The sequence below is a fragment of the Polyodon spathula genome, chromosome 9 (genome assembly GCF_017654505.1).
Source record: "Polyodon spathula isolate WHYD16114869_AA chromosome 9, ASM1765450v1, whole genome shotgun sequence".
NCBI lineage: Eukaryota > Metazoa > Chordata > Actinopteri > Acipenseriformes > Polyodontidae > Polyodon > Polyodon spathula.
Genome location: NC_054542.1, coordinates 18,299,634 through 18,371,722, shown reverse-complemented (window position 1 = coordinate 18,371,722; position 72,089 = coordinate 18,299,634). Strand labels below are relative to the sequence as shown.

The following is a 72,089-nucleotide window of genomic DNA, read 5'->3' as shown; positions in this document are numbered from 1 at the left end:
CCAAAACTCCACCCCTTAAATATCAAAGTTGTCTGCCACAGCACTTATTGGTGCTCACTCTGTACAGTACAGACATCAGTGGAGTAAGAGGACTCACCACTGCTTGTCAAAGCAACAGGAGTCTATGGAGAGTTTAGAGGAAAAAGAAAACCCTGCAATGGGTGGCATTGGTATCAATCACACTGGCAGCTATGGGGAGTTTTACAGGACAACTGTGAGTACTAAGAAATGCTTATACTCTTAATAAATTTGCATTCAGGCTACATCAATTACCCATAATTAGTTGAAAATATTATATACTTATATACTATATATATATATATATATATATATATATATATATATATATATATATATATATATATATATAAAATTGAATATTGTAGGTTATATTCAAAATAAAAACATGTATTGTAAAAGGCGGTTCTAGTGTTAATGAAAACCTTTTAGATGTTCCACAAACACGCACACACAAATATTAATTCTAAGTAGTAAAACTTGTAGAAATTATATTTTATATAATTGCACAAGCTGAAAAAAAAAATTATGTTCATGTGGAAGCGACATTGCATGAATGTAAGGTATATTGTACTGGGATTTCTTTCTAGTACACATGATTGTTATTGGAGTGGTACACAAAAAAACAAAAACAAAACCTAAAGTCAGCTAGAAGTGTCAAATGTAGTTTTAGTAAATCCTGCACATACTTTTACAATTGTGGCACCACTCATTAATGTTTAAAATGTACCTTTAAACAGCATTATTTAAAATAGTAATTATATTTAATATATTGATTTTAATCTATTAGAATATGGGGTTCCTATTGTGCAGTTCGTTGTTAATCACATTTCTGGGAAAAAGTGACCATTTGAATGTAAAGCAAGATTTTAAAATTAGCCTATTCACCTGCAGGCTAAAATCCTGAATCATTACAGATACTACTGACAAATTCAGATTTGACAAAGATGGCATGCTGTATGGTATTGATGTTGTTGTGTCAACTTAATTACTGACAGACAAAGTACAAAGTCAGTACAAAGTCCAGACTGAACTTACAAATAGTATTGCACTTTAACTTGTACCTGCCATTTAATCTCATTAAAACTGCTTTGCAGTGCTTTATGTTTTGCAAAATGTGTGACTCAACATTTGTAGTTTATGTGCTTTGCTTTAACGTGGAAGGAATTTGTACATGCGTAATTAGAATGCAGTGCAGAGAGTACTTTAGCATGCCCTGTAAACTTTAACATGTTTGTGGTAAAGTGGTTAGCAGTGTGCAGGTGCAGGTGATTAATTAACAGACAGACAGGTGCAATGTTGTTTAATGGTTTGTTAAATCCAATGGCCTGATGGCAAAACAACTGTAAATAATAACAATGGTAATGAAGCAATACAGCGGTGTGTATTGCTTATTTGTAATCCGCGAGTTGGCCCTGAAACAATAACAGTCCTGTTTCAGTTCACCCACACGTAACACAATCACAAACACAAACACAAGTCCACAGTGCATGCTCAAGTGCTTGTGGTGAATAGAGATTTTTAGTGAAAATAAAAGTGCAGTGTTGTTGATCTGAGTTTAGTGCTGGCCTTTGGTGACAGCTCCGGATTGTGTTAGCTGTCCAAATAATTACAAACAGTATTATTAACAACAAACAAAAATAAACAAAACACTCACAATTCAAAATGCAGGTTCTCCTTCTGGTCATTTAATATAACCACTCACAAAGGAACAGATCACATCACTACGTCTCGTTTTTATAACAACACCCATGACCCCTTGGTCAATGAGTGCATCTGCTCCTCCAATCCGCGGATGCCATTCCGTTTCCTGTCCGGGTCATTGGTTTCGTGTACTGTAGCTATATCCCCTTTCTAGATGGCCGACTTCAACCTAACCCTGGGAGTAAACTGTCATGCCATTTAGTCCAGGGTACTCTGTTCCTTTTACACAGAGCCCTTGCAGGTCAGGAGAGAGATCGAACACCAAGAATCTTTCGACCTCTGTCAGATGTTATACACACAGATACAGTGAGTCTAGACCCATACAGATCCATATTTCTTACAGAAAATGATACATTGTGGGCAGCGTGAAATTATATGCAAATCTTTCGTCTTAATCTTCTTAAATATACACATTTTTTGTATGAAAATGTATATATCTTTAACTTCAAAGCAAGGTTTGTTGCAAGAATACACCATTTCTGACAGTTTGTGCACTTCCTCTATTCACACACACACACACACACACACACACACATACACACACACAAAAAACCTTTATTTCCCCTGGTTGCTATCCTGGTCATAAAAGGAACTTGACATTTGATGCCACTAAAAGTTGAACTGTCTTATTATTTTTGTAAAATATCTAGCCTTATATTCCTGTTGAAATTTCCCAAATGTTCTCAGACTATATTTAAAAGATTGTGGTAGCTCTCCCATGTTTAATATTTTACTCAAATCAGAAAGGCACGTACCTAAAGCCAATGAGAAAGCTCTATTTCTTTTGTAATGTATCAGCGATAAAAGCTGGTGAAATATCTATAATTAGAAATAGCCTTCCACAGTACAAAATATAAATGCAAAGTACCTCAGTCTCTCGCAGAATGCTTTCTGAGGTTTAATGGCTGCAATCTCAGTTCACTGTAAATGCAGCTTATGATGTATTGTGTCTTTTTTTTTTGTAACTTATGTTGTTGAGACTGATTTGGAAATTGGACAACATTTTATGAAAATTCTTAGTGTTTTTTTAAACTGTGCTTCTGGATTTGTGAGGAAAAAAATAAAATAATAGCAAGTGCAACACAACCGTACAAATGATTCTGCCATCAGATTCTAAACTGAAGCTTGTTCAAAATGTATGCAAGTGCCCAGTACTACCTGGATTAGTACAACAGAAACACTGTAAACAAAGGGAACAATGTTACAGCTTTAACATAATGTGCCCAGTATTCGTTGCAAAATGAATAGGTCCTGCTAGAAATAGATTGCAGAAGTAGCAGACATCCATGACGACATGCATACTCAGTTAACTAGATTGCATAAAGATAAAAGATAGCAACTAACTAGAACTTCCATTTTTGCAGCTACACCCAGTTCATATCATATTAGGTAATGAACACAGCATTACTGTATGAAGATATATAGCAGGGCCCTTGTGGACAGGCGGTCATTCTGTATAGGTGGGTTGACTATTGGTCTAGATGTTCTATATCAGATCAGTTTCCATGCAAAGCGTAATCAGCAAATAGTTACATGATAATATACTAAGGAAAATATTTGTAATAGTGAAACTAGGCCTACTGTAATAATGAGTTATCTGGTATTGATTATTTTCAAATGCCATTAACACCAGTATTACATATTCACCCACCCCTCGCTATACTGTGGATTTGGATATATTGCGGTCGTGGAGTTGCCGCCCCATTTTTACTGTCTAACTGCGCATGCCTTAGCTACAAAAATACAGGCAATTGCACTTAGAATTACTGTTCATTTTATTTTGTACTGCACTTCACAAACAAAAATATACAAAACAAATTAAAACAAAGCATTATCACACTGTTATCATATACACACGCACTGCACAATAACACAAATCAAATTAAATATCTAGGTGTTCAATTGGCAGCAATGCACTAGCAAAAGTCACAGGGCAATGACGTCAGCTCCCTAGCAACAAGACAATGTTGCACAGAAAGCAGCATAGAAGATAAAACAAGGTTTCCAAACACCTAATGACCACCAGTGGCAATGCAATGGCACTAAAATGGCAATTCGAGGCTTACTAAGGGGCAATGCAAACACAAGGTCAGCTGCAAAGGTAATACTATTAACATTGGTAGAATGCTACCATAGAGGTATGTTTTCATATTGTGACACACCATTAGCTGGGCTGTATTTTCTAATAAGGTTATTTTACTGCATTTTACAGTTTAAAAACAGGGTAAAATATTATGTTTAATAAAGCAGAAAAAATAGCATTGCCACATTCAAAGTTGATCATTTTATAATAATAATAATAATACAACAAGTCTTCCTAAATATTTAAATACTTAACCGAAAAACAGTAAATGCTAAATTGTAGACTGTTTAATTTTTATGTCCACTTTTTAAAGACATTCTGCTTTCACCATCAATTAATTAATAAACACAATAAAAACATAAATAAAATTAAAAATAACAACAGACACATGAAATGACCCCTTCTTGTACAGGATAGAGATCTTTAGCAGAAATATTTCCCAGCTTTGATTCAGCTGGTATCTTTTTTATTGAAGACATTTTAAAGAAATTGAGCAGCTCTATGAAGTGTATGCAATCATTTACTATAAGCAAACTAAACCAGCTGCCAGGCTCCTAAATGCAGTGTAACAGGTGGTCTGTCAATAAGGCGAGTGTTTACTGTATTTATTTTTTAAGTGATATCAAATATGTATTAACACTAGTCTTTCAAAAATCTGTGATACCTGATAAAAAAGTACAGCCTTAACCATTGGTAACCAATATACCGTAGTCCTACCACCATGCCTACACAAACATGAAGCCTGCGCGCAATAAACCTTTGTTTAAAAAGTGCATCATTTTAAATGGAAAGCTGAAGGAAAGTGGCTGAGTCTTTCACGTCTGATAATTATAGTACGTAGATCTAGTTTGAATGTGAGTTGTACTTGCAGATACAATTTAAATTAATAATTAAAAACTGGCTAAGATGGCTAGTCTCAAAACATCTGTAGAAAAAAATAAATAATTGGTCACTGTGGCAGGAAATGGCGTTGCGGTGACGTCAGACCAGAAGAAGGACGAACAACAAAAGGTAACCGCAGTTCACAGGCGTGCCGTGCAACGTTTATTAAAGAACAAAAATAAATAAAATATTTAAACAAAAACACTGCTCACAAACAAATCACGAACACAAAATACAAATATAGGTCAGGCTGGGTGATCGCCTTCAGTGTTCCTATATCGTGCTGTTTTAAATTGTTCTCTTGTTCTCTCGTTCTCCACTTCTGAACACCCCACCCGGAGTGCAGAGAGCTGAAGGTATTTATGCAGGTGACCCCCGATTAGCAACAAATTAATCACTTAATTCGGGAGATGGACACCTTCTGCACAGGTTTTTAATGTGGATGGGATTTGATACACATGTGAAGGCATAAGATAAGTTTATATTTACTAATTGGAGTGTAAACGTCATTTCTTTGCTGCAATGCATGTGTAGCACAACCTTCCATGTCACTGGAAAGTGAATGCAAACGTGACTATTACCCCAGGGGTAATATATATTTTCTTAATGCGGAACACCCAGCGATGGGGATCAGTTTGGTTTTATTCCACAGTTGGTGAAAGGCACTCAGGATACATGAATAAGTGACTGGTATTTCTCTGAGTTAAACAAATCTCTGTTTGCAAGCCATGTTGCAATTCCTGGGTCAATTCACCTGGAGGGTGTCCTGGCCCCTTCACTGGCTACTTTCCTGCCAATAATCAATCAGCTGTTTCTCTTACTGACAGACATGCTTTCAGCCAGTAACATGCTGTGACCCAAAAGACATTGCAGAGGTGAAATAACTCGGGAAGTACAATGCAGACAGGTAACCCGAGAATTAGACGTAGAAACTAAGAGTTTCATGATAATATCATGTTTTATAATGCAAATACATCTCTCACTCTGGGTCGTGTGTTCAGTGTGGAGAGAACAGGAGAGAGAGTCGGGAGCAACAAAACAAAAAAGAATAACAGTTCAGCACAATACTTGTTGTGGGTTTAGTGGGTTTTTTTTCTGTTTATTTTGGCCAAAGTACCGTTTTGTAGCAGTGTTCTGTTTGTTCTCTATTTCCTGGTCTGACGTCACCTATTACCTGTCCTGTTCACACATGCCCTTCTTTCAAAATTGCAAATCTGAGACCTGTTTAGTAAATGGAAGTGTGAAAGAGGTCAAATGAATAACATTATTTTGTTAGGTACAATTAATTACATATCAAAGCAACTGCAAATATATAGAAACATATACACATTTTAACCCCATTAAGGATGTTTTGGGCAAGAAAAAAAAAAGTAAAAGCCTGATCCTTAAAGAGTTAAGAATTGTTTTTTAAAAGCCCTGATCTTTTTGAAATATTTATAATAGTGTTTATCTTTGCAAACTGACATCACAAGAGAGAACGTTTTAATAGTTGGTTTGTTTGGAAGCAGAATGCATGACAAAGGTTAGCAAATGCATGCTCTGCCTAATAGAAATAAAGTAAAATGAAAAATGAGTCATAGATTTCAAATGCACTGCCATTTTCCGCATGTCACAGTGGTTTAAAGTGTAATTTTTCAAAAGCATTCATCAAATTAGAACTGTTTTTCTTGGCTTTTCGTTACTCTCCCAGCTATGGAAATTGACATTTCACAATGTCATCCACCATTCAATGTTTAGCCGACAAGAGAATGCTTAGGCATAATTAAGTCATTGCAGTCAGTCTTTGATATCTGGACATGGTCATCTTTAGGGCCAATGGAAAACTTTTTTTTTCCAGTTATTGTAATCATTTCTTGCATACACGTCTGCTTTCCCCGTCTCCTCAAAGCACAATGAATCGAAGTTCTGCTTTGTGGTAGACCTCTTTTAAAGAACTGAATGCATACCATTTGCACCATAAGCAGTTCTGCCTGCAAATGTGTACAGTATATGTTTCACACTGGCAGTACTGAGGGTCCTGGTGTGTTACTTCAGGAATATGTTAGGCTCTGACAATGATTGAAACAGCCAACATTTACAATTACCTGGTACTCTCTAGAAACATTGTTCATATGCTCATCTACTACTTCTCATAATGCTACACACACAAAAAAAGTTATCACTCAAAGTTCCTTGTTAAAATACTATGGTTTGCAAGAAGCTATTACCACAGGAAACCTAAGTACAACAAATTAGTAATGTGTTAATGGTGTTTGTGTCCGTGCTATACCTCATCTTAAGTATACAATCTCAAAAATATATCTACCCTGTTAAGTAGTACATAATCACTACTTGCCCTTTTGAAATGATTTCATTATAAAATCTACTTTTAAAATGTGACTTTTTTGTGTTTGTGTGATTGCTTAAATTCATTAAAAATGCATTTATTGAAAATAACTTTTTTTTTCCAAACTGGATTCCATGTGGATGCCAAAAGGATTATTTTGACATACAAAACAACAATCCATCAGAGTGAATGAATATTTCCATTTATAGGTCATGCATTTTTTATATCAATTTAAGCTTACTGAAAAATAAAATGTTTTCACTATGAATCACATTTCTTTTTTTTGTTGTTGTAAAGAACAATTAATTGTGATTCTAAAATGAACCCAGAGATGACAAACAGCTGCAAAAACGTGATTCGTATTTGGTGCAGGTACTTTAAAATTATTGTACGTAAGTATAGGAATAGATGGTTGAGATTTCAGATTTCAGCTTTAAAATATCATGCCTCCAGGGATCCAAGAAAGCACATACACTCATACGTCCGGATCATGTCAAAGGTCTCCTGGTAGCCATGGAAACACAGGTGTGCAGAAGGAAAACATAATTTCATATTCAACTTTGAAACCTATATAAATAGATTGATTTCAATATGCAGAAAATACAAAATCAGAACATGGAAAATTAAATTCCAAAGATTATTTATAAACAAAAATAATATTCCTTGTTGACTATTTACTGCAGTTACATTGCCAATAGCAGAATGTCATTTCCGCAAGCCATGTTTTGTTATGCTGTTGATCTTTTTATTTTCTAGACTTTAAATTATTTTAACTCAGATGAGCAGCATTTCTCCTGCCACAACACTGCACACAGCTTCATTACCAAATTAACAGCAACATGACATGCCTCATAAACATCACCAGTTAAAAAAAAGTTTAGGCTACCAAAAACTGAAAAATAATGTACAGCTTACAGCTGTTCTGCAGCAATGGAAGTAAATTAAGCCTTGAAAGTTGATGTTAACAATTCCTACAGGTGTCCCAACTTTTGTTGATTACTTACAAACCTTCTGTGTTGGAACAGACTGTGTTACTACACCCTCTTAAGCATTATTTGGACAGTATTGTACTGCAGGAAGTAGTATATGGCTATCATAATGGCGAGAAAAAGGCAATTAACAAAGGAAGACAGAGAGACCATTATAACCCTTAAAAGTGTAGGTCTTTCCTTTAGTGAAATTTCAAAGAAAGCCAAGGTGTCAGTGAGTATAGTTTCCTTCCTCAAAAGGCACTTGGAAACTGGAGGAAACTGACAGGGAGAGGTCTGGCAGACCCAAAGCCACAACAGAATCAGAAGACAAGTTTCTGAGAGTCAACAGCTTGCGTGATAGTCAGCTCACAGGACAAAAGCTTCAAGCACAGCTTAACACTGGTCGAAGTATGCAAGTCTCAGTTTCAACTGTGAAGAGAAGATTTCGAGCTGCAGGTTTGAAAGGTCAAGTGGCAGTAAAAAAGTCATTGCTAAGATGGCAAAATAAGGAAAAGAGGCTTGCCTGGGCCATGAAGCACCGCCAGTGGACTACTGAAGACTGGAAGAAGGTCTTATGGACCGATGAATCAAAATTTGAAATCTTCAGTTCATCACGCAGGGTTTTTGTACGCCGTCGAGTAGGCGAAAGGATGGTTCCTCGGTGTGTGACACCAACTTTCAAACATGGAGGAGGAAGCGTGATGGTCAGGGCCTCTTTTGCCGGATCCAGAGTTGGCGACTTGCACAGAGTGAGTGGCACCCTGAACCAAAATGGCTTCCACAGCATTTTGCAGCGCCATGCAATACCCTCTGGTACACGCCTAGTTGGTCAGGGGTTCATCCTACAGCAAGACAATGACCCAAAACATACCTCCAGGCTATGTCAGAACTACCTTAGAAGAAAAGAACAAGACGGTAGGCTTCAAATCATGGAATGGCCAGCACAGTCTCCAGACTTAAACCCCATTGAGCTGGTTTGGGATGAACTGGACAGAAGGGTGAAAGCAAAGCAGCCTACAAGCGCAAAACATTTGTGGGAACTTCTGCAACAGTGTTGGGAAGAACTTTCCGAACAATATTTGATTTCCATTGTAGAAAGAATGCCATGAGTGTGTTTGGCTGTTATATCTGCAAAAGGTGGCTACTTTGAGTCAAAAGTTTAGATTAAATTTTGTTAAACAAAACAATTCCATGATTTCTAATTTTATCTCCAATTGTTTATTTGTTCTATGCTTTAATTTCAGAGTACAGAGACATTAAACTGCGTAAATTTCAATAAAAACTGGAAAAATTTAGGTGTTCTAAAACTTTTGACCGGTAGTGTATATTCTTAATATAATTGTAGCCTACTAAATGTCTTTTTATGCACATTCCACACACAGATCATACCGTTAGGTTATTACCATAACCCTGGTTCCCTGAAAGAGAATGACAACCATTACCGAATGGGAAAGAGCCCTCTCTGACCGTCAATCACTGAGCATATATAAAAAAAGCTGCCCTATCAGGGCCATGCTGTGAGGGTGAAGTCCCTCCCATATCCTGTTGAAGAGGGACGTCCTCACAGTAACATCGCCATTTTCTTTCGAAATCAGAGGTCAGCTGGGGACACGACCTCGAAAGGTAATGGTTGTCATTCTCTTTCAGGATTATGGAAAAGGATTATGTTAATAACCTAACGTTCCCTTTCAATGGAATGACAACCATTACCGAATGGGAAGCTGTACCAAAGCTGTCTTGACTCCTGATTACAGACAGTACAGCCTCACGGCGATAGCCTCAGAGCCCACATGACGCCTAAGGGCAGGCCGCCTGCAACACCCGAGAGCCCAGAGAGGGTCTCGCTCGGTTTGCAACATCAAGGCGGTAGAAACACGCAAATGTCTGACTACCTGTCCATGTAGCAGCAATGCATAGATCATCTAAGGAGGCACCATGAAGGAAAGCCCATGAAGTTGCTTGGCCTCTAGTAGAATGGGCCGTAATGTCCCCCAGTAAGGGGGAGTCCATCTGTTTATAGACCAAGTGTATAGCATCTGCCACCCAGTGCGCTAGATGTTGCTTTGATAGGGCCTGACCTCTAGAACGGGACCTATAGCAGATAAACAGCTGGTTGGACTGTCTCCAGGATGCCATCCTATCCAGGTAACATGGCAGAGCCCAAACTGGGCATAGCAGGTGCTGTCTACGGTCCTCCTTTGACTCGTGCAGGGGAGGTCTGAAAGTTTCCAAAACCACTGGTTGGTTAATATGGAATGGAGGTACCACCTTTGGCAAAAAGGCTGAATTTGTTCTTAATGTTACCCGCGAGTCATTTCCAGTGAAAGCCATACATGTTTCATCGATGGACAGTGCTCGAAGCACACTTACTCATCTGATAGACGTAATGGCTATTAAAAACACCACCTTCAAGGAAACAGGGCTCAGTTCTGCTGATGCCATGGGCTCAAATGGGGGACCCATAAGGACCTGCAGTACCAGTTCTAGATCCCACTTGCCTTGAAAGGCGAGGCGCAGATATTTTCTGTGCGCGGGACGGATTGGGACGTGAAAGTAGGCATCTTGCAGGTCGATCAATGTGAACCAGTCGCCCGGTTGAAGAAACTGGAGGATACGCTGTGCTGTCAACATGTTGAACAACCTGAGAGGTCGCTGCTGATTTGTGTCGGGCTGTAGACGGCTCCAAAGCTATTCACCAGTGCCGAATCAGTCCGTGCCAGGATCGACGTCAAGGAGAGTGCTGTCGGTGCCAAGTGGTTGTTGCTGAGTCAGTCAGTGCTGAGGTCGGTGCTGATGTGTAGTGCAGTGGGTGCTGGGCTGTAGATGGCTCCGAAGCTTGTCACCAGTGCCGAGTCAATTGGAACCGGGATCGGCGCTGAGGAAAGCGCTGTCGGTGTCGTCTGTACTGAGTCAAACAGTGCCGAGGTCGGTGCTGATGGTAGGTGTGGTCGGCGCCGAGCTGTAGGTGGCGCCGAAGATGGTTACACTGGTGCCAAGTTAATCGGGGCCGGGTAGGATGGATTTAAAAAAATTTGAAGGTATAAACCAACAAATCAGCCAAATTCGGACATGAAAGCACGAAGATATATGTGACCTGTCTCAGTGAAGTGAGAGATAAAATGGCTATACGTTACTGTGAGGACATCCCTCTTCAACAGGAGGTGGGAGAGACTTCCCCCTCACAGCAGGACCCTGATGGGGCAGCTTTTTTATATATGCTCAGTGATTGATGGTCAGAGAGGGCTCTTTCCCATTCGGTAATGGTTGTCATTCCATTGAAAGGGAATTGCATTTTAACTTGCTGGTAGCCTATTGCTGCTTGACACTGAACGTTAAGTTTTAAAGGTGGTGTTTATATTTAATACATATTACATGACACTGACATTTCAGGTTAAACTGAGTACATCAGACGTGCATGCTTTTTTTAAAAATATAAATACACAGTATCGTATTGTGCAGCAATTTATTAAAGTTTTTACAATATGTTAATGAAAAAAATGAAACCAATCTCTTCAGAACACTTTCTTCCTCAACCGTAATAAATTAGACAAAAAGGAAAAGATGCCACATTTCTATAGTAGTTTATTTAAACTACTGGATACATTCGCTGTCTACCTAAGAAAATGAATAATTCCTTCATATAGTGTATTAACAATATATTAAGGTACATTATATCATTACATAGTGCAATTGTCAATTTTATTAAGGATAGTTCTGTGACTCGGCAAGTGAATTTTACTGAACCAAATGCTTCAAAGGGTTCAGATTGAGGTTCAAAAGGCTTCACTTTTCACTTCACTAGTTTTTAGATGTCATTTCAGCGAATAATGACGCTGTCTTCATGTTAAAATGTACTGTACAAACGTAGGGCAAGCAAGCATACTAAATTAGTCTTATACTTCATAGTACTAAGCTAGTCCACCTGAACAGGATCATCTCGCGTCCGATTTGGCAAACTGCAATCATGTTTAGTCCGATTTAGTGGATAATCCACCTGTGGTGATTATCTTCTGGTATACTGCAATCGGGATTAACAAGTGTACTAACTTTAGTCTAAGGAAGTGGACTAAACCTGCTTAATCCACTAGTTAGGTGCATCAAGTGGACTAACTTTGGTACACTGCAATCGATCCCTAGGTATCTACGTAATATAAATATTTTGACAGTGGTGCTCGGTGGATTTCAGCACAAACACAACACTAGAAACTCACACCGCAAACCTACTGCATGCTGTAACGCACCAATACAAATAAGGTGTGTGCTTAACAGTCTGAAAGAATCACTTAATAACCCATAACATCTCTGTAATTAGGTTTCTTTTGGCAGTAAACAAATAATCTGACTACTGCGAGGAATCTCTAGGTTTAGAGCAGATGTGAAAAGCAGACAGCCTTAACCTGCTTACCTTCCTAATAAAGTCTCTCATTGCCAGACTATAATGGTCATACCAAGAAAAACACTGCATGTCTAAAAAAATAATTGGTAGCATGCAGTGAAAATCTGTGGCTACATGGTACTGTACTTTTAGGTATTGAGTGAGTTGCATTGCATTAAAAAGATTAAAAAAAGAAAGTGACATAACTGAAATGATATTGACATGATTAATAGGGCTGGAGGTCACACTCACTAGACAACTGCTGCCATTGCATCTGGCTGTTAATACATGTGTGAAGGTAAACAAATGAGCAAATTACTGTAATCTTTGCATAGGTGGTGTGGAGGGCAGAAGGTAGACTGCATAAGCAGTATCCAGCATGTGGCCTTGTACCTTTCTATACAGTGTCCAATATTAATAGAGTTCCATGTATGAAAGTCATCTGCTAGAGAGAGGTAATGTGCAATCTGATCCACAAATTATTGTTATGATTCAATGGGCCAGAAGGTTTGTAATACATAGTGTAAAATACATTACTATGACCTACATCCACAGCATGCACACTAACAAAGAGAAAGGTTAAAATCAAAACACAACAGAATCAGGTATTTAAGGTCCTGTATAGACATAATGTGTTAATGCAACAGACTTATTTTGGGCTATTTGTAAGTAGACTTAGATAATAAGAAAATATGCAGAATTCATTTAGTTTCAATTTAAAGTAATGTTGTATTATCCACGTGTCGTACAATGTGAAGCCTACAATGCATCAGCATGGTTTGTTTTGTATTACATGTAGGATAGACAAAAAAAAAAAAACCTGTGATGGGAAATAGAAACCCGGAAATAAACAGAGAGAGGTGGAGTTTGGTGGAGCTGAGCGAATGATCTCGCTCAGCATTTAATAGTGCACAGACAGACAGAAAATAAACGGTTGTAACAAACAAAAACACACAGGACACGGCACATTCGCCAAAACAAAGATATGAACAAAACAGACTAACACTAAACAACACGATGAGCTGATATTTTACTTGACATTAATATTACTTCCGTCTCCACACCCTTTCTCCACTAACTGAACACACAACCCCCCGAGTGGGTGAAAACATGCAGCTTTATGCAGCTGTACCGAGACTCGATTGCTAATCAATCATTCAATTGAAGTCGCGGTACAACTGCAGGTGAATTAATAAAGTGCAATTCCCCGTGCTCTCATATTATTACATTTTACTTGCACGTGAAGTGCTGTGCAATCCTTGTGCCTAAATACACATATACATTTTAAACACAGACCCATTTATATCCCGTGTACCAATGACTATACACCAACAATAACACACAACACAAAATACACACTGGGGCGGGCACTTTGCCACAACCCCCCACACCCCCTAGAAAATATTGTAACAATTCACAACTCCTAGCTGAGGTGCCTGTGATGGAGTGTCCCGCCCCTTTATGTTTATTAAGTGTTTTATGTTGTCTGTAGTGTGTTAATGTTGGTGTTTATGTATAAAATACACGGGATATAAATATGGTTTGCAAGCACAAGTGTTTAAAATGTATATTTTGTATTTAGGCACGAGGATTGCACAGCACTTCACGTGCAAGTAAAATAATATGTGAGCACGGAGAATTTCACTTTTATTACTTCACGTGCAGTTGTACCGAGACTCCAATTGAATGATTGATTAGCAATCGAGTCTCAGTATAAATGCATAAAAGCTGCATGTTTTCACTCACTTGGGGTTGTGTGTTTGGGAAGTGGAAAACGGGTGAGAGAGAGGAGAGTAATTTAAATATAAACAAATGCTACTTGTTGAGTTCGTCCACTTTGTTTGTTTGTTTGTCTGTCTATTTACTTTGACCAATGCACCCTTTATTTTCAGTTGTGTGTTTTGTTTAAAACTTTTGTTTAATTATTATTATTATTTACAATAAAACTCACCACCATTCATCAGTGTTTGGTGTCTATTTCTGGTCTGACGTCACCCCTGCAAAGCCATCCTGTCACAGTGCCTCAAAGGGTTTGAAATGTGTTTACCTGCTCTTTGACTTCACTATCATGTTTACTTCACACCAATTATTGTGCAGCTGACGGTAGAACAATAAAAGACTTTTACTATGTTAGTTCACATTTATGCAAGAACTGCAATTAACATGTACATTAACAATTATGGTGACTGAAAGAAAAAAGCAGCCTTATTCAAAGAAATGTATTTTACAAGGTAATGGAGCTTAACTAAGATTTAGGAATGACTTCAATTTTTTTTCATCTTTTTTGTGCTTTCTCAAGTTTGAACTGCACCCCACTTCTTCATGGAGCCTCTGTAGATAGGCTGACAGATTCTAGCAACTTACTTTTTTCTTGTCTTGTAGAAACACAGATCTTTTTTTGAGCTCATCCAGAAGTTTTGTTAAATCAGCACAGCCATCACATGCTTTACTGGCCTGCCCAACATCAAAATGAAGTGTATTGAGCACTCTTAACATGTTCTTCTCTATTTTCATGGCTTGATGAAGCTTTCTTTTTCCCTAAGTTTTATGGCAATGTGAAGGCACTGCATGTAGCTTCAGGGGTGAACATCCAAGGTTGCAGTTACTGGTATTCAGTTCACCCTGTTCATCCATATCAAATTCATCCTAAGATGACTTGGTGTTAATGTTATGATCATCTGACATTACTCTTCCTCTGCAAGATCTGCATAACTTTTGGGCAGGCTTTATGTCCTTTCTACAGATTCTTGTCAAATCGCTTGCAAAGTCAATGTTGGTTACTCTCAAGGATGCTGAGTGGAGGGAAGAAATAATATTAAATGATTAGGAAACTGATTTTTAATTTTTTTGGTTATTTTCTTATATTCCTGTACTATTTCAATTAATATGCATTGCAATTATTCTAAGTGGTTCTGGTTTATGTCACTTCAATATTGAGTTATCATATTCCTCTTTACCTGGCTCTGAACTAGCTTTGAACTTGTTTGGAGAATGTGTTGAAACTAAACAGTTTTCCTCATTGCATTTCAAATCAAATCACACTATGACCCTTCAACTCTGCTATCCCCACATATTTTGTCTGTCTATGTACTTGCAGTGTGGCAAAAGTTGACAAAAAGGTCACATGATAGTAATGGAATGAGAAAAAGATCGGGTGAAAATGGTCGTCTCCCTGGTTACGTGAGCACTGAAATGAAATCATGAAACCTTCCAGATCATTAACTTTCCTCAGCGTCAAATGCAATCTTTCAAGTTGGCTGTTACAGCCAAAGAAGCATTAGTTATGTTAGCCATTATCTTTTATTCTTATTTATCCATGAAATCGTAGGTTAGTGCCTTAGCTGTGCATAACCATATTGTTTGCATATTGTCTAAAATATTGTTCAACACCCACATATTATTGATTACCCATGTACCAGAAAAAAAATATATATATATATAAATGTTCAATAATCACATCTGCGCACAAGTACAAGGGATACTTTTATAAAAATGTATGCATGTGGGTTTAAGTAAAAAGATTATAACCTAACATGGGAGCAACATATCTTAAAATGATTGCTAACACCAAAGAAAGAGAAATGTAAAAGAAAAAAACTATTACTGTACTGTAAGAAAACACTTCAAGGTGTTTGCTCTTTAACTAACTTACAAATCCGATATAGAAAGACTAAATTAAGTGAATAGTGCATAGATTTATTAGTACAAAAACTGTGAGGAAAAATAAATTTCAAGATATAAAAATCAGTACCCAAATAAGTTTCACGACTATGTGGAAGTGTTTCGTTTGAATTCTTACTAAATATTTAGTAACTTTGAGCGCTTACCTTTCATTGCTGCTTTGTGATCTGAAAGGGGATCACAGCACTTCACTGGGTGGTTGAATATTTCTGTAGAAACATTGACTTGTGATGATGGCACTCAGTTGGATTCTTGCTTACACCATGTGTGCCCTGTTTCTCGGATCTCCGGAGCAGCACCTTTTTATTTTCCTCTCCATTAATAAACAGCAGACCTGTGGTCCTTGTGATTTATTTTGTGACATTGCTGATTAAGTGTCAGTCCGATAGAGCACTTTGTAGCTTCCACATCAGCCATCCCTCCACAATGACTTTTCAAGCCTACTGTAATGCTGGGACTGAAACAATTTAGAGGTATTAAATAAGCTCTTAAGTGTAGTTAGACTACTTATTTTATATTGGGTATCACCCCATGCATTTTGTGCATTTTGTGTTGTGGCACGTCAATAATCAATAGCGAAAGGATTAACAAAAGTTGTAAACTTTTATAAAAGGACAATAAACGTAACACAGATATGTATTGTTTTGAGTTGATAACACCTGTGTTAATATATAGATGGTACATTCCTACTACAGTAGGCTGTAGAGAGAAAATAGAAACTTTGTCGCCGCTGGTGACTTCTGTATGTGCTGGTTCAACACTTGAGTGCATGCAGTGCAGGCTTTAGAAAGAATATGGGAAAAAATGTTTTAAACACAACCAAAAAAATAATGCAGTGGACATTATTTTAAGTATTTGGTAATTATACATGTTTTTTTCATGAATATCTTAGGAATTTTTAAAGATCCCAAAATGAAATTCTATTCAGTTAGACCAATGACTCCCTTGTGTGTAAATCTCAACGTAGAAACTCGAAAGTGACAGAGCAGCGTATGAAATAAATCCACACTTTCATGCATCCACGCATTCATGCAGAGTGCCTTTGCTTGATGTGCCACTCGGGAGCCCCCAATAAATCATTTTCTAAGACCGATAGAGCCCTCTCGATGCGTGCTCTACCATGTGCTAGATGACCTTGACTCACTAGCGCCCTTGCCTGCGGCTCAGGACTCATAACTCCAGTCACGGTCATCTACCACATGGTAGAGCCTGCATCGACAGGCTCTATCGCTTAAATATAAATATTTGTAAGTGACATATAAGCTTAGTTATTATTAGTTTTATTATTATATTGTAACACCTTTGTCATCTCAAAACACTGTAAATCATAAAATGGAAGGAAAGATAACAACTGCAAATACATTTAAAAAACATGCAAAAGATAAAAAAAGGACAACAGAAAATCCAGTCAGGATAAACAGAAAAAGAACCCAGGAGATAGCTAGATGAAGGGGAAGACAGGTTAAAAAAGGATTTTTAAGCCTTGACACAACTGAGACATGGATTGTGTATGTGTGCCATTCAGAGGGTAAATGGGCAAGACAAAAGATTTAAGTGCCTTTGAACGGGGTATGGTAGTAGGTACCAGGTGCGCCGGTTTGAGTGTGTCAAGAACTGCAACGTTGCTGGGATGTTCACGCTCAGCTATTTCCCGTGTGTATCAAGGGTGGTCCACCACCCAAAGGACATCCAGCCAACGGCAGGCCAGTGGTTGAAATCGGCTCATTGATGAAAGAGGCCAAAGGAGGCTAACACAAATTGTGCAGAGCAACAGACGGGCTACAGTTAGTCAACTGACAGTCCAGTACAACATTGGTGCCGATAGACCCATAAAAGAATGCACAACTCGTCGTACCTTGACACGAATGGGGTATGGCAGCCGATGACCTAACAGGGTTCCACTTCTTTCAGCAAAACACAAGGAACTGCGGTTGCAGTGGGTTAAGGAACTAAAACACTGGACACTGGAGGATTGGAAAAACATTGCCTGGTCTGATGAATCTCGGTTCTTTCACGCTGATGGGAGGACTAAGGTATGGAGAAAACCGCATGAGTACATGCATCCATAATGCCGTGTGTCAACATTGATGTGATGGTGTGATGGTGTGGGGTGTGTTTTCATGGCACACATTGGGCCTCTTGATAAAAGTGGAGCAACGTTGGAATGCCACAGGATATCTGATCATCATTGCCAATCAGGTGCATCCCTTCATGGCACCAGTGTATCCATATGCTAATGGATTTTTTCAGCAGGATAATGTCCCATGCCACAAGGCTAGGATTGTCCAACTCAATATTAAGAAGGTGTTCCTAATGTTGTGTGTGTGTGTGTGTGTGTGTGTATATATGTATATATACACACACAAACAAGCTAGCTGATGAGGGACTTACAGTCTGAAACGTTCTAATTGATAATTGATTTAATATTATTCTCATTTTTTATTTTAATTTTTAAATAATTTTTTATAGTGTCAGTGAGAACAATTTTTGCATCCTCAGCACATAATTACACACACTGAAATGTAAATGTAGACAGTATTATCCTAAGCTAAATAAGTAAATACACTAGCATTACAATGTTCTTTGATATCCAGAAATAAAGAACACTGCACAATTAAAATATCAAATCACTATGATGGTTATACAATCTATTACACATTGATTACTTTAGTCGTAATCTTCAATGAGACACAGTTGCGCTGGCGACACTATATTTTGGCAGGGAGACCGTATTTCGCACCAATAGTGCCAATTGCCAGGTGACACTATTTGGCAGCGACACTATTTGTCATAACACTTGTTCCTAAACAACCTGTTACTTAGGCGAGGGTTCCTTGGACCAGAACAATAATTATTCACAATCACATCGCGAATATAAATGAGTTATTATTGGTAATCACTCGACTAATACAAATGCTTAGGCTGTTATTATTTGAAAGATCTAGTGAAATCCACTTGATAATAGTCTACTCCAATAATATTTTGGAATATTAGATATAAACATGGCTGTATACTAGCTATGAGGACACAGAGGTCGTGTCCTCGGTTGTACAAATTCTGATAAAGTACAAAAGACTCCTTAATTTTCTCTGTTGGTTTGCTGTATAAGGTAGATTTAGAGGTTACATAGTAAATACCAAGCAGTCATATAAATACTGCAGCTATAGATTCAAACCTAAGTTTGACATCGGTAAAATATCAACTCTGGTTTCGACGCTGTATATAACCTATGATATTGTCAATAATATACAAATGCGATATATACAGTAGCCTACTGAAACAAAAAGAAAATTCCTCGCGGTTGTGACTTTGACTTGGGATATTTGGCGCATTACTTAAACTGGCCGTTGACTGCAATGTAGGTACTGCTTACAGAGACATGCTTATTCAACGAAACACTGGCTGCCGGTACTAGGACCTTGGGTGCGGGCGTCTCTGCCTCTGGAGGAAGGTCCAATATAAGCAGTGACGCTGTGGCGTTCTGGTTTATTTAGCAACAGGGATAGACAGCTTGGTCATTAAACGTGAAACACACACCGAGGCTGTCATGACGAGGAGAACATACTGTAGTCAGAGTCTACGTCTGTAGAGGAAAGTGGCGTTCACGTTTTGCAAAAACTTCAAGCGCTATTTTGAATCACGAAGACCGCCTGATTTCGTGATTTTGAGATTTGCAGGACTGTCTTTTCTGTTGCTTTGATGATGAAATGTGAATGGATCTGGTATTAAGATTGCATTAGTATTTTTTTAAACTTTCAAGCTGTCTTAATGGAAATGTCACCTCAACAGGACAGTATTGGACAGAGTCGTTCATCATCTTTAACCGGGGAATCCAAAATCTCTGGTTTACCAGCAGAGGCAAAAAAGGTAGTTTGTAATTTGCTAGCTATCTGTTGACTATTTGTGAAAACGCAATCAAACCATGTTTTTTTAAATTCTAAATTGTATGATATTATAGACGAGTCTGTTGCATTAATTCTCCGTGTGTACTACCTATTAGTATTATTAATGATAATAGTTTTAACTTTTGGGTATCATGCTTCTTGCAAAATTATGGACAATTCCTTCAGAAAAAAAAAAAAAAAAGTTGTTGACAGTTGCCATCAACATAGTTCTCAGCCTTCACTCTGTAATCAGTAATAACTCCGTTCAGAGTATGTTTAGTATGTGTCTGTTGTCCACCAGTTTCTGTTGATTTCACGTGCAGCGGACGTGTAGCAACTCTGAAGTTAATGGTTTCTTGTTATTTATTTTTTATGACTGATAATTACGATTACGGGTTAGTTTGAGCTCTTGGTGAGTACTGGACTTGCTACCCGATATGAAAATGCTACACATCTCCACTGCGTTTATGGTTAAATTTGGATTGCGCTCCTTTCAATAAATCCACTGTGTTTCAGGAAACGAATTGGTTTGAAAGAAGACACACGTGCTTATGAAGCTATATAGGGACTATTCAGTGCTATGAGCTTTTAGATTTAGTTTCCAGAATTGTTGTTTTCCATAATTTATTACTTGTTTTATTAACTAGTTTTGCAGCCTCTTTCTGTTATCTATATTTTGACGGGATATTTGTTACGTGTATAATTATTGTTGATGGCAGCTAATATTGTTAGAACATCAGCTAAATCTATCAATTAGACAACCACATATAAACAGTATTTCTCAATAGCTGTTTTTAGCGCAATATATTTAAATAGCTCAATAAGTTGTTGATATCAGTGGCTATAAGATGTGTCTGTTTAATATATAACAGTGTGGCTGGTACTTGAGGACCAATGTAATGGGTTCAAACTTACCGAGGCATGTCAGTGGACATTCTTGGTATAGTTCTGTGTGGACAGTATTACGATGATTACAGAATTATCAAACTATTTGTGTTATAGTAGTTTAAATGGTGTTCTGAAATAAAAAATAAAAAAAATAAAAAATATATTCAGTGTGTTCACATATACTGTATACAATGTAAAAATTGATTGAAATAGTTTTAAAACCTTTGTGTGTAATACACAAAGACATGTTTGGTTTACACACAAACCTTGTGTGCAATTGTATGTTGATGACCTGAGGCATTTTCTGCTTTGGTGTTTCTTCTTCTTCTTCTTATGTCTATACAGGGTACACTGCAATGTCAACGCAATTACATTTCATTAAATGTAGTCATAATTATTGTAACACATTTATTAAATGGTTTATAATTCAAATATGTTTATTGGCTGTACCTGGTGTCATTGAAATATAGCTTTAATGAAACAGACGGTATTAGCGTGACATGGTTTTCGTCTCGTTCCAACGTGCATTTGATTGGAGAAAGCGGTTACTGAAAGAGTAAAGAGATTGAGGTTGAGTGGAGTAAGACAGGTCAGTACATATATAGGTAGTAACGCTTCTGACTGGCTGATGTTATCCACAGGAAACAACTAGGCAGAATATTGCTGAATAGCTATTGCTCTAGGCATCATTTGAGGCTTTCTGTGGTTTTCCTAACTATACATTTGACTAAGGAAGTGTTAAATATGACGCATACTGTAGTGTTTTGTGTTCATTATACACTTATACACAGCATACATTGACTTTGTATTGCCTATAATGACATGGGACTCTAAAACTGAAACAATTTTTTTTCCCACTTTGGATATTTTTAGTCCAAATGTAGTGCTGCTATCTTTGTTTATTGTTTTATGCACAGAAAACACATTGCTGTATCCTCTGCTGAATATTTCACTTGATGCTACATACAGTGGGACTGCTGCCCTAACTGTTTAAATGATCAAATTATCTCTGGAAATTACCCAGCAATTTCAAAGATTTCTCTGGATTCTTTTTAAAACTTGAATATACAGTAATACAATATTTCTTAAATGGGATCTATGAGAGGGTAACTTTTGAAAGGGTGGTTAGACCACTTCACAAGTTTCCAACAATTTGGAGGTAATAAACAACCTATAAGTGGCCTGTTGGGATAGTGGTACCACATATACCACTAGGCCACCTACAGGACGCTTAGCACATTACAGCTCCACCCTGGAGCAAAATGTGGAGATAATGGAGTTTTATGAAACTGTGATAAAAAAAAAGCAATGTGAGTCAGCTAGAATTGTAAAAATGTCTAATTTTACCTGACATATGTAAAATATTGAACTGAATTATAAAATTCTACTTTTGTGAGATGTGGAAGTTAGGCACTGGAGTTTGTATTAAAACAAATGTATTACATTTGTATTACATCTTTAATGTGTTTATTTTGGTGCTGTAAATTGAGATAAAGACAATGTTTTTGTTTTGTGTAGAAATGGAAGACTCTGGCACAGAGGCGACAGTCTGCACCTTCACTGGTCATTAGCACTGCTGTCAAATCCAGAACAATTTCCAGGTAAGGAAAGAATCTGTTTTTTTGGTTTTGTTGTGGTGCTTTCAATTACTTTCTCCCTGGAATATATTCTTTATAGTTTTTATTCGCATTACAAGTCACATCTGCAATAGAACCCACTGTATTAGTAGCAACTACACTCACAAATGTCTTGGCCAAAATAATCGTGGGATGGCCAGAATAAGCAAGGAAAAAATAATCAAGGAAAACTATTTAAATAGAAATAGTGATCCACAAATCCTATTTAAAATGCAAAGAGAAAATAGGTTGCCAGCAGTGTCGGATTAAACTATTTTGAGGCACAGGAGGACTATTGTGAGGCACTAGAAGGATCCTTCTGCTTCAGTATTTGTAATCCTGCTCATCCTGGAGAATGACTGTTCTGCTTCAGCATTTGTAACCGGCAAAGTGAGGTCGAAGATGAAGATCAATGTCCACGTTTGGAAAAGTGGACTCCAGGTGGCGAGCCTTCAGTTGCTTTAGAGGTTAATTGGAGATTTACAGTTTTCATTTTTTTGTTAGGTAAGAAAACTGATCGGCTTGTCTGAAATGGTTGTTTCATGATCGGATGGATATTTTGACTGAACTGTTTCATCATTGACTAACTTTTGACTGAAAATGTCTTTGGACACACAATGACTGTGAGACTGACCAACCATGCATTTGTACTGTCGGTCACATGCTTTGAAATCTGCATTGTGATTCTAGCAAAGGGAAGGGCCCTTATCAGTCCAGTACTTTTGGACGTTTTCATCAATTACCTGCCATTCATAAACCGTTGTGAAAGAGTTTTGTGTGTATTAGGATCATCTATCCCTGTTTCAGCCACAGACATCTCTAGCTGGGGGGCCCTTCAGCTTGTTCTGGTGCAGACTGCATGGTCATCTTCAACAATACAGCCTGAACTTGACATTCCCCCTATCGCAGGGTCAGTGTCGTTACCACTTGATTCTTAGTTCAGGCAATTTGCTGAGAAGCTGTTTGCATTATTGTGTTTTTAATGTAATTAATCTAAATATACGTTAATATATTTATGTGTAGTTAAAGCCAGTTCTAATTTCTCATATACACATACAGTACTTCTCATCACGTTGAGGTAATTTTTATTTTTTGTTATTGTTATTATTTGTTTTTGTAATCATTGGTTGTCAGGGCGTGGTTGCCTGGCTGTTATTTTTCCATAATAATGAACTGAAAATGTCAGTACTGCCTCAATCACCAAGTATTGCAGAAACACACATTCTACACCATGCTGTGAATTCACAATTAGAGCTATCAGTATGGTGATAAAGTTGATGACTGTGATAACAGTATGTACAGCACAGTCTAGAATATGAATTAGCAATACATATGTGTGGCAAAATGGTTTGCAGGTGCAGAAGTGATGCAGTGATCAATAACAGACAGAGAATGATAATCAAGGTGCAATGGTGTTTATTTATAATCCAAAAAGTCACTTGACAACTACACAGTATAACCCAGGGGTTCAGTCCCGAAACAATAAACACGGTATTAAATACACACACAATATACAAACACGGTCACCAGTTCAAAGTGAGTGCTGTAGTGCTCGTGGTGCAAATATATTTTATTGTGAAACTACAGCAGTGTTGTCCGGGTTTGTGCTGGCCTGAAGCAACAGCTCCGGATCATGTTAGCCATCCAATAATAACAAACAAGTATAATTAAACACAACAAAACACTCATGATACACAATACGATTCTCCTTCCGGTTCAGTGTTAACCATAACAAAGGAACAGATCACCTCGCTACGTCCCCTTATGTACCGTTAATCACGGTCCCTTGGTTAACGATTGCAACCGCTCCTCCAATCCGTGGCTGCAATATTGCTTCCCTTCCGGGTCGATGATTTAGTGTACCGTAAACCCGCCCCCTTTCTATTTGGCCGAATGACTTTCTTGGCCATCCAGTCCAGGGCACTCTGTTCCCTTTACACTGCGCCTTCACAGGTCGGGAGGGAGATTTATCACCAATAGTCATTCTGTCTCTGTCACAATATGATAAGCTGTTCTGCATATATATTCAAAAATGTTAGTGTGACATACCTGTACAGATGCATAGATGAACAGACAGCCAGACACCTTGATCTTTACACAGAATATGTTATTCTCATGAACTTGGATGTCTGCAGGGATTTCATAACCCAGATAACAATGATTTCAGAACACAATGAGGACAATTTCTGCACTCTGGTTGGTGAACTAATGTATTTGTATATTAGTTCTTGTGAACTAATGTTCAAATGTACTATATATAAATGATTGTATCATCCCACAATTTCTCTTCACTGTTAATTATTAAAGCATATTCAAACGTGTTTAGCAACCTCCTCTCTTGTTTTCAACTTGTACCATCATTGCCCCGAATTCCTAGCTACTAGGAATCATGTAAGTCACATAATATTAACTGTACTCTGTATTTAATATTCACTGCATGCTCCTTCCCCTCCCTGTAAAGCCAGAGAAGTATTTTGGTAGTCTGATTAAACAACACCAGAGAGCAGGCTCAGTACAAGCAGTGACAATTGTGCTGAACTCTGTGATTACTGAGACCACTAAACTCATTGTAATTTAACATCTCTTTTGAATTATAAACCACAGATTGCTGTTTTGTATATATAAATCTGAGATCTGGCCCCAGGGAATATTGCAAACAGAGCTTATGTGCTGATCTTGTGCAGATGGCTTAATGATGTAATGCAGACTTTGTAGAACAGGAGGGGTGTACTTTGGCTTACTTTTCAATGAAGAAAAAAGTGTTTAAAACATTCTCCCCTCTTATTAACTGGGTATTCGATATTTTCTTTTTTTTAACAGACAAACATGTTAAAAGCTTAAAAGTGTACTTGCATAAACTTTTACTTTTCAATAGTCTGAGTTCATTAACAAATGTAGTAAGCAAAACCAGAATAGGAGTTTGTTTATGGATGAAAGGAGGCCACTTGCAAGGATTCATTGTCATTAATTAAAATGAAATGCTATGTAGTAACTCTCCTATTTATACTAATTCTAACTACACTGAACAAAAATATAAACGTGACATGCAACAAGTTACAGTTCATATAAGGAAATCGGTCAATTGAAATAAATTCTTTAGGCCCTAATCTATGGATTTCACATGACTGGGAATACAGATATGCATCTGTTGGTCACAGATACCTTTTTTAAAAAATAAATAAATAAATAAATAAAGGTAGGGGCGTGGACCAGAAAACCAGTCAGTATCTGGTGTGACTACTATTTCCCTCATGCAGAGCGACACATCTCGTTTGCATAGAGTTGATCAGGCTGTTGATGGTGGCCTGTGGAATGTTGCCCCACTCCTCTTCAATGGCTGTGCGAAGTTGCTGAATATTGGTGGGAACTGGAACACGCTGTCGTACATGTCGATCTAGAGCATCCCAAACATGCTCAGTGGGTGACATATCTGAGTATGCAGGCCATGGAAGAACTGGGACATTTTCAGCTTCCTGGAATTGTGTACAGATCCTTGCGACATGGGGCCGTGCATTATCATGCTGAAACATGAGGTGATGGCGGTGGATGAATGGCAAGACAATGGGCCTCAGGATCTCATCACGGTATCTCTGTGCATTCAAATTGCCATTGATAAAATGCAGTTGTGTTTGTTGTCTGTAGCTTATGCCTGCCCATACCATAACCCCACAACCGCCATGGGGCACTCTGTTCACAATGTTGACATCAGCAAACCACTCGCCCACACGACGACATACAAGCTGTTTGCCATCTGCCCGGTATCCGTGAAGAGCACACTTCTCCAGTGTGCCAGTGGCCATTGAAGGTGAGCATTTGCCCACTGAAGTCGGTTACGACGCTGAACTGCAGTCAGGTCAAAACCCTGGTGAGGACGACGAGCACGCAGATGAGCTTCCATGAGACAGTTTCTTACAGTTTGTGCAGAAATTCTTTGGTTGTGCAAACCCACAGTTTCATCAGCTATCCGAGTGTCTGGTCTCAGACAATCCTGCAGGTGAAGAAGCCGGATGTGGAGGTCCTGGGCTGGCGTGGTTACACGTGGTCTGCGATTGTGAGGTCGGTTCGACGTACTGCCAAATTCTCTAAAACGACGTTGGAGGAGGCTTATGGTAGAGAAATGAACACTCAATTCTCTGGCAACAGCTCTGGTGGACATTCCTGCAGTCAGCATGCCAATTGCATGCTCCCTCAAAACTTGAGACATCTGTGGCATTGTGTTGTGTAACAAAACTGCACATTTTAGAGTGGCCTTTTATTGTCCCCAGCACAAGGTGCACCTGTGTAATGATCGTGCTGTTTAATCAGCTTAAGAACATAAAGTTTACAAACAAGAGGAAGCCATTCGGCCCATCTTGCTCGTTTTGGTTTTTAGTAGCATATTGATCCCAGAATCTCATCAAGCAGCTTCTTGAAGGATCCCAGGGTGTCAGCATCAACAACATTACTGGGGAATTGGTTCCAAACCCTCATAATTCTCTGTGTAAAAAAGTACCTCCTATTTTCTGTTCTTAATGCCCCTTTGTGTAATCTCCATTTGTGACCCCTGGTCCTTCTTTCTTTTTTTAGGTCGAAAAAGTCCCTTTGGTCGACATTGTCAATACTTTTTAGAATTCTGAATGTTTGAATTAGGTCGCCGCGTAGTCTTCTTTGTTCAAGACCGAATAGATTCAATTCTTTTAGCTGCATATGACATGCTTTTTAAACCAGGAATAATTCTGGTTGCTCTTTGCACTCTTTTTAGCGCAACAATATCCTTTTTGTAGTGACGTGACCAGAACTGAACACAATATTACTATTCACTATTAAATGTCATTTGCCTTTGTGTCTGCCCAGTTCTGAATGCTGTCTAGATCATTTTGAATGATCTTTGCTGCTGCAACAGTGTTTGCCACTCCTCCTATTTTTGTGTTGCCTGCAAATTTAACAAGTTTGCTTACTATACCAGAATCTAAATCATTAGTGTAAATTAGGAATAGCAGATGACCTAATACTGATCCCTGTGGTACTCCACTGGTTACCTCACTCCATTCTGAGGTTTCTCCTCTAATCGGTACTTTCTGTTTTCTACATGTTACTAGCTTCTTGATATGCCACACCTATCAGGTGGATGGATTATCTTGGCAAAGGAGAAATGCTCACTAACAGGGATGTAAACAAATTTATGCACAAAATTTGAGAGAAATAAGCTTTTTGTGCATATGGAAAATTTCTGGGATATTTTCTTTCGGCTCATGAAACATGGGACGAACACTTGTTGCGTTTATATTTTTGTTCGGTGTAGTTCTAATTCCAGGTTGATAGCAAGTTAATTAGTGCATTGACAGCATACACTAATTGAAAAAAAGAATGAATGTAAAATTAGAAAATTCCTGAGTCTGTAATGTATCCAGATGTGTGTGGTTTTGTCATGTGATCTATTCAGTGTATGAGAGTTGTGTGCAACTATTTAGCATCAATCCTGGGACTGCACAAAGGGCATGATAGTGGGAGCACCTGTCTCAACACTGGCTGCATTGTCCAACATCACCATTGAGTCTCATTGGAACCGCAATGTTTGCAGAAAACTACAAATGGGGAGTCTGTTCGCCACCTGGTCAATATTTGCCAAAATTGCAGGGATATTTTACCAAATTTTGCAGAACATTAATTGCAAATTAATACTGTTATATTTGTATACTGCATTTTTTTCTATTTTATTTTATTAATATATACAAAGAAGAATCAAAACATCATATATTGTTGCAAAAAAAGCAAATGTATTATTTTCTTTCACAAAAACAGAATAGTTTTTAAAAAAGGGCAAAAGAGCTACTTTTATATATGTATGTATGTATGTATGTATGTATAAATGAATGAATGCAAAAATGCATGTTATATCTGAATACGCTTTGAGGAAGACATTTTACTGGAACCATCTAAAAAGCGAAACAACACATTAAAACTACACATAGTGGCATACATTTCTTGAAAATGTAGTTGCATTTGAAATCATAATGTGAATAATACAGTACAGTGAATAGTGTTGCCAATCACTGTTGGTTTCTATGGTTACCTTTTGACCTCTTTTAAGATTAATGCTAACATATACAGGGGAAATGGATCCAGGAAGGGGCACATATAAGCATTTGAAAGAAGCACGGAATATACAACAAGGAAGCAAATAAATTTGGTAACAACGACAGAACTGATCCCGGGTGAGCATTTGGTGGAACAATTTACCTGCACCGAGAAATTAATGGCTGGTCTGAGACTATGACTATGAGACGATGACGTGAAAATTATAAGTTTCTTTTGAGCTACAGTCTTGCAAGTCATCATTGCTTAACAAGGTAGGGATATATTTATACAATTTATATTGAAATAATAGAAAAATATGAACATTTGCAGATGGTTGATAGTGTTTTGCGGGGCGTACTGTTTTAGACAGAATCTGCGTAATAAATGCAACCACAATTTTCTTTTGGCCCAGGTCATGATTGATTGAGCCTGTAGAACCTTGGGGAAAGCAACAGATGTGTTACAGTGGCAATTCACAAAAGCCTTTAAAACTGGAAAAGCTGCATCTCTTTTCACTTGAACAATACGCCAAGAACTGTGCATTGTGCACTGTTAAGGAAGGCTCTTCTTTAATATTTGGACCAGAGCAGCAATTTCTAGTCCGACCGAGCAGCCACACATGGATGGTTGTATGGAAACTTGCCACAGTAAACATGAACTAGATCCCAAGTGAAAATGCTCCAGTAGGAAGACTACTAAGAAAACATTTGCAATACAAAGAACATAGAGCAGACTGTATGAGTTAAAGAAGACCAACACCCTTGAGCCTGGCCAAGGTTAAAAAAACCAAAACCAAAAAAAAAACAATTTACCATAGAAGAGCAGGAAACAGAAAAGTGGTACCCTTTAAATTCCACGGGCCCAACACTCTCAATGAAAGAACATAACAAGAAAAGCTACTTTACAGTGAAAATTAACATAATTGTGAGGTGTTTTTCAGTAAAAAGTAAATGTTGTACTGTGTTCCAAACTCTAAATGCACTGTTGGCAAGTTTTTGTCAGTTTAACCTCACACATTTTTATCTATTACCTCTGTGAATGAAGGTAGTCTATCTCTATTAAACACTGTTTACTTGTGTGGTAATTTTGTTGTCATACTGGTTGCAGGTAACAGTATAATGCAGTACACTGGGAGTACATTTTGTAATTTTTTTTTTTAATCAAGGGTAAATAAGGTACAGTCAAGTTCACACACAACACATTCATAGATACTTCAAATATAACCTTTATTGTTTCATGCAAGCATGAATGGTCCAGTGGCAGGACTCTTTTCTTTTCTCAATGAAGCATCCATTTCTTCTCCTACCGCACTACTCAAAGCAATTTCCCACACTGAGTCAGGAGGTAACACTAGTTATGAGTAAATTCAGTTCTAGCAGTTGAACCTGCTCTTTTTTCAAATAGCACTGTTTTGTATTGGTGACATTTGTTTAGAGAGAATAGCTGGCGGTATGCAAGGTTATAAAGGGGGGGCGGTATAAGGCAGGACAACTATATAAAAATAAAAAGATCTAAAATATACACACATATATATATGTGTGTGTGTGTGTGTGTGTGTGTATATATTGTATATCTTCTTTTTTTAGTGCATACAAATCCCAATTTATATTTGTTTTAACATGTGTACTGAATGTACTCGGATGTACCAAGGACTGAGATTAAAATAGAATTTTAAATGTGTTTCCTTTGTTCCTTATTCCTCTATTCCCAACAAATCACCAAAACAGAATAAAATTCAAGAGCCCTGTCTGCAGCACTGTGAAAAATCCTTCTGGGCACAAACAGGGACGGCACATCCATCTGCTGGAGGTTTTGTCTCTCATTGACTGCCCAACTTGAATTACTCTGAAGTGTCTTTTCAACAGGTTGTTCTCAGCTGTAAATAATCTAAAGAGAATGGATGAATACTCACTGGCACAACCACTGTTTGCCTTTTTGAACTATTTAGGGCTTGGGCTGACCTAGGTATCCCTGACTTCCCATTGGTATGGTAACAATGTGAAAGTGTTCCCAAAGAATGATACTTGAGAGCAAATAGCACAACATGTGTAACTTGTATTGAAACTGCCCATTTGAAAAAATAAGACATATCTTTTGAAGAGAAGTCAATGCCTTTGTTATGATAGAAAAATCTTATCTTGGGAACCTTTTTGTGTTGAATTTAGGAGTAATTGTTTGTTTCGTTTGCAGTAATGTTTTGGGAATTGGGCAAACTTCTGGTAGGCCCATTATCTTGATGTGTAAATATAGTTCTGAATGTGAAGCACACTGTAGTAGTTTCAGCTGTGTAAGGTCAAGTGGTTGTTGTAATTGTGATACTTCAGGTACAGTAGTGCATCTGTGACTTCAAACATAAATTAACTAAATGTGAAAAACTACAACAGTACATGTATGTACCTTGGTTTTAAGTTTGTACACTGAGTATTCTAGTCCAGTGTTCATTTTCCATGTATTGAGACAGGTAGGAATTTAAAGTCTAGATAATCCTAGGTAATTGCACCCACATTCTTGACCTGCTTAATGTGCTGATATCATTAACAGTGGCATGTATTCATTCCAGGTGTGTTACGTCTATGCCTGACTCAGGTGGCTGTATAGACCCTATAGCTGAAGAAACTCATGGGGTCATGGGGGAAGGAAATGTTCAGTGAACCAATTCTAAGCGGCATAATGATGCAGAAAGCAAATCATGGCTTTCAAAGAGCCATGAATCCTTTAGCCCTCTTGACTTTTGTGAGGTTAAATGCTGATGAACTGTGGAAATGACATGGGGTTAAATAGGGATTAAACATTTTCAGAAACACTGTTAACACTTCTCAATCTAGACTTTGATCATCAACTTAGTGTATATCATGTAGATTCTAATGTTGACTGCTATTTCCACGGTATGAGGCTGCACCAGCTGCATGATTGTAGCCAGAAAAGCACTTTTAGTTAGTGGCTTGACTTGATGCCAGACTTGTTGTACATATCCTGTCATTTACCATTGTTAAAACTGTAAGAAACTACAGTAAGCCAGGTGTACAAACATCTCGACAGTATCTTCAGTAATTTTAATTTTAAAAAATGAAGCTTAATTTTAAGCTTTTGTTGTGATATTTGCTCCTCCCACTGGGCAACCATGGGTGAAAAGATTTCATAGGGGTCCCCCATTGTTTGCAAGCTGTGTACATACCGATTTGTGTGTAGACATCAACTGAGTGAGGAAGACAAGGTATGGATTGGTATTAGGGAATGCAAAAGATAAAATAAAATAGCAATAACAAAAATAAAATAAGTTGAAGATAATAAAACTGAATATACTGAAAGTAAACGGCAATAATAACTATGAACCAGTGAATATTCTGGAATATCTCTGTCCTCTGTAGAAGACAAGGCTGAGCTGGATAGAAAGGATGTTCAGGATGTGTCGTGTATGAAGCCCATGGCTTTAACCTCAACTTCATCGACTTTATCCTTCTGTCGTGCTTTTTCCATGACGATCCTCACGCCCTTAAAATTTCCAACGCTCTTTTTCTGTCCAGAAATCTGTAAGCTGAACCAAAGTGGTGAAGAATGTGCATCTGGTAAAAAGGTGACTTAATATAAATATTTTGAAAGAAAACAGACATTTGACAGGTTACGTGGAAGGGCTGGATGAGGTGTTGTTTTATATATATTTATGCATGCTGACAAATCGTGTGACACACTGTTATAACCCAGGGGTTAGAGATTTAGCGTTCCAGCAGTAAATTATCTTTTCTCTGCTGGTTGTTTCCATGACTGCTTGTTTTCATATTTCTTTTTTAAGTAGGGAGAGAGAAACTGATCTTTATGGTTTGTTTCTGGACTTGTGGGAGAGGGAAAGGCTGCTTGAGAAAGTTTTTACTCAATTGGGGAATATTACACAAGATGAAAATACATGACCTTTCTCAAAGAAAATGTGATTAGATCCCATTCCCGCTTTCATCAGCCTTACTGACACTTTATGGAGTCCCATTTCATATTCTTGTAGTGCATTAGCTGTGACTACTAGTGTCAGATGAATAGCCCAAGCTCCCAACAGCTCAACAGAGACGTTTCATCATGCCACCCAGTCTCCAGAGGGTAGGAATTTCTCAAAAAAGTGTGCAGAAAGTTATCCCTTTAGTGAATCAACTTTATCAAAGCTATAAACAGGAAGGGCCTAAACCCTTGAACTATTTCCTTTGTTTTGAGAAGCATTGCTTGTCCCGGTTTCCAAAGATTAAGGTCTATAAACTGAACTCTTTAAAATGTTATGATCTCCATCTTAGAAAAATTTGATTTTGAGTCTTAGCCAGAGAGGTACCCTCCCATCTCAAAGTCATTTGTGATAACAGTCAAGGTTTTTTTTTTTTTTAATATATATGTCTGTAACAAAGTGCCCGCCCCTGTGTATTATCTGTTATGTGTTGCGTGTGGTGTGTTTAAATGTTGGTGTATAGACATTGGTACACGGGATATAAATGGGTCTGTGTAACACGAGTGTTTAAAATGTATATGTGTATTTAGGCACGAGGATTGCACAGCACTTCACGTGCAAGTAAAATGTAGTAATATGTGAGCACGGGGAATTGCACTTTATTAATTCACGTGCTGGGATTCAAGTGAATAATTAAGTGGTAATTGAATCCCAGCACAATAGTATATATAGATGCACGTTGGCACATACTGGGGTTGGGTGTTCGGTGAGCGGAGAACGGGATTGGAGACGGAGGAAATAAGGAAAGTAGTAGTAGTAGTAGTAATAATAATAACAACAACAACAACAAAGTATCTGCTCACCGTGTTTGTCAGTGTCTGTCCGTGCACCGTTTTGTTAAGTTTAGTCTGTTTTCGTTTGTCTATTTATTTTGGCGTAGAGTGCCGTGTCCTGTGTTTTTCGTGTTTGTTAAACCTTTTATTTTGTATTAAACCGGCGCCAACAGGCGTCTTCATCACTTCATTTCATCCGTCCTGTGTTTTGTGTATTTCATTACTTTTCCTGGTTCTGACGCCGCCCACTTCGGCCGTCTCTGTGACACGTGGTGTCCTGCGTGGGATTTAACAGCGCCTCCAAGCGTCAGACCAGGAGAGGTTTTTTTTTTGTGTGAGAAAAAAAAAAAAAAAAAAAAAAAAGGGGGGCGTCTTTGGATTACAAAAAAAAAAAAAAAGAAAGAAATGGGGAGAAGCAGGAAAGAGGATAAAGAGGTGAGGGACAGGGAGGAGGAGTGCCGCCTAAGGGCCAGACATCCCCGGCGATGTAACCAGTCCTTGCCGGGGTGCCTCCTCTGCAACCAGGACCATCTCTTTGCCAATTGTCCCTTCCGCTGCCCCTACCAGGAGGGAGAGGAGGAACTGCCGCAGGAGAGGAAGGTGAGGAGGTGGCAGAGAAGGGGAAAGGGGAAGAGGAAGGCAGAGGTCCCACCGCTGTCTCCACAGCCGCACCAGTCTCCTGCAAGGGAGGGAGAGCCGCACCAGTCCCCTGCAAGTGAGGGAGAGCCGCACCAGTCCCCTGTATCAAGGGGAGACTACACACCGCTCCCACCTCCACCACCAGGAGACTACACGCCGCTCCTACCTCCATGGGCAGGAGCAGAGCAGCAGGAGCTGCCTCTGCCTCCGCCACCTCCACCGGCAGGGGGAGAGCAGCAGGAGCTGCCTCCACCGGCAGGGGGAGAGCAGCAGGAGCTGCCTCTGCCTCCGCCACCTCCACCGGCAGGGGGAGAGCAGCAGGAGCTGCCTCTGCCTCCGCCACCTCCACCGGCAGGGGGAGAGCAGCAGGAGCTGCCTCTGCCTCCGCCACCTCCACCGGCAGGGGGAGAGCAGCAGGAGCTGGCCAGGCGGTCTCCGCCACCTCCTACACCACCTCCAGTGGAGGTGACATACAGATGTCTCTGTGACAATGTCATTAAATACCACAATGTGACTTTTACACAGCTTTAGATTTTTGTGAGAACTTTCCTTTTAAAAGCATCTCCTTAATTGTGTTTTTAATTTTTTTTAGAGAAAGTTGTCTGTCTCCAATCAACCCAGAGGCATGTCCACTTGTCCAGTCATTTATCTGTCCGAACCGAGCGTTTGTGATGCATGGCCATGTCCAGCTCAAGACAGGCCTGCAGACGCAAGAGCGACACCTTTTCCTGTTCAGCGATATTCTGGTCATCGCCAAATCCAAGTAAGCTCAAAAGAAATAACTTCATTTTCTTTATTCTAACAAAAAATTGATACAGTAGATTATAATGTACAACTAGAAAACCTTACCTGTTAGGGCAGGTTTTAAATCCATAAATTCAATTTAAATGCTAAAGAAAACTATAAAAAACTAAACCTTTAAACTAGCCATGAATGTTGGACCAGTCTTGAAGGTGACCACTGCAGAAATCAATTTTTTGGAAGAACAAATGCTTCTCCCAGTATTATAATTTATCCATCTGTCCCAGTATTTTTTGGAGTGTAGTATATAATACAAATCAGACAAAATCTTGTAGATTTGTGCCTTGGTGTCTTGGTTCAAAATCACAGCACAATTAACGTATCACAACCCATACAAATTCTGTTTACAGTTAAACAATGATTAAAAACCTCAATTTGTATTCCATACTTTATATCATGCCCTGTGGAGTGTCTGTTAGTCACCCTTTCATTTATATATAGGGGGGTATGATGAAGCAGAATCTGTGCAAAGCGAGGCCACATTTTCCAAAGCTAGCCGGTACTTTGCGAACATTTGGGCAATCACTGTGCTGATAGATCTATATCTGCAGAATGTATGAACATGACTTCAGCACGAAACAAGCCAGATATATTCACCTTGAAATCAGAAAAAGAAAATTGACAGAACTGAATGGTCCAAGCCATCGGTAGACATGACACAAATCACACTGGACATTTCCATCAATGCATTCCAAAAGTTTACCAACTAAAGCATCACCATTTTCTGTAAAATATTTATAGGTAAGATTATTGGTGTTTTAGCTGATGAACAGTACCGCCGCACAAAGTCACCAATGCATACCCCTCTGCAATAAACAGTGGCTGTCCAGCAAAGCACTTAGCTCTGACAAACTCATTAACACAGTTATTCTGCACCCTCTTTTATTAAAGCACTTGTAAAAGCCATAAAAATGGATTGCTTGTGTCTCGGTTGACTTTCTTGTTTTAGTTTAATGTATTACTTACTTTCTGTATGTTCTTTTGTTCTGTCAGCGCAAACATGTACCTCAGTGCAGCAGTATGTGCAGCGCTATGTGCTATTTGGCTCGTTGTATACTTAGAAACATTGTTTTTGTTTGAATACACCGTGTAACAATTTTTATTTTTTTTTGGTTCCTGGTTAGTAAGTGTTATTTCCTAATTGCTTATGCCTCAGAAGTATAAAAAATGGCTATTATTCCCCACAAACTTTGCTTTTGTGACCAGGACAGTGATATTTTGAAATTCACCTATTTTCCAGAACATTCCAGATAGATTCAGTGCTGAGTAAACTTGGAGTAACTTCTAGAGCTTTCCAGTAATATAAATAGTAGTATAAATACAGTTTAGTTCCAGCTGCCTAAGTGGATACATATCTGCATTTTTCTGAGATGGCATCAAGAGGCTGCAATGGTGGCATTCCTGATGGGTTTCCAAGGTGGTTTTACCAAGTTTCCCTGCTATCTTTGCCTTTGGGATAGCAGGGACACCAAGGCGCACTACCACAGGCGGGACTGGCCACAGCGGACCGAGTTCTCTGTGGGGAGGAACAACGTCAAGTTGGAGCCACTGGTGGACCCCCGGAACGTGCTGATGCCACCACTGCACATCAAATTGGGCCTTATGAAACAATTTGTCAGAGCTCTAGATAAGGAGTTGGCAGCCTTCAAGTATCTTCAAGACTTCTTCCCTAAGCTGTCTGAGGCAAAGGTCAAAGCCGGTGTCTTCGTCGGACCACAGATGAAGAAGATCCTGGAATGCAATGAATTCCCCAAGAAGCTCACTAGTAAGGAGAAAGCGGCTTGGAACAGCTTTGTCACAGTGGTTCTGGGCTTCCTGGGCAATCACAAGGCCAAAAACTATGTGGAGCTGGTTGAGACTCTGGTGAGGAACTACGGCACAATGGGCTGTAGGATGTCCCTCAAAGTCCATATCCTTGATGCTCATCTTGATAAATTCAAGAAGAACATGGGAGTGTACTCGCAGGAGCAAGGCAAGCGCTTCCACCAGGATATACTGGACTTTGAACGCCGCTACCAAGGACAGTATAACGAGAACATGATGGGAGACTACATTTGGGGGCTGACTCGTGAAAGTGATTTACAGTATAATCGTAAATCTTGAAAAACTACTCACTTCTAAATCTTTTGTAGTCATTTTTGTATTACTTTAGTATAAATACATGTTAATTTGGATTCATATGTTGTTTTTTTCTGACTTTATGTGAATGAAAAGACCATTTTCTCATTGGAAATAGGTACATTTCAAAATATCACTGTCCTGGTCACAAAAGCAAAGTTTGTGGGGAATAATAGCCATTTTCTATACTTCTGAGGCATAAGCAATTAGGAAATAACACTTACTACCCAGGAACAAAAATTGTGTTACATAGTGATATTCATAAACTAATTCACGTTTTCTCCCCGTTCCTCATCTATTAAAAAAACTATATTTTCAGGTAAGTATTTCAGTTTAGTTTTTGATGAAGCTAGTTACTATGCCCAGCACTTGCCACAATAACCGGGCTTTGATTGGCCATTGACCAAAAGAATCAGGTGATAATGTGTTAGTGAAGCAACAGAGAACCAATCAAGTGCGACCTTTGAACGCTATTTGATCCCTTGTCTAAACGTACAGGCTGTATCCTAGGATACAGTGTAGAGCTGCTTATTACAATGTCAGTGTCAAAATAAAACTGCATTTTAATCAAAATGTTGTGTATTTCCTAGAAAATAGTACCAGGAAAATACTGAATAGTAGACTAAAAACCACGGTTTCAGTTAAAAAAAAAAAAAAAAAAAAAATCCTGTTATTCGGTAAAATTCAGAATAAACTGGAAATGCGGAAACTAAGTATACAGTACAGTAGTAAAATCAAAATGAATACCTAGTGCACTTTCTTTTTACTTTAGCCTGTAGGCCACCGTTAACAGAAAATAAATGTGGGAACGAAATACCCTCTTTTCATCCTATAAGCCACTTGTTCTTGCTGAAGACAGTGTCTCTCTTTCTTGTTGCAGTCACAACAGCAATGGTTATGGGATAGTGTTTTCCATACTGACTTTTAAAATTTTGCTAATTGGGACTGGAAATGTGCTTTCAAAAGTTCTTAACAAATTGATGCAACTGTAAGTGTTGCAATTGCGGGCAACTTTGGTACATCTCATTATAAAATTTGAGAGCCCTCATTTGCACTACCTCCACCCCATTTTTGAGAATTTATGCAGGAACATCGATAATTAAAAATTGGTCTAATGCTGAACAGTAAAAGGAAAACTGCTGTTGCAAAGCATTTACTAAAAACTTGCTAACAGCATTGTGCTTGATTAGTACATTTTACCCAAAACTTCCAGTCAGACACCAGAATCCAAGCCGTGCTTTCTTCCTCAATATATCTAAAATATGCTATTTAAAAACCAGAGCAATATATAAATAGCTGTCATCTTTCAAGATACCACGATGACTTGCAGGATACGGTAAACGTCTGGTTCACAGACCATACGAACTGAGTACACTTGCAAACTGTAATAGAAACAAACTAACTTGGTCCTGAAAAAAATGGAAAATAACCAAAATAAACTAACTTTAGCCTGCATCCAAATGAAGTCAGTCCTTTTGCTCACAGTTAAGTGTGAACAGCAAGCAAATTGATACAGATTGCTTCAAACCAAATGAACCAGGCCGTTGGAAACTAACCCAGTGTGAATGCAGCCTAAGTCATGACAAAACCAGCATTGCTCTTGACTCGGTTCAGTCTATTTGATTCTTCAGTATTATGAATACAGATGTAGGAAATCTGTAAATCTCTTCAGTTTGACTCATTGGCAACAGTGGTATATACAAATGGCAACTACTTACCTCTGGTACCTAGGCAAATAAAATTTTAAACCATGACGCTTTACAGTCTACAAAACTTGTATTGCTTTTACTTATAGTGTTGCTCTTTTGAACACTATAGTAACCCCCTGCCTGACTTCCTCTAATGGAAACTATTCATTCATAGTTGTTGAGGAGTTTCGTTCCTAGCAGCCAACTGGAAATCACCACCTAGGTCTTGAAACTCAATCCACCTTCTGAGTGTCTCAGCTGCTAGCCCATGTTATCAGAGATTAGAAACCTCGAGTAATGGGCAGGTGTCCACCAGACAACACCTTGCAGTTGGCCCTTATATGACTAAAGAAGTAGCAGCATTGTTATTGTTTGCAGATCAGCTTCACACTTCAAACTAAAGAACCATGTCCGGATTTGTGAGATGTGGACCGCGTCCTGCACAGACGAGGTGTGTGAGGGGAGCACTAACCACAACCGGTCCTTTGTGATGGGCTGGCCTACCACCAACTGTGTTGCTACCTTCAGGTAGGCATTCACTGAATATTGCTTACTGCTTACCCTGCCCAATGTCAAGTGACAGCAGTTCAGTGGTAATTCTATATACTCTACTGTGTTGTATATGCATGCTATATTTTTTTATTTCTTATATTACTTGAGTGTGCAATAGACTGTGAATGTTGTTGTTTTTTTCAGTTCGGTGGAACAGAAAGAAAAATGGCTGTCATTTATTAAGAGGTAATGACATTTTAATATGTGTAACATTAGACCTGCCTTTTGCATGTGTTTTATTTATGTATGTCATTTATATAGTGCCTTTCATACTGAAGTATCACAAGGCACTGTAGATAAATACATAAAAATACAATAAAATACAAAATATGCAAATAATAATAAAAAAAATAATAATTAAAAGCTAGCAGTTATGTTGCATAAAAACCACTAAGATAAAAATGCCATTTTATAAAAAATGTGTTTTAAGTTTAGACTTAAAATACCCACAGACCCAGCTTCCCTAACACATGGAGGTAGAGCATTCCATAGTTTCGGGGCTCTAAAAGAAAAAGCCCTCCCCCTCGTATTGATTTTATTGACCCTGGGAACAATGAGCAGCCCCACTTCCTGTGATCTAAGAGTGTGATTTGGGAGATACGCGGTCAGTAGCTCCTGCAAATAGCTAGGTGCTGCTCAATTCAAGGCATTGTCTTTGAGTTCTATATCTTATCATATGTTCAGTATTAAGATTGTTATAAAGTGTAATTTGAAAATGATTATTTATTCGTTCATTTTTGCATAGCCGAATCACAGAAGAAAAAGAAAAAGATGACCCTAAAAGCATTCTTTTAAAATTGTTTGCAAGAGATGTTGGGAATGGTGCATATGTAAGTACTTTATCAAGATAATTCTTCTGTTTTCTGTAGCTAAATTAATCATGTGATTTTGGAAGGGTCCAAAGAAATGTTAATGTCAGATCCCACCTCAGGGATTGAGTTTTCTCACAAGCACTACTTGTCAGCATTAGAGAGACAGATACTAGGCTGGCCAGACAGCAATCCTTACTGAGGCCAAATTCCAACCTGTTTGAATCTGTTCTGTTACTGATAGAAACAAACAATGTGTTTGTATCTAATGAAATAAACATACATGTAGATATTAGATATAAATGAGACATGTTGACAATAAGTGTATTTGTCATTAGTGGTATACCTTACACTGCAGTAATCAGATTCCGTCTTTTTATACACACCAGTTTTCACTTCATTGATCGTTAGACACTGCAGGGGTTAAAATCTTGACAATCCTAACAAAATGTTCAAAAACACCCAGCTTCTTCTAACAGCTCTCTCAAGCCATTCACAAAGCTATCTTAGCATGGGCGCTATGCTATTCAGCCATTGTAACCTGTAGTTGTAGGTGAAGCCCTTCATATCAGGGAAAAAGGTGTGATAAATTACATTTACAGAGGTTTGACACAAAATCTCCCATACTGTACCACACTGCATATGGTAGAACCAGCGGTGAAATTTGCAACAAAAAAGTACAGGTACTCTTATGCTCAGCCGGGTGTAAACATTTCAAAAATGGAAACAATTTGAATGCCAATACTTAAAAAAAATTATACATATTTGTGCAAAATGCATTTGAATACAAAATAAGCCAAAATAAAATATAACCAATTCGCCATGAAGAAGGAAGCTGAAAATACTGAAAGCTTTGTACCCACTGCATGTATCACTCATGTACTGTAATATAACACGCAAGTTAAACCATAAATGATGAGCATCAAGAAATATTACACTGTGCAGTAACTGCTCTAGAGGGGGAGTTTTGTTCCAAGATATCCTAAAAAAGGGATGAAAAATGTTATAAAAAAACCAAAAAACTATGCTATGAAAAGATTATACAAGAAGGTCAAACAATTACTTATCCTACAATAATATGTTGTGTGCTTCTACTTGTGTTTCTGTGTAGATTAATTACAATGATATTTTCCAGAAAAAGATTTTTGAACAATATAAAAGTAGACCACTTTTTTTTGTTGTTGTTTTTTTTAAATCCCTGGCACTCTGGTTTCTGCACAATAAACAAAATGGCAAAATACACATTTCATAAAGTAATATGATTAATGTGGTTTACTTATGCCTTTTTTTGATGTAAGTGAAAACTCAAATTTAAATTAAACGTAAAACAAATTCGAAAAGGGGGCATTGTACAAAGAAAACAACACCTTACTGTTTTGGTTTTCCTTTATTACAGTCCTTATAAAACAGAAAATACTAGGATCACAATAAAACAAAATATTGATTACTATACTTAACATGCACCTTGCAAGTTGGGCCAGTGGTTGGAAAGGGGGAATCTGTATCCCGATTCTGATTTGTGACGCCTGCCAAAGTGAAATTAGATAAAAATGGAAGCTCAGCGAATCAACATGCAGTGATTTATACTGACGTTATTGCTGGCCAATAGCAGCTAACAGAAACCGAAGCAGCATGAGGAGTCAAATGCAAGCAACATGGACTGTGCTGAATGAAAGCTGTATAGTGGCCATACACAGTGCAGCTGGTGGCATTGTGTAAGAGTGGACGGAATGCATGGGTGTTGGATGAAAAGCAGATACAATGAGGCCAGGTACCCTGTGAATGCATTAAATTAAGTACCCACATTAAATTGAGTACCGACAGAATTTCACCCCTGTGTAGACACAATATCCAGGGCAACTGTGATTCAAATGATTAAGGTTATAAAGTGCCCTGGAGGGACACTGACCATTCCTCTAAACTCTTCCATATAGAGCAAAGTTTACTGGCCACAGTGGCACATTAAAAAATCAGATATTGCTGCATAAATAATTGACAATAATTCTCAGTGGCAGGTCAGTAGGTATTAGAATGATAGATTTTATTTGATGTGTTTGTAGATGACGACACATTAAACTCTCTCTGTGTGTTACATGCTGATTCAGACTGTGGCTGCATCATGCAGTAGCTTGACTGATCAATAACTGGGGCTTTACTAGGTCAGATTTGGCCCTATTTTTCAGACTGCTGCTATGGAGCCAGACAGCCCCTAGCTCTTAGTTGTTTTAAGTGCAGGATTAACAGATGGAAAAGTCACATGTGGAACATCTTTTGATAATTTCTTAATCTGCCCCATAGCATCTACATAGATTTTGTTATATCATTTTGTACACTCTTCTTGCACATATAGACAGCACTATATGCACCATTTACATGTATTGAAAAAAATGATATTTCTGGGGTTTTACATGTTACACAAAGGTATTTTATTTGCTGCCGGGAAGAAATATTTAAACTTTCTGTCTAATGCGACCTTGGCAAGCAAAAACCCAGCGGATGAAACACAGCATTGCCTTCTTGTACAGTACGTATGCAAACACAGCATGTGCTTGTAGTTTTTCACATTAGGCAGTTGAGTACATTTTATGAACTGTTTTCATATGGAGTTTTTTTTGTTCCTGTTTAGTCTAAGACTCTGTCGGTTGGGAACACAGACACAGCAGATGATGCCATCAAGATGGCGCTGCAGCAGTTTGGCATTACTGTAAGTTACTGTAAAATTCCCAATCCCAATGACTCGTATAGCACAGAAAGCTACATGCACAACCAGCTCTTTCTCTTGCACTGTGATATGCATCATTGGAGTGTGCTGTTTTTCGCTATATGTGTTCTTCTCTTTGTTTGATTTTTAGGACTGTCTTAGGGGGTTTTTGGGGTTTTTTTGGTAAGATTTAACACCTTCAGAGTTGAAAATGTATTGACTAGGTTGTCATTTGAGTAGTTTATCAAAGGAAGTTCCTGCAAAAAACAAGCATACTGAGCATATTTATAAAATCATCAGTTTCAGTAGATAAAGTGCAAAACATTTGTTGTTAATATCAAGATGCATGTGCCTAGTTGTCAGCTGTGTGTGTGTGTGTGTGTGTATATATATATATTTAATATATACTTTTTTTTTTCCTACTGCAGGGTTGTGTAAAAGACTATCAGCTTTGGGTCAGCTCAGGCAAAGAAAATGCTCCATATCCCCTTATTGGTAAGTAAACCCAAAGATAATCTTAGCCACTAAAAGTGCTTGAAAAAACAGACAGGAAAACTTTATATATATATATATTACACACATACATACATACATACATACATACACATGCCTATAGTAAGTATATTCATTCACCCCCCTTGGACATTTGTTGTGTTACAGCCTGAAATCTTGGTGCATTTAAATGGGAGTTTATTTTCCTTTGATTTACACAACCTACTCAACACTTTGAAGAGGCAAGATAATTTGTATTGTGAAACAACAGTTAATTGGGGGGGGGGGGGGCGGAATTGTCTTGGTAAGATAAGTATTCACCGTCCTGAGTCAGTACTTGGTAGAGCCACATTTAGCAGCAAATATAACTGTGAGTCTTTTGGAGTAAGTATCTACCAGGTTTGTACATCTGGATCATGCAATATTTGCCCATTTTTCTTGGCAAAATTGTTCAAGCTCTGTCAAGTTGGACGGGGATCGTTGGTGGACAGCAATCTTCAAGTCTTGTCACATATTCTCAATCGGATTCAAGTCCGGGCTTTGACTGGCCTACTCTAGGACATTCACTTTCTTGTTTTTAAGCCACTCTAGTGTCGCTTTGGCTTTGTGCTTGGGGTCCTGCTGAAAGGTGAATCTCTGCCCAGTCTTAGGTGTTTTGCAGACTGAAGCAGGTTTTCCTCAAGGATTTGCCTGTATTTAGCTCCATCCATTTTGCCCTCTACCCTGACTCCCCAGTCCCTACTGATGAAAAGCATCTCCATAGCTTGATGCTGCTGCCACCACCATGCTTCACAGTAGGGATGGTGTTACCATGCCTTTTTTCAAATTCCAAGCAGGAAATGGCTTCCTTCTTGCCACTCTTTCATACAGGCCAGATTTGTGGAGTACCTGAGCTATTGTTGACACATGGACAGTTTCTCCCATCTCAGCCATGGAACACTGTAGGTCTTTCAGAGTTGTCATTCTCTGACCAATGCCCTTCTTACCCGGCTACTCAGTTTGGGAGGACGGCCTGCTCTAATCAGATTCTGGGTGGTGCCGTATACTTTCCACTTCTTAATGATCAACTTGACTGTGCGCCAAGGGATATTCAAAGCCTTTGAAATCTTTTTATACCCCTCCCCTGATCTGTGCCCTTCCACAACTTTATCCCGGAGTTGTTTTGAAAGGTCCTTGGTCTTCATGGTAATATCTTTGCTTTGAATGCACTACCCAACTGAGGGACCTTATAGAGACACGTGTATTTAATCTGAAATCATGTGAACCACTTTTATTCCACACAGATGGACTCTATTTAACTTATTGTGTGAATCCTGAAGGCAGTTGGTTGCACCTGAGCTTATTTAGGAGTGTCATAGCAAAGGGGGTGAATACTTATCTAATGAAGACTTTTCAGGTTTTTATTTTTAATTGATTTGTTTTTTCACCCCCCCATTTTTTCACACCTTGAAAGTGTTGAGTAGGTTGTGTAAAATCAAAGGGGAAAAAAATGCCATTTATATGCATCAAGATTTCATGTTGTAACACAACAAATGTCCAAAAGGGGGGGTAAATACTTCCTATAGGCACTGTGTGTGTGTGTGTGTATATATATATATATATATATATATATATATATATATATATATATATATATATATATATATATATATATTATTACACAGTACCAGTCAGAAGTTTGAGTAAATCTGCTTGAAACCAGTTTTTTCATGATTATCTATGCTTTTAACTGTATAAACTTGTCTATAAACACTTAAGTGAATTGCATTCAAAAATTTAATTTTTAAATGAAAATGTAAATCTTGTCAATTTCAATGAAATGGTCACCCAAAGCAAGGGGATTTCAGTCTGAAGCCCAAGTCAGTTAAAAGTCTGAAATGTGTATAACACGGTGTTAGAACACTGGCCTAAGTATAAAAGTGTCTTTGTTAGATGTTCTCTGAGACCTAATTAACCTTTTGTCACCAATTACTGTTAACAGATGAGCATCCATGATTACTTTAGATATAGGTAGCATAGGCACAAGTTTGTCATTCCTGAATGTAAGGGGGCAGAAAATGGCAAAATACGCTCAGTTAAGAAAAGAAAAAAGACAAGTGTCTTTGCAAGTGTCTGTAACTGCTGTGGCCAAGACCATCAAATGATTTGAAGAAACTGGCACTCATGAGGACCAAACAAGGTCAGGCAGGCCAAGGTTGACTTTAGAATTACAGAACAAGTTCATTCGAGTCACAAGTCTGTGGAACTGGCGATTAACTGCCCCTGAAATACAAGCGCAGCTAAATGCTACTAGAAGTACAGATGTTTCAAAATCAACTGTTCAGAGGAGACTGCGTGAAGCTGGCCTAACTGGAAGAATTGCTGCAAAGAAACCATTGTTAAGAGTGCAGAATAAGAGAAAGAGACTTGCCTGGGCCAAAAAACACAGAAACTGGACGTTTGAGGAGTGGAAGTTGGTCTTATGGACCAATGAGTCAAAATTTGAAATATTTGGGTCCAACCGCCGAGTATTTGTAAGACACAGAGAGGATGAGCGCATGAGTTCATCACGTGTGGTTCCCACTTTCAAGAATGGAGGAGGCAGTGTGATGGTCTGGGGTTGCTTTGCTGGTGACAGAGTTGGTGATCTTTACCAAGTCCATGGCAAGCTCAACCAGCATAGCTATCATAGCATACTTCAAATGCATGCCATTCCATCAGGATTACGGCTAGTTGGGCAGTCCTTCATTCTTCAGCAAGGTAATGACCCGAAACACACCTCAAATTTGTGCAAGAACTATCTGGCGAAGAAGGAAAGTGAAGGACAACTCAATCTAATGACCTGGTCTGCCCAGTTTCCAGACCTCAATCCCATAGAACTTGTATGGGACGAACTGGACAGAAGAGTCAAAGCAAAGCTACCCACAAGTGCCCTACATTTCTGGGAATTGCTGCAGAAGAGCTGGGAAGACATGTCGGGTGATTTCTTGCTGAAACTTGTTAACTGAATGCCTCGTGTTTGTGAGGCTGTTATTAGCAAAGGGTGGTTACTTTGAAGAATCCAAGATTTAGAGACAATTTTCAATTTTCTTGAAGATTGCTTTGATACTCCTTACGTTTTGTTTTGTATATTGTAAAATGTGTTTTCATTTTCAAATATTTACAGAAACGTATACAACGTAAAACATTGTCAATTATGAAATAAACCTAGTTTCCAGCAAGTGTACTCAAACTTTTGACTGGTACTGTGTATATAATATATTATAGGTTAGCAAACCTTTTTCTTTAGCCTTATGAAAATCTTATCCAATTAAGGATGAACAAAACAAGTTAAAATAACTCTAGATAAGAGTTGGAAGTTGGAATCATAAACTTACACAGGTCAGAACAAATGCTGCTGCAGTGGAAAAATACTTTTTGGGGCCATTACAGGTCTTAAAATGCAGGTGATTTTGTGGTGTTTGGATGACTTGCCAAGGATATTCAGGCATGTCTCTCTCCCTCTTTACTTCCAGGGCACGAGTATCCCTTCAGTATCAAAACGAGTCACATGCGTGAGCCGATTGCACAGATGTCAGCAGGGATCATGGACACAGCCTTCCCTCATGACCTCCAGGGTACCATCCTTCTGCAGCAGCTACCCCTGGAGACACAGTGCCAGTTCATACTGAAGCCTAGACGCTTGGCCACATCCCAGCAATTAACTGGTAAGCCCTACTGTACCTCACAGAGGACCCATTCACTCAGAACACTGAATATTGGACGCCCGTTCTGCTGAATTGACAGAGGGAGGTGGGGCCCAGCAAAGAATCCGGCTCACATGAGACACTTTGGGAGTTTCTTAAACATATTCTGTTTCTGTGTTTTCAGGAGAAGTTAAGAAGCTGGGAGTTATAAAGTGGACCTCAGGGGAGAGAAAACTATTTCAGGGCAACGCAATCTGTTTTCTCAAATTCCTACAGGCTTAGGTTTAATCAATTAACATTTTTTTTTTTTTTTATAAACCAGCAATAGTGCCCATTACTTAATAAAAATAATAGAGTACAACTTTTATTACATGTACTTGCTGAGCTATGTCTGCATGGTTCTCCTCCATTTATAAAGTGGCTTGACAAAACAAATAGCCCACAAGCAGGTAGAGTTTATCTTAATCTACCAAGCCATAGCAACTGCTGGCAAGCAAATACTGAAATTATGCTTTGTTTATGTCTTGATGGAAACAAGTGCCCTAACCCTAACCTCCTCCCACCCCCCTCAGAGCCCAGCCAAAAATCCTTTAAGAGGAAAAGATCGATTATCAACTGGGCCTTCTGGCGTGGCTCTGGGACTCAGCTCGACAGCATGCCTCTATCTCCAACGCCTCCCACGCCGGGCAGACTCTTTGGGCTGCCACTGCAATCCATCTGCGAGGGTGACAATCTGCCCAAGCCAGTCATGGTAAGGAGAACCCACTGAGTGTAGAGTGACTTCTCGCTTCACTGAAATGTCAGATGTTTATCAAATTCTTCACAGTGCTTTTAGTCTTACGTTACATTAGTTACATTTTTAGTTACATTTGACAATTCACTTAGTGTGATTATTTACGCTATAATTGATGTGGTGTCACAACTACATGTGTCATGACTAAAATTTTTATTTTGTAATCGCACATAACCATCTATGTCTTATGAAGTAGAAGTCATGTCACTTAATGTAAAATTCTGTATATCAGTTTAAATCACAAGTACTGTAACAGGATATCATTTGCACATGTTGGGTGGGGAGATTTAGCCAAGGCAGGATTTACCTCAGTTTGCAGAACCACAGTTTAATACATTTAACTTATCTGACATAATGGGAAAAGTGACTCTTACTGGACCATCAGCACCACTGTTGCTGCACTTGATACTCAAGTGAAAATCTGACCCATCCAATCGACCAAGTATTGATCTGCCCCAACTCTGTTAAGCTTCTGGTGTAACAGCTACATTTCAAAAGCCAGGGACTCACATTTTACACACTGTTTCTAGTTCAAGTCAAATAAAGTTGTCAGGGACCCAAATGTATAATTTTTATTCACTGATATTAAGAGGCGCTAGCACTGATTGGACTTGGGTCATTGTTCCGTCACAATAAGAAGTTCATTGTGCTAGTGTCATACTTCCAGGCAACAGTGCAAACACAGTGTAAGGTTTCACATACTGAAGGTTATTTCACATACTCTGCTTTGTACTGTAAATCAGTAAAATCATTTTGTACTTGAATATATACCTACTGTATACATTATGTCATAACTTTAAACATGCTTTAAACATAAGCTATAATTAGACAATGGTTGTCTTTTGTTTTATAATACTACTAATTAAAACACGCTAAAGTCATAGTCTCTAGTTCACGATAGTGTACATACATGAAGATCCCCATAGTCTGACTGCTATATTTCTACTGTGCACCACATTTTATTCATATGTAAATCTCCTCTGTGTGGAGCAGTAGTCTGCCTCTCAGGATGAGACAATGTTACCAGTTAACCCTTTACCCATGGTAGCTATTGTAACGAAAAGAGATTCATACAGTACCTCCTTGCAGAAATAGATTAAATTGCTAGTTGTAGCTTTATTTATTATTTCTTATCAGAACTAGGTTACATGCCAATATCAAAAGTTGCTAATAAGAGGAAATAATAGCTAATCTGAAATTGGTGAAGGTTAAAATATTTTTTTTTTTTTTTTTTTTTATCCCTCTCTGATTTTAAGGACATGCTGGGCTTTCTTTTTCAAGAAGGTCCATTTACCAGAGGCATTTTCCGACGCTCTGCTAATGCAAAAGCCTGCCGAGAATTAAGGGACAAGCTGAATTTGGGAGCTGAAGTGCTTGTTGCCTGTGAATCTGTCTTCGTGACGGCTGCTGTGTTCAAGGTATTTCAAAGGCTTTTGGCAGCTCAATCAGAAATAATTGAAGGGCATTCACCCCCATGGGATTCTTTATTTCCACATCTGCTCAATGAAGTTTAGTAACATTCAGTGTTACATATTAATGATAGAAATACCGTTCCTGGGTTGTTTTGTTAAGCTTGCACCTGACAACCTGCACACTTCTCCTTTTTATTTGATGATCTATCATTTGGTCTGCCAATGAGCTTTTCTTAAACCATTCCCTGTGTAAATGCCATGCTGTGGGTGGCAGAGATCTGAACATACTGGAGGGGAGGATAGTTGAATGATGAGTTAATAAGCTAATGGGGGCGTGGGGGTGGGGGGAAATCATTCAAGTTACATTCGTAACGAGCTTGGCAAATCATTTGTGCTTTGATCTGAACAATCAAGGTATTTGGTTATTGTGTTCAGAATCACATTTGTTTTCAGTTCTGCCTACTTATAGGGGTGTAAAGAAAATAAATGTAATTTTTGCTTCTAGAACATATACAAATAATAGAGTAATTTCAGTGTCTGATGTCTTCAACTAGCATTTGATTGCCTCTCGATATTTGATGGGTTTAAAATGTACATTTCACATTCTAGTTTTCCTTGTCAAACAGGACTTTCTCCGGAACATTCCTGGAAGCATCCTTTCTGTAGACTTGTATGAAAAGTGGGTCAACGTGATAGACAAAGAGCGTCATGAAGAGAAAATACAAGCCATACAAAGGTCATTTTTAGTCAACACAAGACATAGGGCAGGATTTTCAAAAGCAGTGTTATTGTATCGAACTCGTGGTATAGTAACAAGAGCTTTAGTAACAAATTATTTTCAAATGAAATGTGTTAATGCTTTGAAATTTAAATTGATGAGGTCGTTAATGAACGCATTTCCTGTTAAAGCTTAATTATCACAGGTCACATACATCGCTTCCTGTCTCAATGACGAAATAAGGGGAACTTGTTAATCAAAATGCATGTAAACGAGATCAAGAAAAACACACAGCGACACGGCTCTCACCTACAGCATCCAAATGGAAATTAAATAGAAAATAATTTCATATCTATTTTGTTTATAATTTGTAAACTTAATTTAAAATTGTGCATTTTATCATGCAGAATGTACATAGATTTAGAACACTTCACATATGAAATGCTGTTTACGATTATCTGACATGTGGGTAAAAATCAGACAGCACAGATTGAAAAAAAAAAAAAAAAAAAAAAACACAACTTTTTTTTTATTTATTTTTTGGATGGGCCGGGGGGGTAAGCCGTCTATTTATATTGGTTGGAATTTATTTTCTTATGTTGACATCTACTTTTGTATGTATTTTAGCATGTACAATAGTAGGCTATAAATAAATGTTTGAAGTGTCATTTGTGTTTGTAGTTGTTAGTTATTATACATGTATACCATGTATGTAACACTTCATTATAAATGTATTAAGCTTTTAAAATTATGATGAACTCCCCAACCTAATACACAATTTGTTTATAGTTAATTGTACAGTGAATTCCTCTAATCATGCATTTTCTCTGGTACCGTTTGCTCGCCTCCATGATAAATAAACTCAACATGAATAGCCAATGAACACTTACACCATTATAAGAAGATGTTATACTATGTGCATACAGATGTGTGAAACTGCGAGTGTACACTGTATAATACATACTATCATTTTGCACATTGTAGGTTGAATGCTATTAATGAATAACACTGATGTAAAAACCCAGGCTTAATACGACCGAAAAAAAATAAAGGATGAAAAACTAAGAAAAAACTTTTAGTAAATGAGGATCTTAGTCTATTCTGTGTTCTTCTCTCACAGGCTTATGGAACAACTCCCAAAAGCAAATGTGCTCCTGCTGCGGTATCTCTTTGCAATCCTGCACTGTATTGAGCAGCAGTCAGAGGAGAACCAGATGAACGCATTCAACCTGGCAGTTTGCATTGCTCCCAGCATGCTGTGGCCTCCTTCTACTTCAAGTCCAGAGACTGAAAGTGAAGTCACAAAGAAGGTAAAGAAGGTAAAGCCCTTATCATTCCACCACCACGCTGACATCTGAAGCGGAACCAATACAGATAAAGCTATATTCATATACCATTAGAACTCTTGGGCGTGGGTTACAGGTCACGCTGTGAGTCAAGCCATTCATTGCTTCATTGTTTTTATATAGCAGAGAAAACACTGCACTTTCCCATTATCTTTTTTTATATTTTATTTGGTTTCCAGACATAAAAGTAATTAAAAAGAAAAAATTGAAAAATAATGTTTCGACAGTTAAACCGTCTTCATCAGAGGTAACAAACAGATGTACAAATCTCACTACATCCTTTACAATTATGAATGTAGTGCTCATGAAACATGCCAGGTTGGCAGAGGCCATCTATTTATACACAACACAGACACCCCATGGGCAGCTTTACAGATTTATCTAATGGGAACTTCTACAAACAATAGGTTAGTCTCCAAGATCAGTTCCAAGAATCTCTAGTCAGCTTACACTAGATTTTAGGTTTTCCAATGTATAGTAAAATGCAACATAACCTTTCCACTGCAACACTGTTAAAGCTTCACAACTTGACAAGCATCAACAGAAGGTCGGGGTGAAATTATATATTGTGTTTATATGAATTGTTATACTTCTTTACAAGTTACGTATAGAGTGCCAGAGGTTATATATCAGGAAACACCATGCAGTTACTAAGTGGTATTCATGACAACAATAACTAATACAAACTACATAAATGAATACTAAACAAATAAAGTACTGTACATGTGAGTTGCTGGCTCTCCATGGTGGCCCTACAGTACACCTTATTGACAGAGTCATGGCAGGTTTATATTTTTGGTACAATCACTGTTGGTGTGCAGGTGCACAGTTCAGTCATATTTAAATAAAATAAAAAGTTAGCCATCCTGGAGCTGGTCCATTGTTAGTATCACTAAAAAGGAAACACCTAATATATATATATATATATATATATATATATATATATATATATATATATATATATATATATATAAGAATTGATGCTGTTTTGAAGGCAAAGGGTGGTCACACCAAATATGGATTTGATTTAGATTTTTCTTCTGTTCACTCACTTTGCATTTTGTTAATTGATAAATATAAACTATTAACATGTCTATTTTTGAAAGCATTCTTACTTTACAGCATTTTTTCACACCTGCCTAAAACTTTTGCACAGTGTGTGTGTGTGTGTGTGTGTGTGTGTGTGTGTGTGTGTGTGTGTGTGTGTATATATATATATATATATATATATATATATATATATATATATATATATATATATTATATATATTATCTGGAGTATATAGATAGTGACCTCATATATAGAGAGTGTACTGTCCAGATTGAGACGCTGGAAGGAATACTCTTAGAAGCTGATGCAAAACATGAAGTGTTTATTGTTAAGTAGCCATAAGGTGAGCAAACTGCTATTAATATTAGTCTCCGTAAGGCATCCGATAAATAAATAGATAATAATATCATGTTGTAAGTGAACTAATAGACTGTTTTCTGATTTCAGATTTCCATGCTTGTACAGTTTGTAATAGAAAACTGCAGCAAGATTTTCGGGGAAGACATTGTTTCAGTGTTTAGGAGCATGCCAAGGAAAAGTGACAGCAGTGATCATGGCTCGGGTAAAATAAATGTTTTCTTTCATAGCTGTTAGCATTGTTAATTAAGTAGAATTAAGAAGCTGACAGAGATTTCATTTAAATTAGCTGGGACTAACTGTCTCCTGTATTTTAAATTAGATTTATACTCTGCAGTTGATGCCGCAATGAGAAGTGTATCTTGATGTTTATTTTATTGTTTAAGCCATTATCAAACATATGGGCCCTAATTACAAAATTTCAAGGGTTGTTATAAGGCATGTTTTAATAAAATCTAGTGCTTTAGAAAACCTTTCTTAACTGTTTAACGTATGAGAATGTAAACACTCATCATCTATTTATTTGATCAGTTTTGTGAATAGGGACCACAATTCTAATACAAAAACCCTAAAATGGGCAGGTGTCTTTTACTTTGTTTCTGCAATGCACATTAAGTTGGATTTGCTGTGCACTCACTAACATTCCATTGCGGTTACAATCCCCATAAGTAGTTTGCTTTTTTGGGAACGCCCTCTTCCTCCAACCTGAAAATGTACTTTCCACATTATCAATTTATGAGTTCTGAAAAAATGTATAACTTCATCAAAGTTACTCTGAGCTGAAGATTGGTATAGATGTAATCTTCAAGTTTTGTTATAGCTCAGGAGGGGAAACACTTTTTTTCCCTGTAATGGTTTCCCTTCAAAAATGACACATTTTAAAACTGGATTTTTGTAAGAAGCTTATTTTACTTGGTACTTAGTGTAAAAAGTTAAATAACTACAGATTACAATGTTGACGTATAAGAACTCTGCCTGGGTGTAAATAACAATTTCAACTATAAACAGCAAGCTGAGATGTGTGTTTTTTTTTTTTTTTAATTGCTAAAATGAAAATGTCTTACTTGAAACTTTCTGGAATTATAGGGTGCTATATTAGTAGAGCTGCGCTAAGCCGGCTTGTTTTAGGTATAATTATACTGTAAAAGTATTGGATAGTATTATACCATATCTAAATTCAGAAGCTAAACATTGCTCTTGTATTTTGCCAGTGCTGGTCATGGGAAGTGGCTTCAAGGAGGCTGTATGGTGTTACATGCACAATGAGAAAATAGGATGACAGCAATAATGAAAATCTGTCAGTGACAATACATTTTATCTCTGTTCTAGATGTTTCGACGTCCCAGATGAATTACTCTTCATATGACAGTTTAGAAAATGAGCTGAATTATGATGTTGATTCCCCCATATTGGATCTGCGGCGTAAATGTGGGCAAGATAACCGAAGCAGGGACTCTGTCATTACCTTAAGCGACTGTGACTTAGACCAGACAGAGAATGAAGACATTCATCTACAGCTGCCCCCATTGTCAAGGACAAGGAAGTTTTCTCCTGAGGTGCATCAAAACAGGCCCCACAGAGAATATCTGGAGAAGGACTTGCTCTGCCCAGTGGAATTAAGGAGACACAGACGCTGCTCTGAACCAACAATAGGTCTCCAACCTTCTAACTTCGATCAGCACTTTGAGCAACATGAGGTCGTTACACGCAAGGCCAGCTACGATGCAGTACTTACAAACAATGAAGAGGACTATATCAAACAGCTTCGCTCCTTACAGCTGGAGGGCCAGGAACTCATCAAACGCAGCCTGAACATGGGCATCGAATTGGGGAATCCAAGCCCTTCCAGTCCTAGTGATGATGGGAAAGACTTGCAAAGAACTAGACTTAATCTTAAACAGCCTCCTCCATTGAGACTTAACCTCTGCTTGACCACCAGCTGCTCCAGTTTGTCTTCTCCAGGCACTTCCCCATCTAGGTCCTCCATGAGTTCCTTGGACAGCGCCTTCTCGCAATACTCTGACTACTCAGTGTTCACTCCCACAGAGCCCTGTTTCCACAATGAATCTTTAACACTGAAGAGTCAAGGGAACTGCTCTCCTCATTCACCTACTGTTAAACAGTTATCAAACCAGCTCTCCCCCAGTAAACATTCTGATTTGACCATGTGTTCCTCTCCTAAGCCAGAAAAGAGCAAGCTAGCTGGCTGTTCGAAGGAAAGCCACGAATTGGTGTCTCAGAGGAGCTCCCTCACTCTGCACCCTAATAGATGGTTGAAGAGCAATACACCTTCCATGAGAAGTTGGTCTTTCCTCAAAAAGGAAAGTGGGAGCAAAAATGAAGAAAAAAACAAAAGCCCTGCCAAGTCCCCAGTTTTTGACAAGCCAAAACCTCCAGCAGGAACGGTTTGTCAGGAAAGTGAAAGACAAGCCCGTCTGACCTTTGCGCCTAAAGACCCAGCAAATGAAATAGATATAAAACACCACTCCCCGCCCTCCTACCAGGAAGCTATCCATCAAATGCAGCAAAATACTCCTCCCTTTTATCAAGATGTGCCGAAAGAAAAGGGACTGACTGTAAAGGCACTTAGGCTGCTACATGAGAGCGCGGGCAGCAAGGCTGGCAAGAAGCAGGTGGACAGTTCAAGACCTCCAACACTGAAACTTGACAAGAGGTTACCAGGAGGTAATAGCCACATCCCACAAACAGTGTTTTATGGACAGAGCACTTGCTTGGGTGTTTATCCCATGAGGGGACAGCAGTCACAGTCCTTTACTTTAGAAGAGGATCGTCCGAAGAGCCAGGCTGCACGCCGTTGCTCAGAGCCGGTAGTCCATTTTGCTACAGGAGATTGGACCTCTCCCCTGGAGAACCTTCAGAGATTGGCTGGTCAAGAAAGCAACAGCACACCAGCAAAGAGGTCTCAGGACGTTAAACTCAAAATATCCAATACTGACCTTCATTGTAATGATACGGAGCGTGTGAGTCATAAAGTAGAGCCTAACTTTTGCTTATCTCAAACTGCCACCAAGGCAGTCAGGGAATATTTCCTCCAAACAGATGTTGAGAACTGCTTGCAGAAAACACAGGAAGTTGCCAATGCAGTGATTCAAAGCAAAAATGAGTGGCAAAAGAAGCGATGCAGCGACCCAAAATTTGAAGATTTTGACCAAATGTTTTTCGCTGAAGAGTCTTTTGTCTAAATGAAATGAAGGAATAGCTATATCGTATAATGTATTGTAAATAAATGACAACTTGTCTGTCACGTCAAAATTGGTTCTTTTTCTGCTACAAGTGAACTGTCCTTTACAATGTAAATGTAGGAAAATAGTTTTAAAATGGTAAATCTATGTTAACTTTGGATGCTTTTCAATGAGTATATTTTGAGGTTTGCAGTTTTAATGTAAACAGTATTCTTGTTTCACTGCTGCTATAATGCATACATATGATTTTACTATTGTAATGCATACAAAATGTGTTTTTTTTTTTTTTTTTTGTTTTTTTTAAGTATTTACAATGGTATACATCTGTGTACAAAATGCTGCAGTAAGCTGTGTTACTGTTGTGTAAGCTATAAGAAATTAATGTGTATTTTTGTACTTGCAAGTCCTGCTGCTGATTTATAAACAAAAAATTATTTGCTGCAAATGAGCACCATTTCAACTGTGTACATCTGTTGTAATGTAACTAATAAAAACAAAGTATTGTTCTGGAGTAAATCTTGTTTTCAGGGAAGATCCAAATAAGATTCTATTTTATTCTGGTATTCTGGTCAAACTGAAACTGTATTAGCTGTGTATAAACCTAAAATAAAGCAAGAAACAGCAGACATTTCAGTAAAGTGCTGAAATATGTTTTCTTGTTCTCTAAGCCCATATTTGTTTGGTTACAATCCTTAAGCAAAATATACGGAGGACCTCTTAAGAGCCATGAATCACTGTTAACCAAGCATGGAGAGCTCTTCAGTTATCCAAAGACAGACAATAGAGTTGCGTAAGCAATATGCTTCAGTGATGAGTCATGTAATATACTTGCAGCAAAGCCTGTATATTTAATTATACAAAACATCTATTTTGTTTAATTCTTCATGTTAGGGAGAACAGTAAACTTTGGCTGCATTATCAAGAAGAATATAGGCATACTGCGCTACCTGTTCTAAGCTAACCCTTGACTACGTAACTAGCAAGCAACCTGCACTTTTGATAGTTCTATGAGAACCAACAAACTAACCTGGAATTGCAACTCCTGACATCTGTTTTTTGCACAGCAGGCTGCAAAAATAAAAATGTATTTGGTTTTTAACACTTGGAAAGCTATGCCCATGGTAGATTACCATTGCATAGTTTTAAGGGACAGCCCCTTATATAATTGTACCGTATTAAAAGCAAACTATATTGAAGCTTAGTACAATTACACGGTAAAAATCATAACGCACAGAGGGGTACGGTTAAAGAACATGGCAAACATGTTAAATATGATACATTTATTGTAAAAGTATGAGAAAAGTCTGGTTAAAATAAATAGTAAATATAATAAGCAACTAACTCTCTTATCCAGTTACAAATGTTCAGTCCAATTGGTAATTGATTAATTCAGGTTTCAGTGTCACTACTGTATATCCATATGCCACAAAAAACAACTTCTGTAGTTTAGAATGATTGTATTTTAATAGTAAATTACACTATCAAAAATAAGTGCAGTGATGGATGACATTGTAAAAGACAGAGCAGCTCACTGCATTCTCAGGCATACGGACCGCTGAGGTCTTTTAGTCAGGGCCTCCAATATACACAGGTGATTTATGTCATTTGCAGATCTGTTTGCTTAAATGACTCCGGGAGAGGGATTGTACAAAACGTCTAGATGAAAGTTGCACACAAGTGCAGAAATTATTTGGATATTTTTATGATTTACTATTTACCAATTTCCATAAAAACATTGAGCTTTGTTACTCTCATGGAGATGAGGAATCTAAACATCCACATAAAAAGGTTTCAGCTCAGCGCCAAGGCAGCTGTTGTGAACCTGGAACTATGAATAAAATACAAATTGATGATAGGGATGTCAATGATCGTGTTTCCACGCCGCTTATAAAGTTGTCACTCTCTTCGCCGTCATGATTTATGCGACATAACTCGCCTTCTCATGCTAAAAAGCCTTACAATAGACCTGAAGTAAAGGTAGCAAGCAATCCTTTATTATCTGAGATCTGCTGGAAGTAGACATGGCAGTGTTCTTTGACCAAGTAGGAAAACATAAGCATTCATTATTTTATTATTTTTTTATTTTATTTTTCCACCGTTTGGCTCATGAGATGTTAGTGTTTTGTAGTTTGTTGTTTTATAAGCAAGGTTATAAAAAAAAATACTGAAGCTACTGCAAATAAAAAAAAAACAGCCCTTTGCAAATCATCAGTAAATAAATAAATACCGGTAAATAAATAACGAAGTGCTTTGCAAAGCTCAGATATTTTCATCATCCTTCACACTTTTGTTACCTTTGTGCTTAATTAGACTTTTTACTTGTTTTCAGCTCTGAAATAATTGCAGATTTCAAGTTAGCTATAACATTTTCTAAGTAATTAAGGGTCTAGTTAAGTAATTGAGAGCTCAGTTGGAATGAAAACCAGAAGACACAGGGATCCCCAGGACCGGGATTGAGAACCACTGATCTAGAGCTTTTACATGCCAGTTTACTATGATTAATAATGTGGTTGCTAGTTCTTGGAGTTAAGGTTGGCCTATAAAGGAATTGCTGTTGTATTTTTTTTATTTATTTATAATGTACAACATTAAAAGATAAAATGTTAGCTGAAACCAAAATAAACAGTCCATAATTGCATAATAGAGCAACAGAAGCCTGACTGTGTGTGCAGGGAAGGCGCTGTAAGCCTGTCACTGCTACAGTGTAGTCAAGGATAGCTACCCAAGTAATGCGATTAGAAACCTGGAACCGGGCTCAAAAAGTGACATAGTCCCAAGCCAGTTTCAAGGATGGTTTTACCTCACTATTTATGATATGAATGCTTAGTGGCACTGTACAGTACAACCGAAATATTGAGCAATCTCCACTTTGGATCGTCTCAGTCATTTTGCACCTTTACACAACAAGCTTGTTTAAATGTATTTTGGTCTCAGTGGGATTCAACAGTGTTTCAAGAGAGAGAGGAGAATTAACTGTAGCACATGAAACAAGACCAGTAGGTGATCTTACCTGAAGTTTTTGTGGCAGGCACGCATGCATTATGTCAATCACATTTTATGGTTGATTACAGCCATTCTGGTATTTTAAAGGGCAGGCAGATCTAGTGTTAAGCCAGACAGCATTAATGATGGAACAGGCAGATCTGAATTCCAAAAAAATGTACACTGGTGAAATACTTTATATCAGGAACCAATGATACAAAACTAATCAAATTAGGGTTGTTACAAGAGGTTTATAAGTGGAATTACAAAGCCCATCAATGTATAATATAACAGAGGCTTGAATTCTAACCACTTTTACTTGATATAGGATTTCCAGTGTTTTCAAGTTTTTTTAAAAAAAATTTTGTCATTGGAAAGATATCAGTTTCTGTCAAGTTTAATTACTCAGCCTACTTTCATGTATCAATTAAAAAGACAACAACTTTAGAGTCATAGTTTGCTAGATATATTGGGACATTGAACCTAATTAAAGAATGTGTTGATGTTTTGATGTGATGTTGATGTGTTTGTAAAAAATAAGTAACTTTAAATGTAATTTTAATTGCTTTTCCTGAATATTTAAAGCTTTTTGCAATCATTCTAAGTGGTTCTGGTATCTATTGCTCAAATATTGAGTTACTATTATTATTTTTTCTCCGAATCTGTCTTTGCCTGGCTTCAAGCTTGTCTGAGCTTCTTTTAGCTTGTCTGTAGACTCCCAAGTGCCAGGACTGAACAGCTTTCCTCACTCCATTCAAATGTGACACTATGACATTCCAACTACTCTGTATGTATATATAGGCTGAGACAGTAGGTGGGGTTCACAGAGTTGAAAGGTCATACTGTGATTTTAATAGAATGGGGCAGGCAGTCCAGTCCTGGCAATTCTCTAGACAAGCTCAAGGCCAGGTAAAGGCAGATTTAGAGCTTATAATAATATCTCAATATTGGATCAACAGAAGGGTAATGTAGTAGTAGTAGTAGTAATAATAATAATAATAATAATAATAATAATAATAATAAATTTAGCATACAGTATAGTATCCTTCTTGACTGTTTCTACGCTTAACAGAATATATTTTATTGGCATTGGTAAAATGTAATGGTCCTGCACTAATGGAAGCAGAAGAATAGCTACTGTATAATTGTATGAGTCAATGGTTGAATCGTAGGTATCTTTTTTTGACAACTGTAACTCCTTTGCTGAACCAATGGCACCATATCAGAACCAGTGTGCTATATTTTTTCACCAAGCAAAGAATGTCCCAATTCCACTGTGTTGCCATTGCTGGTAATGCTATGGCCTGCTAAAGGTTCTGCTCCAGGAACAGTCTCCCTGCCACTTCCTTTCATACTTCGGTGGGATTAAAATCCCCTAAGATTTTTCCCTGTTGCTTCCAGTACTAGCGATCCTGGTATACACACAGTGATACTAGATCCAATGATCCAGGTATACACACAGTAATCCCAGATCCAGTTGGTCCCGGTATACACACAGTGATACTAGATCCAATGATCCAGGTATACACACAGTGATACTAGATCCAATGATCACAGTATACACACAGCGATCAACATAGTAATACATTTTGCCTTTAAAAATTTTCTCACCCAAGTTAGCACATGTAGTCATGAGGATCCTACAGCCAAACTGGGAAGACAGGAAACAGAACAGCATGGGTATTGCTATGACTTATATGGATGTGATACTGTTTTCTTAAGGAAAATGGCAGTGTATAATAAATATAAAAACATGATTCATATTGGGGTCCTATTTCTATCTATCCCATTGTAGAACTTGAGATCAAGTCTGTGACCTACCATATTGTAAAGCCTGTCCACAGTGGACCAAAACCTTTTATTTAGGTAGTACTCAACTATACCATTACCTGCTGGCTTACAGGAAGACCCTGACAATAAATAGGTACAGAATATACAAATAACAATAAGGACAGTTTTTCAGTGCTCATTATATTCATTATTTTTAGAAATATGTACATATTTTCCAAACAGGAATTGACAGGTTTATTTTGGCGTTGTCCAAAGTACTCTTCTGGAGTTTTGATGTGTGGACGCGTTCTCACAACTGCAAATGTAGAAATTACAGTGTGCCTGTATCTACTATTGCAGTAAAACACAATAAACTGCACTATTAACAGACACAAAATAAGTAGCAGTTTGTGGTGTTTTTTCAATGCTTATATGATAAACCCATGTTTCATTGTTGTTTAGTAGAAGTTTTTATCAGTGTTCATCGAAACCTAAAATCATAAACCTTAGAAATTGAATAGAAGCACTGAGCAAGAAACAGCTGACTGATTTGGGTATACAAGTGGCAAGCATATATGTGTGCGCAAAACATCTTGTCTCTGCACATTTTGGCTTTATGTGGAGCTGTGATAAATGGGATGAACTGTCAAGGTCAACATATTCTTGTTTTTCAACATGTAACAAAATATTGTTGCTGTGCCAATGTACAGTAACAACGATGAGAGGTTTCACCATGTTATACACCAGACACTCACTATTCCAGACTATCTGGGATTGAACTCTGTTCCAATTCATTTGATTGCGTACTAAAAATGCCTAGTCTTGTCTTTGTTTCAAGTTTTTCATACTTATATTTCATCAAAAAAAAAGTGTAAAATACATTTGAATAAAATATATAGACTGCCATAAGTATTTGACATACTGTATTTATTTTAAATTGATCAAAATGACTGTGGCCCTTAAACGAGGGCGGCCTTTATTAATAATACTATGCTTTACAAATGCTGCAATATTTTATTACATGATTTAAAGCATTTTAGAAGCGGCGCTGTGAGAGCCTCCTATCTGCAGAAAAATATTATCTCTTAATATCGGTTTGATTTCTGTTAAAACTAAAATATATCCTACTCGGTTATAATTTTTTTCTCGCCATAATTTACCTACAAGAAGAGAATTTCAGCCAGCTTTCGGATAGCACTAGAGTGACCGGCACCATCCAAGCTGACGACGAGGTAAACAGACAGCCCTTGTTTTATCCCCTGCTGAGTTGGCACTGAACTCTGCTGGGAAAAAAGGGACGTGAAGGACTACTGTGCTGTAAGTAGTTCATCTTGGGTTGTCTGTCGGGACGGTACCATAAAATAACATTTTACACAGGTGTGTGTATATTACTTTGTATTACATGCTGGATTGAGGCGGCAGTCTCTTCAGGGGCATCACATGTACATAGGCAGAGTTGCACGTTTCTTTATTTTTTGAGCAAGGGTAGAAAAAAATACCTTTATGTTGCTTTATTGAGAATGCTGTTAATTCGAGGGAGGCGTTAATTCGAAGTAATACGGTATTTATCAAAGAACTCTGAAATGTAAGTTGTTTTTTTACAGCTGCTGTCAGCATGTATTGTGATAGCATGGTTCAGATTATAGGTCTTTTCAGGTTACCCGGTTTGGATTAGCGAGTGTCTGTATACTACTGTATATTATTGTTATTATTTTAAATTGCAATGTGTAATCAACCTTGACTTAAATGCAGTCTCTTAAAAAAAAAGTATTAAAAAAAATAAAATGAAGCATCTGCTCATAAGCTGATTGGCAGACAGTTTATCTTCCAACATGACAAAGACCCAAAGCATACAGCTAAGCCAACTGATGGAAGAAAACAAAGATAAAAGTTCTATAATGGCCTTCGCAATCACCACAGCTCAACCCAACAGAAAGCTGTAGGCAATCTGTCTGAGCTGAATGACATATGCAAGACAGAATGGGCCCAAGTATAACATACTGGTTAAGAATTATCATACAGACATTATTGATGACGGTCAATAACTCACAAACAGACAGTTAGACCAACAAACAGCCACCCTATACCCCAAGGTCATGATACACTCAATAACTTGTGTTAAAGGTTAACAAGTTTCGTTAGCTATGTGCAAACAAATGTGGCACACCATTGCCCACCGCCAATAAATCCCTGTTGCAGGGGGTATGCTTCCCCAGAGGGAGAAAAGTGGATTTTAAACCAAAGGGATAACACTTTTAAGGAACCTTTATTTGATCAAATTTGGTTGTGACATAAAACCAGCCATATTTTTCAATCCATTTATCACACTGCCCTGTTAATACAGTAAACCCCTGTCCGTTCAGAATTCACCTACACCTGTCTTTGGATTCAAGGGGCCGCTGCCTCCCCACCATCACCAAGCATTATCAATCTCGTCTTGGGAATAAGATTGTCTTTAGTCAGCTGAATATTTTACTATTCTTTTGGAGACTGGCTGTATGCCTAGGAAGTATTCCTTTCTAGGCCGCAAACAGAGAGAAGACTTTTTACAGGGCTCCCGTCTGGGCGTTCCTAGAGTGGAGTCACCTAATTAATTTACAGATTGAATCAAAACAGTAACAGGTTAAAACAAAATTTTGATCCCTACTTTCTCGTTCTTTTGTAAAGGCTGGGTTTGCTTTACGTCACCAGGATGATAGAACTGGATCAGGCACAAGCCCTGTTCTGTTACCTAAGGGACAGTTTATTATTATTTTGTTTAAGACAAACCTGTTGACTAAAATGTATTGACCAGCTGAAACCCAGCCAGGTCTTTACAATCCACTCTGTGTATTTCAGTGATCATATTTAATTTCATATAACTTCCAAATATGTTAATTTGATATGTTTCTTGTAGCTAGTTGTCGTTTGTCATTTTGTCTTGCAGTTTATATATGAAGCACTGAACAGCAGTACCTGTATGTTGAAGTAGTACAAAGTTTTTCTGTCATTTCGTAAGCTGTCAAACTAAAACCAATTACCATAAAAAAAGATGAGCAAAAGAATGCAAAATAAGACGTGTGTATAATTCACAAAATGTATACTTCACAAATTACAAATTACTTTTTTCAAGACTCTTGTTGCATTATACTGTAGATGGCCACCATCTGTTTGATGCAAACTGGAAATTTGGCCTTAATTTGAGTTTGAACTCAATGTGGTGGAGCAATGTTTTGTGGAAGATAGTCCATATGCCATAGAGTTGTGTAACTTAAATTTCTCGGGATGACTGTGGGGATGCTATGAAATCCATGAGGAATTTTAAGCCAATATCAAAGCCAAAAAGTATATACCCACGATCTACATACAGACACATGAACAGAAGTCTCCCTATACCCCCACATAATGGATAAGCAGTTCACTAGATATACTGTATGTACAAATGTAAGTGTGTGTGGCAAGGCTTAAGCCCTGCTTGTTTAAATAATGTGTGCGCTAATGTAAGGTTGGCAGTGATGGTATTAATTCTGTCCCTGCCAACAATCACAGGTGTGCCCATTCTCCAATTAGGTAACTGAGTGCTAATTAGAGAATGACCATCTGTGTAAAAGGGATGTCAAATTCTTTGATTGGTGGAGGGAGTTAAGTGAGTGTAACTGTGTGAAACAGGGTTTTTTTGTAAACTTAGTAGTGAAGGCAAATACCCATCCTACATTTGTGTATTTTGTTTAAACTTTTTATTTTGGCCCTTTTGCTTTTTTCTTTGGGTCTTTTTGTTAAATAAATGTGTGGATATGTGCTTAAACTGTAGCTTCCTTGCCTCTGAGTCTCTTTCCTGCCAATACCATCAGGAGCGCGATCCTAGCACAGTGTGACATTGAGACAGACAAATCCTATATGATGTACACAATTATTGTCCTAAAATGATTTCCATTACATGAGAGTAGATGTTAAAACTTCATACTGATTTGAACTCGGCTCTCGCCAAGATAAGCACCAACTAAGACGTAGCTTTACAGTAAACTAATGTGATCCGTCTTCATCTTCATCCATTTGCATTTCCTTCCATCTGTTGATGTAGATATCCTTCTGCCTGGTGTTGACGGCTGAAGTGTAATGCTGGCTCCAGGGATCAGCTTATTTTGCCTCCCCAACGCATCAGCACACACAACGGCTGCAATGCTGGCTCCTGGGATCAACCACAGTGCGGTCCCCCCAGCACATCAGCATGACAACCGTCTGCATTGAGCTAAGTAGGGTACATCTCTGGGGTCTTCAAGTGGGCACCTTCTGTCCTCTGTGTTTCGTCGACTAGCCCACAACACCTCAAGAGGGCTCAACAGTGATTCTGGTGTCAGCATCACCCCCCCCCATCCCCCCCACTCAGCTCAGCCCAGCTTACTTAACTGTACTTCAGCATTGTTTTCTTTCTATTGTGCTTGAGATCCCCATCCAGAATCTTTCCGTCTCAACCACAGCCTGTTGCTGCTCCTTTCTGCTGCTTCAGATAAGTCCTTCATTGTGCGACGCAACTCTTGGCCACTGAACCCTACGTCTCTGAGAAACTGGGTTGTAGAGTGTGCCACAAATCCTTGACAACCCACCTCCACTGGATAAACTCGGACTCTCCATCCTCGCTGTTCCGCTTCAGCAGCTAGTTGAGTATACCGAAGTTTCTTCCTCTCATACACCTCATCCACAGCATCCTTCCATGGCACTGTTAACTCTACCAGATGAACAAGGCGTGCTGATCCAGACCAAAAGACAATGTCTGGTCAAAGGTTAGTGGTGGCAATCTCAGGTGGAAAAATAAGCCATTGACCATCATCTGCCAGCATCTTCCAATCTCTAGCAGCTTCCAGTTGTCCTGGGCGAGGCTTGGTTTTAACATCTTTTCTTGGTGGTTGCTCTCCTGGATGGAGGAATACTGTCTTTTGTGTGTAATGCTTTGGTGGAACTGGTGGCATCTTATTGGTCAGGTTATGCTTGTCTTCCAATGCTAAAGCCAGACATCGCAGCACCTGGTCATGGCGCCAAATAAACTGTCCTTGGCTAAGACCCACCTTACTATCTAAATGTGCCTTAATGTTGCAGGTGATAAACACAAAGGACATGAGGGATCCTCACCCACCCAGAGGTTTAGGTTCTGTGTTGATGGGAGAACATCATATGCTGATCTGATGAGGAAACTGATCCTTCTCTATTTCATTGTCCATAGGTCTTGCCAGCCGGTCTTGCGTTGTTCCACACTCTCCCATCTCATCCATTCTCCCTGCTTGGCCTGGGAAGCGGCCTTTATACACTTGATCCTCTCCTCCTGCTTTTGCACCTAATTGACTACCAGCTTCCTTCGTTGAGCTGGGGTTGCCTTGTGCCATGTAGGAGGAGCTGAACTGAGACCAAGACCTCCTTTTCCATGCTGAACTTGCCCCATAATATCAACGATGTGAAGGGCAGCCTTAGCATCTTCCACAGCTTTCTTTGCCGCCCATATTCTTCCTGTTTTCAACACAGGTGGTGCCTCCCTTACGCATTTGTCGCGTGAATCTACTAATGTCTCCAGTCGGACTTTGACGCACTTCCTTCGGTTAGAGCAGAGACTGGTAGCTGCAGTATTCCTTTACCATGAAGTCCCACTCGTGGGACTCCCAACCATTTCCTGACGTATGAACTGATTAAAGAATACAGCTTCTCAACTGTTGTCAAGGAAACCTCGTAGACTGTCAGTGGCCACAGCAGTCTTGGCAGTAGACCAAACTGAAAGCACCAGAGTTTCAGTTTGCCCGGTAAAGTGCTGCTGTCTATGCTCTTCAACCCTTCCACTCCTTGGTGTCTAACTTCTCCCACACGAACCGTGTCCTTTAGATTCCTGTTGTACCATCTCCCTAGACTTTCCACTGGCTTCTCGGACACTGTTGGTATTGCCTCACCATTAATATAGAACATTTTATCTACTACTTTGCCTTTAATTATAGAGATGCTCCTTGATTTAGTGGGCTTGAATTGCATTCAAGCCCATTCAATATTATTGGTTAATTTGCCCAATAACCGATTAGTGCAGGTTACTGTTGTAGTCATTGTTGTCATGTCATCCATGCATGCTCGAATTGGTGGTAGTTGCATTCCAGAAGCCAAGCGCTCTCCTCCCATTACCCATTTTGATGCCCTAATAATTACTTCCATTGCCATGGTAAAAGCCAGTGGAGAAATGGTAGATCCTGCCATTATTCCAACTTCTAGGCATTGCCATGTAGTGTTGAATTCTGAAGTTGAAAAACTAAATTGCAAATTTCCAAAGTAGGCTTTCACTAAATTTTTTATTGTCATCGGTACACTAAAAGAATCAAATGTTGCCCAAGAAGTTCATGTGACACTGAGCCATATGCATTAGCCAAATCCAGGAATGTCACATGGAGCTCCTTCCTCTCCTTTTTAGCTGATTGAATTTGTTGCCAGATTATGCTGATGTATTCTAAGCATCCTGGGAAAACTGGAATGCCTGTGTTTTGTACTGAAGTATCAATGAAGCAGTTCCCCTTTTCACGTGACACTGGCACATCAGCAATGCCATTTATCCCATCTGTTTAATGGGCTGACCAGGCCATGCTCGGTAAGAAATGTGAGTACCAAAATCTGCCATAAACATGTGCAGTAGCAGCCAGCCGTCAGCCAAGACTGGCTATGATTGGCTTAAAAATGTCTGGATGGAGCGCAGCCAGTTAACGAACAGCAGCGTAAAGGAATATCTGCTAGAAAATGTCCTGAGGGCTTTAGATGATTCTAGGGCATTTGTCAAGCATTCTGACCTTTCACTTTCAGAGCTTGGCAATTCTACAAAATCAACCCACCATGACCCTAACCCAATCCCAACCCTAACCTTAAGTAACCCCAGCCCTAAAACCTAACCCTAACCCAATACCTAACCCTAGCCATTAAAAATCATCTGATGTCCTCAGGACACTTTCTCGTGGATATTTCTTTGTGCTGCGAACATGGTGATCAGACAATCTTTTTTGTTTGTATTTTTTTGGGGGGGGGGGGGGGTTGGCCTTAATTGTTACTTTCATTTAAAGTCTTATTTTTTACTTCCATTTAATGACTTATTTTTTCCTCTTCTTAATCTTTGAACTTGGGATTGATTTAGATTCACAGGGACAACTTAAATTTAAGTAAAAACACATTTAAATTTTTGAATACATTTGGTGTGTTTAATATATTTGTCTTATTTCAACATCTCACTTTTTATATAACTTTTTTTAAGATGTATGAAACCAAACAATTAAACGCTTTAGCCATGTTATCAATTGAAAAATAATGGCTGACGTTCCCGACTTTACTATTAAAGTAATCGAAAAATTTGCCACGATAAGACATTGCAGAGCAAACTTTTTGTATCGCTTACAACAATCCGCAGGACAGTGCTTCTACCTCTGAGGCTGGCCCCCTGGACCCCACCCCCTCACCTGCATTTGAAGTGTGAACACCCATCAAATTCTGGCCACCAGCCACCAATGCACTCCACTATATCACTCACTGCAGATGTGCATTCCCAGCAGGGGACCATTCACACCGCATCTATTGATAAATGGGTTAATTTTTAAAAGAGTTCCAAGATTTTTCACATAGACACAAAAATATTAGCCAAAATGTTCTACTTGACTAAATATCCTACAGTTCTACCTTATTGAGTTTCATAGCTACACTTCACATAATACTCTTTCCAAAGCAACGTTTGTCATTTCATAGTTGCAACTCATTTGCGTATTATAAAAATAACAAAATGGTTAAAAAAAAAATGCAAGGGAAAAATCTTTCTCAGGGTTCAGTGACAACTTCTTTAGCATCGCTGTGATAAATTTTGAACATGTTTTTGTTCTATTTCTTAGACTTAACAAATACCAATTTAATGAGTGGGGGGGGGGGGGGGGGTATGTAGACGTCACAAAAGTTTTTGACTAATATAACAAGAAAAAAGGTATTTTGTATTTCTCAATAACAGCCATGAACAGTGTTGATCATTTTATGGCTGGGTAGGGCTGGATTATAATAAAAATATGCTCCATACTTGCAGCAATGGGGTTCAAACAGTAGCTTCTTTGCTGGTGTCTGTTAACCTGTTTAATCACCGTATAAATCCGTTCTCAAATGAAAAAGTCCACTGAGATGTAAAAGTAAACGCCACAATACATTAAATCCCTAATGGAATAGGTACATTCCAGATGAGCAAGCAGTGGGCAACAGCTGAACCCTGAGGTTCTGACCTCTAAAGTCTTTGCCAGCCAACACCATCTGAGACAGTTTATCCTTTAGAAGCCTCCCTCTGATACAGGCCACCTGACCCTTTATCAGAGACTTTGAAGATCGGCATTATTAGCAGGGCACATTCCTTCCATCAAAGCTGACATTTTCTCTGAAGTTTTTTTTTTGTTCATGCAGGGCTTTGGGAGTCCACAAGAGCTTGACCTTTCCTGGCATCAAGGGATAGGAGGTCCGGCCTCTAATTTAAACTCACAGTTCTGCCCACCTATGTGTTTCTACCAGATCCCATCCAGCTGTTTCTTCTTGTACAATTTTCCACCCTGTTTTAAGATGGTAACATTCTAGGTTGGAACAAATTGTACAATTATGGCAGGGGGTGTCTATTTTAATGATCTAAAGAGTAGAAAACTAAATACCGTTGCCCTTAAACTAAAAAAATAACACAAAAAAAAAACTAGAACATAGACCTCTTTCTTTATCTGTGAAGGTAACAATCCGTCTCCTGGGGGAAACACACATGCAGTATTAATACAGAGTTTAATGGGGAGTTTAAACTGAGCTCCTGGGGAGACTGAGTCAATTTTACATGGCCAGCCGAATGGCTGCCAGATAGACCTTTTAATGTGAAGGGAATTCCTCTCATCAACAGAGCCTGCAAAACTGCAGTATTACTGACATGGGAAAAGTCATGGGGTCGAACCCATGAGGCAGACACCACATCTGTAATATGCTCCACTTGTACCCGTACTGGAAACGTGTGAATGCTGACCATGCGATGGAAACTGAGCGACCTGAGGCTGCCTTTGTGGTTAACGTAAGTCACCACTGTCTGCCTCCCTCAAAACAAGCACATGCCTCCCTCGAAACTTCTGCAACAAGTGCTGCAAAGTTAGTTAAATTGCTTGCAGTTCCAAGCCATTATGTGGAATACCATTCTACATTCCAGGCTGGACGCGTTCGTGGTGATGACCTCCCTTTTGGTGACATTGTCCAAAACACTACGTCAAGGGGGAGATGGGCAGGCTGTTTGCACCAAGATAGTTCCTATAGACAGTGATGAAACACAGTGAATGAGCAGTCACGGTTCAATGCAGGCTGAAAAAGCCCTGCTGTTGATCCAGACTTGCACAGGGCTCATGCACACGAGACCCAAAGGTAGGGTCAGCGAAGCTGCTGCCCTCAAGCCCAGAAATTCTGGAACGTCATTACCATGAGCGCTCTGTTGAGTTGAATAACTCTAAACATGCAGCTATTCTCTGCACTCTGCTGTCTGACAGAGTGGACAGCATGGACCTGGAGTCCAAACACACTCCTAGATAGGAGGCTGTCTGAGATGATTCACTTTGCATGATTCACCGTAAGCCCCAGCCAATGAACAGTTATGTGTGACCGGAGCTGGAGATTGGGCACAATGAACCAGTCGTCCAAATAATAGAGTACTCTCATACCTTTCCATTTCAGTGGGGCCAGTATAGCTTCCCTGCACTTCGAAAAGGCATGGGAAGCTAGAGAGTGGCTAAACGGCAAGACCCTGAACTCATACTGTTCTCTGAAAAGTGAACCACAAGTACTTAAGTCTGATGGTTTTTATTGGATTATGGAAATAAGCTTCTTTGAGGTCCACCGTGGTGAAACAGGTTGCCTGGTCTAAATGTCTGCAATAGCTGTTGCATCGTTAACATTTTGAACCTCCTTCGGCTCAGAAACAGGTTGACCTGCCTGTAAGGACAAAATAAAAGGACTACACAAAACACTACAACCACTCAAACAATCAAAACAAATACTGTTTGGTACAGTAATCAACTCTGTAGCAGTTGATTATATTATATAGCTCTCTTGTGCTTACATTCCACCTCTGAACATCCAGCCATGATGAGCAATTGAGCTCAGGCACATTCTGCACGTGAAGTGAAGTAAAACACCCAGTGCACACCAAACAATCACTTTAAATAATAACAGCACATAAGACAAAATAAACAAAATTCGCACAGGGGCAGAGTGTACCCTGCCACAGATCATCATCCCGCTTGGGCATGGAGCAGAACCCGCTCTCCATCTGGAAGGGGTGTACCATATGAATAGCCCATTTTTTTAGCAGCTGCTACCTCCTGAGACACCACAGTGGCGTGACCTGAAGTGATGCAGTTTCCTCATTTTCAGTATGGAGTACCAGCTCTAAACGTCCCATTTACCTCGTGTCTTGAAAAAATTACTGTAAATACTAAATTAAGACTCTTCTTTTCATTGAAAACAGGTATGACAGTAAATGATGAAAGATTGTTTACACAAAGGTTTAAATGTTTGCTCTATTAAATGTTGTTTTTACAGCCATAATATTGAACACCTACCATTGCAGTCATTTTACTCCATTACTCCAGCCATAACTGATTTAATGAGCCTTTCGCAGTTTCACTGTACAAATCTGTGTGCACTTAGACATGCATAGCTTAATCTTTGAGACAAGCATATGCTACTGGGAGGATCAACCACGAAGCCGTACGTCCTCTCTATCCGCATCTCCTGCCCCCCCTCCCGCCAAAGGGAGGGGAAAATCGGACGAAGACGGAACAAGCGCGCGTTCCGCTAAGCAGCCCTACCCGCCCGTTAAAGAGCCTAGAAGGGGGAACGCGACGGAGCCTGCCCACAAAGGGGGGGGGGGCTTGGGCGCGGCAGTCGAGCGCCCCGCAAGTAAAGAAACACCGCAAACGGGGACCAAGCCGGTCGGATCCTTCCCAGGCTCGAGCCAGAACCATGAGATTTTGTTCTGGCAGAGACGAGTTTGGCAGCCCATCCTCTGCCAGTTGTTAATTTGAAACCTCGTGCAGAAGGTGGCCATCTCCCGAATTAAGTGATTCATTTGTTGCTAATCGGGAGATGGTCACCTGTATAAATGCCTGCAGCTCTCTTCCTTCTGGGTGAGGTGTTTGAGAGGCAGAACCAGAGCAAGGAGCGAGCGAGCGAGAAGTTTAAAATAATACAAAGGATCAGTGAAGGCAGTTGTCCAGCCTGACCTGGAGATGATTATTTTGTTTTGTGTTCGAGATTTATTTGTTTACCCCTTTTATTTTCTGTTCTTTGTGAGAAGTGTTTGTTTTGTTTAAATATTTTATTTATTTTTGTATTAAAATAAAATGGCACAAGTTCCATTACACTATAGTAGTTTTGACTACTGAATGCACAGACAACTGAAATACAGCGAAAAGTATTTACTTGCGTAGAAGTGAGTAGTTATTCGAGATTTACGATTATACTCTAAATACAGTACAATCGTAAATCTCGAAAAACTACTCACTTCTAAATCTTTTGTAGTCATTTTTGTATTACTTTAGTATAAATACATGTTAATTTGGAATCATATGTTGCTTTTTTCTGACTTGATATGAACGAAAACAACACACATTTGCCTGTTTTCCCATTGGAAATAGTGATATTTTGAAATATTACTATCCTGGTCACAAAAGCTAAGTTTGTAGGGAATAATAGCCATTTTCTATACTTTTGAGGCATAAGCAAT

The 72,089-nt window shown here is 38.6% G+C and overlaps 1 protein-coding gene across 2 annotated transcripts; it reads left to right on the top strand.

The window, feature by feature from the left end:
- The first annotated feature begins 19,576 nt into the window (after positions 1-19,576).
- LOC121320461 (rho GTPase-activating protein 20-like) lies at positions 19,577-56,152 on the top strand. 2 transcript variants are annotated; one of them, XM_041258797.1, is made up of 15 exons: positions 19,577-19,907; positions 22,331-22,413; positions 34,472-34,642; positions 38,865-39,014; positions 39,183-39,224; positions 39,784-39,868; positions 42,474-42,551; positions 42,977-43,043; positions 46,535-46,726; positions 47,278-47,456; positions 48,755-48,916; positions 49,537-49,646; positions 50,749-50,938; positions 52,473-52,587; positions 53,712-56,152. In XM_041258797.1, exons 1-15 carry the CDS (start codon positions 19,809-19,811, stop codon positions 55,583-55,585), a joined length of 3,597 nt encoding a protein of 1,198 aa, XP_041114731.1. In that variant the 5' UTR covers positions 19,577-19,808; the 3' UTR covers positions 55,586-56,152. The 2 variants fall into 2 exon arrangements, with proteins under 2 accessions (XP_041114731.1, XP_041114730.1); XM_041258796.1 differs by having other exon boundaries at positions 50,749-50,947.
- Positions 56,153-72,089: the final 15,937 nt, after the last annotated feature.

Bases quoted from the DNA above. Each gene is read 5' to 3' on its own strand.
- LOC121320461 (XM_041258796.1), top strand. From the start codon at position 19,809: ATGGAAATGTCACCTCAACAGGACAGTATTGGACAGAGTCGTTCATCA. The intron at 39,869-42,473 runs GTAAGTACTTTA...GTTCCTGTTTAG, and splicing joins ATGTTGGGAATGGTGCATAT to TCTAAGACTCTGTCGGTTGG. The intron at 42,552-42,976 runs GTAAGTTACTGT...TTCCTACTGCAG, and splicing joins TGCAGCAGTTTGGCATTACT to GGTTGTGTAAAAGACTATCA.